The following is a 72,089-nucleotide window of genomic DNA, read 5'->3' on the forward strand; positions in this document are numbered from 1 at the left end:
ATGCTATTATTGTTTGGGGTGGACTTGTTGGGTGTGATGCGGCATATGACTGTGTATGACTTTTATATGTGGGTAAATTACCTTTTTGAATAATGGTGCACTTTGGGACAATACTACAATAGAAAGGCGTTTTCCCACCTTCTTGACCCAAAATGAAATGGACGAGGAGAATAAGGTGGTTGATCGGTTTCCTTTGCCACATGCCATCACACGAGTGAAAAAACATGTTGTAGAAGAAGGCCTAATTCGCCTGAAACTCTATCGGTGCGTCATTGTCACCGGTGCTTTGTGCACTGCGTGGTTGTTAATCGACCGGTTTCTTTGGTTGCTTTTTTTCAAATTTAATCAAATTTTGTTTCACATACTGAAATCCCTACATCAGCCACATTTGTGTTACTGGGACTTTTGTTTCAGTATCCTTACATTTGTAGGTGGGGGGTGGGGGCTGGGGGGGGGGGGGGGGGGGTGCATACAGTAGATATCTGCACAGGAATTTTTGTTTGGAATGTACTACCTCGCACTCGCTGCCCAATCCCAAAGAGCCCCGGGGAGAAAAGAACAAGAGAAAACAAGCAGTTTCCAGTACCATTTTTTAAAGATTGCGATGCTTTATAACTGGAAACAGTTTTAGTAGGAAAAAAACAGACACAAACTTGTAAGTAGACAAGAGACAGAGATACACAGTGTTAAAAGCACCAGAAGCAAGGAAAAAAAGAGTAAAAATCAATAGCATATATAGTCAATACAGCAAAGACCTGCATCACTTAGAAATTGGTCAAAAGTATAGGCTTGTGATCTAGTGCATCTGAAGAGAACCCATAATATGCAAGAAATTCCACATGTGAAACATAAGGTGAGAAGACACATAGAAGAACATGTATGTCAAAGCAAAGGGGCTCGATATTTTGCACATATATGTAGGGGACCCATACACAAGATAACTGCAAAGTGATTGCAAAAACAATGATGAATTCAAGATGGTGTATAGTTTTCATATGTATGTACCTCTGCCAAGTCCCCAAAGGCCCAGGACGAAAAACAAACAGAAGAAAACATGCAATTTGTGTACCCATATTTCAAGATTGTGATATTTTATAATAGGAAACAGTTTCCCAATACGTAACAACTTAAGCTAGCTTTGTCCATGTAAGTGGACAGCAGACACTGACAGTACATAGGGCTTACACCAGATATTTTACAGAGGCCATCACATCATTAAGCAAGGAAAAAGAGTAAAAGGCAATAGCATATATAGTCAATAGAGCAAAGGCCTGCTTCACTTAGAAAGTAGTCAAAAGTATAGGCTTTGATGTAGTGCCTCTGAAGGGAGCCTATAATGTGCACATAAATTCCACATGAACCATTAGGTGAGAAGCCACATAGAAGGCCTGGGATAAAAAAAAACACTAATTAACTTTTGTGAGTTTAGTGTTGTTCTTCGACAGATTCACTGAAACACGCCGCAGAAGCCTGATAAGGTGGGGTCCATAGCCATAGCCATATATGATTTCAAGTTTTCAACCTTGAGGTTCTCGCACAGCAAATCCAGCCCACGGAGCTCAGAAGATGAGGTCTTGTTGAGTATGGGCGTTCCCTTCTTTTTGTTAGAATATTCTGGGAACTGTGGCCAGCATAAAAGATGTAAGACAATGAACTATGTTCATTAAGTAAGTTAAAAATCAAACAACAGTATACCACGCAGTGACGCAAAGTGAGTTTCTCAAGAATAGGAGAACTCTGAAGAAAGAACACCAATGTCTTGAAGTCATCACTAAGATCAGTTTTGTCCAGCAATAAGTTCCTCAGGTTCTTGAATTCTTGGAATCTGGGTTCCTTACCGAGCACCTGTAGTGCATCAGATTAGATAGCACAGTAACATTATTGGAGTGAATAAAATGGAACATTGCAAGAGACAGTGAAGGCATACTGTTGTCCCAACACCCGACAATTCTAAATTTGTCGAATTAGATATGCAACAGAGAAGCTTGAATTGATCGCCACCAATTTTACTTCTGACAGAACGATGTCTGTGACCCCATAGATGAATCAATGCCCTGGCAACAGATGGCACCTCGTTTAATGAAACACCACCACGAAAGAAGGCAATATGCATAGCCAGATGCAGATATGCAAGAGCAGGGGCCAAGATAACAAGCACACAGGCATCAGCATTTGAGCCGCCATCAATAACCAAAGTCTTCAGTGTGGGCGATATAATCTCAGAACGATTGCGCCAACGACATTTTTTCAGAACCAGGGTCTTCAGCGAGTGGGAGGTGATTGACTGAATTTGACAACTGCAATCGTCCAGCTCCAAATCCTCCAGCAGCACACTGAACTAACACGCTTCAGAAAATTATTATCAAGAAGTACATGGCAGAGATGCAGCCTTTTGAGTCGCCAGGAACCGGAGCTCAATCCCTGATAACTGGCACGATCCGGGGTGCAGTATTTCATGGCGCGACGGAGCCATCCTGCGGCCACTCTATTGCCAAACTCCGGTGCTCGGCTTTGGACAACATGCAGCCGGAATGAATCCAACTGTGCAATGTTACAGCTGCGCATCAGGGTCACGGCAAAATCCTCCCCGTCCTTGTACTTGGCGAAGTGCTCCCAGTCCTTGTGGTTGTGCCAGTTATCACTGTCGGAATCAGAGGTATCATCGTCGCTCTCGTTGCTATCGAAGACATCAGAAGCGGGCGCCGTGTTGCTGAACTCATCAAAGTCGATGTCGAGGCACGGCACCGAGCGCCAGAGGTGCCTCCACCGTGTGGACAGAACGCTTGTCTGGACCACCTGCCGGGCTTTCAATGAGGACATGATGGTATGGAGGAGGCAGTCCGGCAAAGAGCTCAGCCGGTCCGGGCCGCCGGCCGAGGTTCCGTCGACGACACCACTTGCGCGGGCGCGCTTCCTGAAGGCATCCTCAAGCTCCATGGCGTGCCCTGCTCGGAGCAGTTCCCCACGTTAGAGGACCAAAGAACCCGCAGAACAAACAAATAAAAAGATTAAAAATAAATCCATCTACACAAAACGCCACAAAATCCTGTTCGATTACTAGATGAGTCGCTCGCTCTCCTAGATCGGAGACGGCGCAAGATTGGCGAAGCATTTGCTGAGTTAGAAGCATGTTCTCATCGCAAGATTGAAATGAAGAAGGATTCACGAGGGCCGAAATCAAACAAATCAGGGCCTCAGGGGTACGGGAACGGGGCGAAACATTGGCGGTAGGGGAATGAGGCTTACCGAGCGCGCCCTGAGCCTGCCGTGGGGGGAGACGCCGACGTCAGAAGGGCGGCGCCGGCGGCGCGAGCGGGGATGGGGAGTTGGCTTGAACCCTCGACGGCGAGGGGCGATTTAAATGGGACTCGAAACTCGTGGCAGATTGGACACTGGACTCATTCATAGATATAGAGTGTCGTCGTAATCCAGAGTGAATCTTTCGAGTGTCATTTTTTTCAGACGAGCACACAACGCCGAGCAGTTCTGGGCCGGCCCAATAGCTGAGGAGTTTTTAATCCATGATTTTTGGCTACGGAGGATTAGTCTGTAATTCTCCTAAAGAAACGTATTTTAATTTTTTGCAAGGTCTGTAAAGTAATCCCTCCGCTCGAAATTAGTAGACGTATTGTGATTAAAATCAAACTTCATAAAATTTTGGCTAATAATTAGTTAAAAATTACAGGATGTTTTAAGTTTGTCCTAAGTTAGATTTAGGGCATGTCTAGTTACTAGTTGGGCTATAAATTTGTCTAAATTATATATGGTTGGCTAGTAGTTGAAGACTTGGCTAAAAAATTAACCCACCTATTAGCCTCTTTGTTGGGATGCAATAGAGCTAATTTAAGCTAAAATTTGCTCATGGTATCTAAACATGCCTTTATTTAAGTTTGATTAAATTTGGTGTATTTAGTGCAACTAATTTAGTGTTGTAAGATGTTGATATGTTTTTTATGAACTTGGTTAAATTTAGAAGAAAAAAATTCTGATTAGGACAAACAAAATGCCTTATATTTTAGAACGGAGAGAATAATAATAATTATACGAGTGAACTCAGTCTTAAAGATCTTTCGATATGACATTGATTTGTTAGCAATTTTTCACTACTGTAAGAGAAATTTAGAGTCAACTACACATTTAAAGAAACTTTAGTTATTCAATCCTAGATGAAGGTTTCCGCAACATTTTCTCTCTTGATAGAAAAGATGTGCAGGTCTCCTGAATTCCTGAAAAAAAATATAAGTTTTCAATTGCATAGTTTTTTTTTAAAAAAATGGGCATCACACCTGTTCAAATGCTATATCAATATGAAGAAGTTGTCACAATAATCCTGATTCAATGGATTTTACAACGACATGTTTTTAGATCTTTTTTCAGTTTTACAAATCCTTATGTGCCAATGAACTAACTTCATCTTTTATATTTGCAAAATTCTTTTTTTTTGGAATAAACAAGTCAGTATGGTAGAACATGGAGAACAAAATTGTTATGTCTGCAAAACAATCTTTAGACTATTGTTGTGTACTTGCAACCATGGAGTTCAGATTTATTCTCTGTTTTGGGGTGGCCTTGTTGGCTGTGATGCTGCATATGACTGTGTGCGTGCTTTTATATGTGGGTAAATTATTTTTTATAGCGCACTTAACAATGCTGCACTTTGGCCCAGTGATTGATCTGTTTGATTTGCCAGGTGCCATCACACGAGTGAAAGATAAAATGTTGTAAAAGAAAGATCTAATTCGCCTGAAACTCTCTCCGTTTCTTTGGTTGCCTTTTCAAATTTCTAGTCAAATTTTGTTTCACCGACTGAAATCCTTACATCACCCACATTTGCGTTCTAGGGGACTTGAACACATGTCAAAGTTTGATTGCACGGAAAAACCAACTGAAGCAAAAGAGGGTGAGCAAGCCACCAGCATCAGTCAGCAGTCAACACAAGGTTGCCTTTTCAATTTTCAGTAGGTCGGGCTCATTAAGAACATGTACAACAAAGAGACTAGTGTTCGAATAAGTGATGGGGACACGGATGACTTCCCGATTAGGATAGGACTACATTAAGGGTTAGCTTTGAGTCCTTATCTGTTTGCCTTAGTGATGGATGAGGTCACAAGGGACATTCAAGGGGACATCCCTTGGTGTATACTTTTCGCGGACGATGTAGTGCTAGTTGATGAAAGCCAGACATGAGTGAATCAGAAACTGGAGTTATGGCGGAAGACTTTGGAGTCCAAAGGTTTTAGACTCAGTAGAACTAAAACTGAGTATATGAGATGTGACTTCGGCACTACTACTCGAGAGGAGAAAGATATTAGTTTGAAAGGTCAAGTAGTGCCTAGGAAGGATACCTTTCGATATTTAGGATCAATGATACAGAGAGACGGAGATATTGATGAAGATGTTAGCCATAGAATCAAAGGAGGGTGGATGAAGTGGCGCCAAGCATCTGGTGTCCTATGTGACAAAAGGGTACCACAGAAGCTAAACAGTAAGTTTTATAGGACGACGATTAGACCTGCAATGTTGTATGGTGTAGAATGTTAGCCTACGAAAAGACGACATGTTCGACAGATAAGTGTCACGGAAATACGTATGTTGCGTTGGATTTGCGGTCATACAAGAATGGATCGAGTTCGGAACGATGATATACGTGATATATTAGAGGTAGCACCAATTGAAGAAAAACTTGTCCAACACCGGTTGAGATGGTTTGGACATATCCAACGGAGACCTCCAAAGGCACCGGTGAGTAGTGGAATCCTAAGCCAGGATAGTAACGTGAAGAGAGACACAGAAAGGCCGAAGTTGACTTGGGTAGAGGCAATAAAAGGAGACTTGAAAGGATGGAATATACTCAAAGACTTAGCCTTAGATAGGAGTGCTTGAAAAATAGCTATTCACGTACCTGAATCTTGATTGCTTCTGCTAGGTTTTAACTCTAGCCTACCCCAACTTATTTGAGACTTAAAGGCTTTGTCGTTGTTGTTGTTGTTTTTTTTTCTCGAGCAGACTTGACAGCCTATTTTTCATTAAGAAGGCATTAGTTTGTCAAATGGAGCTACGTGCACTACTGGAGGCCATGGCTTTGCTGAGTGTTTTTACACTCGGCAAAGAGCCCTTTGCACTCGGCAAAGGCTTTGCCGAGTGTAGCACTCGGCAAAGTTCGCTCGGCAAAATTTCTCTCGGCAAAGGGTCTTTGCCGAGTGCTTTTTATCGGGGCACTCGGCAAAATAAAAAAAAACAATTTTACCGAGTGCTTGGGGCGGCACTCGGCAAAATATTTTCGGCCGTTACGCGCCGGCCGTTAACGGTTATTTTGCCGAGTGCCCGAACCAGCACTCGGCAATTTTTTTTAAAAAGAATTACTTTGCCGAGTGCCCCAGCCCAGGCACTCGGCAAAGTTTTTTTTATTTTTTTTAAAAAGTACTTTGCCGAGTGCCCCTGCCCAGGCACTCGGCAAAGTTTTTTTATTTTTTTTTTAAAATTACTTTGTTGAGTGCCCCTGCCAAGGCACTCGACAAAGTTTTTTTTTAAATAATTTCTTTGCCGAGTGTTCCTGTTTAGGCACTCGGCAAAGAATTTATGGATTTTTTTTAAAAAAAATCTTTGCCGAGTGCCTTGCCCATGGCACTCGGCAAAGACCCCGAGAATTGCAATTTTTTTTACATTCCATTATAACAGACAATATATATATATATATACACACACACACATCAATCATCACATCTATATCACCAACATGCATTATATATCACAAGCACACGCATATTTAATAAATCCATCGAAAATCCATCACAAATGCACCAAAGTTCAACATCACAAGTTTATTATTACAGTTCAACATCACAAAGTTCAACATCCCTACTGCGGCGACGAAGACTGCAGGTGTGGCCCCCCTAGACTGCGGTGAAGGACCGGACTGTGGCGAAGGGTTGACGTGATCAGCCGTCAGTGACACGCTAGCGGGATTGTTTGAACCCGCCGATGGAGGCTGCACAAAAGAGAAGAGATTGCATGTGTTAGACTCAAAATTGAAAATTTCGACAGCACCTCCCCTGCACGGGGAGGTTTCCAACCTGCAAGAAACAACGGCATGAAGGCCGACAATCACAACGGCACGAAGGCCGACAATCCCAACGGCACGAAGGCTGAAAATCACAACGGCACGAAGGCCAACAATCCCAATGGCACGAACACATTAAACTTTCATACTCACAGGAGTGAAGTGTCGAACCGGAGCTGGAGCTGGCAACTGCACTTGGACACCCAATGCTTGCCCGATGGTTTGCATGATCTTGATACATGTCCGCCATCTGCTTCTTCGTGGCCTCCAGCTCTGTGGTCAGGTGCGCTTGCGTCTCCCTTGTCTCTGCTAGCTTGGGCTGCAGTGTTTCAATCACATGTTTCAGTATTGCAAATCTGATCAATGTGTGTAACGTTCAATGTACGATGAGTGAAACCAGAATTACCTGAAGTTCGTCGACCCACGACAGTGTTGGAGTAGGCCGTGCACGTATGGGAAGGCTTCTGGCCGTGCTCCATGCCCTCACGTCGGAGAGAGAGGGTGCAGAGCTCGAGGAGTCGGCGCCGTCTGCAATCCACAACCGCCCATGTTTCCTGCCTTGCCCCAGCCTCACGATCACCTCTGTCTCAAGGGGCTCAGTGCTCAGATTGTGATCTGAGCCACGGAGCGCCCTAACCGCCTCCATGTAGTCTCTGACCTTAGCGTGGACGCTCGGGTCAGAGTAAGCCTGGGCAGGGGCATCCGGGTTGAAGACGACACCGGATTTCACCAGGCCCATGTGGGACACAGCCCATGCCCCAAACTCCGACACCGGCACGTCCGGGTGTGCCACCTCCTGCGAGAAAGACGGCAAGATGATTAGAAATCAGGCAAAATTGAACGTTAGAATAGATAAATGACATCTCGTACAAGTGCCCGCTTGAATGCGGGGAGGTTGCGGCTGCCTTGGTGGTGAGTTGGAGCGATCCTTAGTGCCCGCTTCCGCTTGCCTTGCTTGTGCTTTGCGATGTACACCGGGTCAAGGTACTTGTCCATGATCCTCGACCATGCCGATCTATGCGACATGCACCACAAGGCCGGCACCTACACATCATTAAGTGTTTGACATATAAGAAGATCAATTCTGGACCTACTAAATCTCAAAACGAATCAATATTATTCACCTACCTGAAGGTACTGCTCCTTGGTCAGCGCCACATTTCTTGCGCCGGTTTTGTTGAGGGGCTCTTTCTTGATGGACCTGTAGTAGTCGACGTGGGCCTGGAGTCGTGCCTCATGAATCATGTCGCCGACGTACTTCTTATAGGCTCTGTGTGCCGTCTGATCCACCAGGGTCTCTCTACCTTCTTTGGCCTTGAAGTACCTCTGCATACAAACACGATGTATCCATTCATTATTTCAATAAAAGACTTAAGCAATGGAGGAGATGTATTGAGCTATGTTGTGAGACACTTACCCAAAAGTCTGCCAAAACCTACTCCTACTTGTTGTCCTGCTCGTCATCCGAGCTGAGCTTATACCTATTCCATGACCAGGCCGGCTCCCACCTCCCCTCTTTCAAGTCCACAAGGCTGGGGAAGTGTTTCCTGCACAGATATCCCAGGATGGTAGCTGGGGTGCGTGGGGGGGTCAAGAGCACCCGATAGAACTAGCCAGCCCCTACATAAGTGATTACAAAAAATTATCAGTTTCTCTTTTGATTTTCAATGTATCATATGAAGTACTAGTGATAACATCTATAGTTACTACCTTCTTCCCACAGGATGAACCAGTGGGCGTCGGTCAGGAAGCGGAACTAGAGGAAGGCTTGTGGGACCTCGCAGGTAGGGAGCCGACTAAGCAGAACTATCCTCCGTCTGCTGAGTCCCCTTGTCCCCCGATGGAGTGTCTGTGGTCATGCCCATGGCCGCCATGTGGTCCTCTAGGGTAGGAGACAGGTCCTCTGGCTGGTCGAGAGCTGGGGGAGGAGGCGGGTTCCTCTTGGGGCGACCCTAGCCCCTCCCCCTCCCTGTGTTGGGGCGACCCGGGCCTGCTCTCGCCATTGGGGCAAAGACGTCCCCTCACCTCCATTAGGAGGGCGTAGCCTCTGGTACACCGAGAGCACCTGCCTCAGTGAATGGTTGTCCACCATCTTTGTTCTATCACCTGCAATGTATAAAGAATGAACAACAAGCGTTAGTACATACATGTCAAATAGTTCAAAATGAATAAACATAACAAAATTTAATAAAAACATAGTATTACATGGTTTAGGAATAATCTTCATGATTGGGGTCATAGGTCTCATCATCACTGTCAAAATTGTCCAAATGGGCAACACTATTCGAAGGTTCTATGTCTTCTTCATTGTCTTTGCCTAAATGGAATCGCTCAAGCATTTGAATGTCCTTCGAATTTAGCACTACATCTCTAGGGTCCTCGTCATCAACCGTTTCATTGTCTACTTCCATGGTGGTCATCACACCGGGTAAGACTATCTCAAAGCTCCCTTGTAGCCCATCTGCTTGATACAACTCTCCATCATATGTGTTTGTGTCGAAGGTGTAATCTTCATCGTTTGGAATAGGTAGTTTACCGTGTGAAGATACCTGGTGCACAATAGGCCAACCCTTAAGATGGTCTTTGTCTTGGCACGCGTATGGCGTATGATACACCTGCACGGCCTGTTGAGCCATAATATAGACATCTTTTCCTTTATAGATGGAATCATGCCTAATCTCGACTAGCCCAAGATGAGGGGTCTGTCTCATTCGTGTAGGATCAAACCAGTGGCACTTGAATATGACAGGAGTAAGAGGTACCCGGCCCTCATATTCAAGTTCATAGATCTCCTTAATTATTCTGTAGTATTCGACGCCATTAGTGTCCGACGTAAAAACTTGGCTGTTGGTGGTTTTTCGACTAGGCCGAGTCTGCTCATGTCTTGACGTGTGGAAGCAATATCCGTTCATGTCATAACCGGTATATGACTTCACCCTTAACTTGAAGCCATTTGCAACCTGTCTTAACTCGTCACTCATGGACGCATTGGTTTGCGCCTGCAAGCTCAAGCATGATACATCGTTATACTATTGGAACGTACGAGCTACTAAGGAATATCGATGAACGTATGACCTTTTGTTTGAACCAAGAAATGAAATCAGGCCTCCCAGCTCTCACACCCTCGGAAAGAAGGGTATCATGTTCATGCGGGGTAGGATCCCTTGATTGATGCCACCCTTGACAAACAAATTCCCTATACCAAAGAGAATCAATGGGGTTCGATACAGAATAGTGACGTCATATTGAAACAAGTTCATTGAGAACTTACTTAATGAATGGCGCAACCTCGACAAGGTTGGTGAACACATATAGCGTGATTCTGCGCCACTCTTCTAGATCCAATCTCTTGGGGGTCGATCCACTTGCGCTGCCTAGTTGGCATTTGAAAAGGCTGAGGGTCAATTCAACTTCGCCAGCATTGTAATAAGGGGGTGGATTATGCTTGCTAGGAAGGTTCGGCTTGTAGTAGGATGTCATGAAGTTTGCAACCTCCTCCTGAATGCTTGCCTCTACAATGGAAGCCTCAATTCTGGCTTTATTTGTACATTTCTTGCGAAGAGTCTTTAGACATCGCTCGATTGGATAGCACCAACGGGCCTGCACGGGCCCCCCCAACCGTGCCTTGGTCGGGAGGTGCACAATCAGATGCTGCATCAACAAGAAGAAGCCGGGTGGAAAGATCTTCTCAAGCTCACAGACCAACTCAGGTGCCATAGTTTCCAATTCTGTAATGACGGTCGAAGATAGCTCCTTGGCACAAAGCTGACGAAAGAAGTAGCTCAACTTTGCTAGCACTAGCCAGACATGCTTAGGGACATAGCCTCGAACCATTGACGGAAGTATGCGCTCAATCCATATGTGGTAGTCATGACTCTTCATCCCGTTGACTCACAGAGTCTCTAAGTTCACTCCCCTGCTCAGATTCGCTGCATACCCATCAGGGTACATTAAATTCTTGATCCATCGAAGTACTTCCCTCCTTTGATCGATTTTCAAGACATAGGGGGCCCTAGGCCTTCTCCACTGCTTTCCTATTGCAGGAGGCCGCATCTCTAGGTTTGGCCTGTTGCACAACGTCGTCGGGTCCACTCTAGCCTTAGGGTTGTCCTTAGACTTGTCAGTGTCCACGAGCGTTGCCCAAAGTGCCTCGGTGATATTCTTTTCAGTGTGCATGACATCAATGTTATGGGGTAGTAGGAGGTCATCAAAATAGGGGAGCCTCATCAAGCTAGACTTATGAGTCCACATATGTTGCTCACCATATCCCATGAAACCACCATCTTCGTTGGGCACGAGAGCATATATCTGAGCATGAACCTCCGCCCCAGTCCTCAAGTGCGGTCTAGGGTCCGTCACTTTGACACCTTTCGTAAAGCTCTTGACGTCTTCTCTAAATGGATGGTCAAGAGGGAGGAATTGACGATGTTTGTCGAACGACGAATACTTGCCACCCTTCTTCAACCATATGAACCTCATAGCTTCCTTGCATATTGGGCATGGGAACTTTCCCTGAACACACCAGGTGCACATTAACCTATATGCCAGGAAGTTGTGCAGGGAGTAGTGGTACCAGACGTGCATTTTGAAGCTAGTCTTCGTAGCTCGGTCATATGTCCACACCCCTTTGACCCAAGCATCGATCAACTCATCTATCACAGGCTCCATGAAGACACCCATATTACTCCCCAGGTGTCTAGGGATTATCAATGATAGGAACACGGTATGCCATTGAAAGGAGAAGCCGGGGGGAGATTCAGGGGGATGACGAACATGAGCCAACATGTGTATGGTGCAGCCATCATGCCATATGGATTGAACCCATCTGTTGCCAGCACGACACATACATTACGAGCCTCCTCTGCTTTGAGAGGATGCCGCGAATTGAAGGTACTTCCATGCATCAGCATTAGATGGATGTACCATCTTCTCAGGATTGTATCGTGTGCCATTTTTGTGCCATGTCATCTGTTTTGCGGATTCCTCGGTCATGAATAGCCATTAGACCCTCGGTAGGAATAGAAGGTGTCATAGGACTCTCATGGGGATCTTAAGCTGCCTCTTCTGGCCATCGCCTGAGTCTACCTCCACATACCTAGAGGATTTACACTTCAGGCAGTACTTTGCATCCGCGTGTTCTTTCCTAAATAGGACACACCCCTTCAGACACACATGTATCTTGTCATACGGCATCTTAAGTGCAAGAAGGAGCTTCTCTGACTCGTACAAGTTCTTCGGCATAATGTGTCTTCAGTAGCATATCGCTCCACATGGCCACCATCTTGTCGAAGCCTTCTCGACTTAGGTTTAACTCAGCCTTCAACCCCATTACATGACCAATGGCATCTAGCTGAGAAACATTAGTATGATCGTGAAGGGGTCTCTGTGCCGAGTCCAACATCAGGCAGAAGGCATCTGCGACAGCCTCCATCTCCTCCTTGGCATGTCCTTCAGCGAACTGAGCTTGGTGCATGTCATCTAGCATGTCTGCTACCCTGGCATCATCATCGAAAGCCTCGAGCCGTGGTCTCACCACCTCCTCCCTGATACGATCGGCTTCACCATGGTGGATCCATCGGTGGTAGCCCAGAGTAAATCCAAACTTCACAATATGTTTACCCATGGTTAACCTATCTTTCCTTCTTCTATTGTCACAACCGCTGCATAGACAAACCACTAGAGAATGGCCTCCAACACTCTCACCAAATGCATGCTGTAAGAATTCTTCGACCTTGACTATAAACAGCAAGTCATAATCGTGCTCGTCTCTCCAAAGCGTGTACATCTACTCACGGTCCTCCATCCTTTAACAGACGTATCAGCACATATGAGTCACCATCAATTGCATCTACGCGGTGTCCCTACTCTCTAATAGGTGAGGATAGGTCCTAATCCCACCCGTGGATCCGTAGATGAGGTTAGTTTCCATGCTCCGCTCCTATCCGAGATGGAATTTCGGCAGCACCTCCCTGCTGTTCTCCTGATACACATCCTGCAAGGGAGAGTGTGTATCTAGAGAACAACAGGGGGTGATGCCAAAACACCATCTCGGACTAGAGCGGACCATGGAAACTAATCCATCTACGCATCCACGGGCTGTCCAAAAAACGTGGACAATCCGAAACAGAAATGCTCGCAGATATGCAAAGATCTACATACCTCCAAAGATATCTCTTTTGGACAGGAGACACCTAACTAGGCTACACCGATCTACGATGACAGACAAGCAGAAAAAGAGATGATTTATACCTAGGGTGTCGATGAAGTCAGGCTAGCGAGGCAGTGGCGAGTCGACACAGTGGCGAGGCGACACAGTGCAGGCAGACCCACGATGCCGACAAAGACGATCGGGGACCTCCGGGTCACCTCCGATAGGTCCTGCTCTGCAAAAGAAGAAACATGACACTATAAGTTCAAAATTTCGGTAGCACCTCCCCTGCACGGGGAGGTTTCCAAAACCTGCAAAAAACAATGGCACTAAGGCCGACAATCACAAATGGCACGAAGGCCGATAAGCACAGCGGCATGAAGGCCGACATCACAATGGCACGAAGGCCGACAAGCGGAGAAAGGGTGGATATACCTTGCCCACGCTCGTAGGCGGTTCGATGACGGTAGGGGCGTCGGCGGGACAGGCACGCAGAGAAGATGGCCAAGGCACCTCCTCCTCCCCTCCACCTCGGCTTCCTCCCCCTCTCCCCCTCTCCCCTTCTCCTCCTCCTTCCTCTCCTCCTCCTCCTTCTTCCTTTTTCTTCTCTTTTTTCCTTCTCCTTCTTCCTTTTCCTTCTCTTTCTTTCTCCTCTTTTTTCTTCCTTCTTCTCCTCCCTTCTTCTTCTTACTGCTGCTTCCTCCTCCTTCTTCCAAGCCAGCGTCAAGAGCAGGGGAGCACGGGGGCGCACGGGGTGGGCGCGTGCAGGGGAGGACAGCCGCGCGCGCTGGCGGTGGCAGCATGCGCGGACGACGGCGTCGGGCCGCGCTGACGGCGGTGGCGCGTGTGCGGCTGGGCGGCGTGGCAGGGCTGGGGGTGCTCGGGGGGCGGGCGATGTAGGGGCGGGGGCACGCGGTGGTGGGGGCTCACCGGCATGGGCGCGCCGGGGAGCCGCGCGGCCGCGCGGCGTGGGGGTGCTCGGGGGTGGGCAATGCAGGGGCGGGGGCGCGCGGTGGCGTGGGCTCACCAGCGTGGGCGCGTGGAGGAGCCACGTGGCTGGGCTGGGGGGTGCTCGGGGGCGGGTGGTGCAGGGGCGGGGGCGCGCGGTGGCGGAGGCTTGCCGGCGTGGTGCGCCGGGGAGCCACGCGTCCGGGCGGCGTGCCCGGGCTGAGGGGTGCTGGGGGGCGAGCGATGTAGGGGCAGGGGCGCGCGGTGGCGGGGGCTCGCCGGTGTGGGCGCACCGGGGAGCCGCGCGACCGGGTTGGGGGGGTGCTCGGGGGCAGGCGATGCAGGGGCGGGGGCGCGTGGTGGCGGGGGCTTGCCGGCATGGGCGCACCGGGGAGCCACGCGGCCGGGCGGCGCGACCGGGCTTGGGGGTGCTCGGGGGCGGGCGATGCAGGGGCGGGGGCGCGCGGTGTCGGGGGCTCATCGGCGTGGGCGCGCCGGCGCGGTGGAGCGGGGGTGGCGGCGCTGGCTGGCCGGGGATGCACGGCGGGCGTCGGGACCGAGCAGAGCGGGCGGGCGGATAGAGTTCTGGGGTGGGGGGGGATTTTGGGCTGGCGGCCCATCTTCTATTGGGCCTTTGCCGAGTGGTCCAGAAAGGGGCACTCGGCAATTTTTTTTATTTTTTAAAAACATATTTTGCCAAGTGTAAGCCTTGGGCACTCGGTAAATTTTTTTTTTAATTTTTTAAAACTTTTTTTGCCAAGTGCCAGTGCTAGGCACTCGGCAATTTTTTTTTATTTTTGAAAATCAACTTTGCCGAGTGCCCCCTGGGCCGGCACTCGGCAAGCCCACTTTGCTGAGTGCCCCCCATGGCACTCGGCAAAATTTTTTTTTGATTTTTTGATTTTGGGCCCAAATTTTTTTCTGTGGCCTTGCGATAGTATTTCAAACTCTATTTTAAAATTTGGGGTAATTTTGACTTTTTTGATATATTTCATTAGTTTATTTCGTTTCGTCGAATTTTTTGGGATATTTCAAATTTGAACTCCAGGTACATGGAATAATGGACTTTGATCATCCAAAAATTGATACTCATGATATTTAGGGTATGTTTAGGTCGAATCCAGGAACTCACATGAAATCTCGAGCATCTCGTTGACGTAACATGCCGAGGTACTTGCCGGAAATGTGATTTTAAATTATATAAAATGCAAATGAAGTCCGAAAATCATGAAACTTATCGAGGCGTCGTGTTATCGCATGTGGAGGCTGTGGTAAAAAATTATGAAGGTTTCGAGCAAGTTGTGACGTCGGATGGGTTTTTGGCATCCGACGTCACAACTTGGTCGAAACCTTCACAATTTTTTATCACAGCCTCCACATGCGATAACAAAGTCAAAATTGCTGTAGCATGTGGCTACTGTAACAGCGAGTACAATTTTTGGATGACCAAAGTCTATTATTCCATGTACCGTGGTTGGGCCGGGATACTGTAGCTATAGCGCTGAACTAGGCTGGACTAAATTTGGGCTACTGTAACAGCGAGTACTGTAGCTGCGACAAACACTGTGCAGCAACCAGAAGTTTTGTACCGTAACATGAATTCTAAGTTCATCAGACCAGCTTAAATAGCCAGGCCAATGATGCGTAGTAATCTTCGGTTAATCATTTTGCGCGAAACGAGGACGAAAGCACAAGTAGGTTGCTACGTTGGTGGGGCCCGCCCCTCAGTAGAGTGGGCCTGGACCGTGTGCCAGGTCAGGGGCTAGATCACGCGAGTTCAATTTCGTTGATTTTGTTCTTTAAGGGAGGCAATCAAATGTTGATGTCCATACTTTAGCTAGAAGTAGTGTCTATGATGAACTTGGTAGACATGTTTGATTTGTATCTCCACCGAATGGCGTTTGTACTTTTTATGAAGCTAAATAAAGGTTTTGCTTCTGCTAATAAAAGCTAGTGTTTTCTTTGTATGCGAGGTCTCAAACATTAACTATGGATCAAGTTATATTTTTATCAAAGGAGGTACGAAATTTTACCAAATTGTATAATATTAAGTTGCTCAATTCATTTTCATACGATGCTCAAACTAACTGGCCCTAGAAGTAGATTCTCTAAGAGAATTGTAACACCCTAAAATTTGAATATATGGAAATGGACCTAAAAAGATTTAATTTGAAATTTTTGTGCACATGAAATACAGGAAAATAAAAAAAATCATTAGATTAAAAGTCATCATAAGGTAGCAACATGTTTGAGCATACATGCTATTGCATTTGATTTATTTGGTTGAGTGGTTTTGAGTGAAAATTCAAAATGGTTAAAATTGCTTTTGCAAATGAAATTAAACATGGCTTTGAAATCAAAGAAAAGAAAATTAGAAAATGAAAGAATTTAAAAAAGTTATTCTCGAAAAACTTACCCAAAATTTGTTCATTTATGTTGAATTAAAAAGTGTATTTTAAATCATATTTATACTCGATTCGGTTCATATTTGAATTTGTTTTGAATTAAGAAAAGAAAAAGGATTTGGAAAAATAAAAAGAAGAAAAACCTCCTCTCTCTCATTTTGGCCCGAAGGCCCACGTTTCCTCTGGCCCAGTCTGCTCCTTTCCTCCTTTTCGGCCCGACCTTTTTCTTTCTCCCCTTCCCTTTCCCGGCCTGGCCTGCTGGCGGCCCAACCACCCCTGCCTTCCCTTCCTTCCTTTCCTCCCGCACGGCCTGCTCTGCAACTGGCCCGCTGCTCCGTGCCCTTCCTCCGCACCACGCGTGCCTGCTCTCTCCCTTCTCCCTCTCACTGCGCTGCTGGCCCCATCCGTCAGTCGCCGTCCTCTCCCTTTCCTTTCTTCCCCGCTCCCTTCCTTTCTTCACCGCCGACGATGGCGCCGTGCAAGCCGTCGGGCCACCGCGCCCACTTGGCAAGCGGTTAAAATCTGCCCGCCTCCCGCTCCCCTTCCTTCTACCACAGCGCCCGCCGCCTACAAAATCCGAACTGAGCGCCTCCCTCTTCCTTTTCCCCGTCCATGCTCACACCCTCGCCACCGCTGCCATCAAATCCACCATTCCCGAGCCCTAACCTCGACGCCGACGTGCTCGTGAGCTCCGCCGTGAACCGACTCAGCCATAGGCACCAACATTTCTTGGTTTTGGTCATGAATTGCTTGGATTTCCCCTAACCCGTGCGCCACTTCTCTTTCCAGCCGCCGTCGTCGTCGACCCAAGCCGTCAGAGCCTTCCCGGACGCCACTACCGTCGCTGCTGACCTCGTGGTGAGCTACGCCATCTTCCTATGCTTTCCATTCGTCAAATAGTGCACTGGAACGCCGTACTGGCGAACCCCAAGCACCGCTGGCCATGGCGCCGCCACGGAACCAACGCTCTAGCGCGTTCCTCGCCTCGGTTGTGCGTCCATCGTGTTCATGCGCGCTTGTAGATCATCCCAGTGGGTTTGGCTTCGATCGGGGAGGTCTAGAATGCCATACCGGTGTTCACCGCTGTGGTAGCCTCGCCGCCGGCCATTGCGGGCTCGTCGGCGGTACTATGCGGTCGGCAGTGCATCCTGCGCCGTTGGATTCGTTTGGACGGCCGAGATCTTAACGTACCGGTTCATGGAATAATCGGTCCACCATGGACCGTGGACATGGTGCACCGCACTGATGTTTGCGAGTCCACCGCAAGTGTGGCGCACCGCGCCAATCAGTGGCTGCCATGTGACGCCTAGTCAGCAGCCGCAGTCAGCCCTTGGTAAGCCGCGCCCATTTTCGTAGTTTAGCCGCCGGGTTTTCAAGTAATTAACCTGCAGTCCAACCGAAGTTCAAAATAATTTTCTTGTAGGCCCGCAGTCCAGGTAGCTTTTAAAATTCAAAATTAATTAGTTTAAATTCAAATTTGAGTTCAATTAATTACAGAAATGCCATTGAACCTTATTTCATGCATAACTTTTGCGTTTTAAGTCAGATTTGACCCGTTCGAATTGCGTTAGGACCGTATTTACGTTTTCTACGTGTTTATACTACTGTTAGGCATGTTTTAAATATTTCAAATTCATGGGTAGGTTTAATCTATTATTTAACTAAAGGAAAACTTATTTAAATCATAACTTATTCATTTTAACTCTGAAATAGTCTGTTCAAGTTGCGTTGGTTTCATAACGACATGACCTACGCATTAGTATCAATATCAAAATCTCTAGAATTTATGGGTTAAAACCCAACTTGAATAATAATTATGTCATTGGATTTATAAATAAAATGTAATAAATTCCACTTCGATTGTTAAAACCAAATATAAGATTGACTTAATTCAACTTAAGTATTTTCTCTGAAATTTCATATACATGCTTTTGTATAATAAAATAAATAAAGCTTATGGTTTTCCGTTTTATAAACAAAATCTTCCGGTAGATGTATCTTTTCAACCGTAGCTCCGATTAGCGTGCTTCTCGCGTCTGTGTGTTCGTAGCAATACATAGATATGTTTCAAACCCTTTTTCCACTAGTTGGTGTATTGTTCTAATATGGCTATGTATGTATGTTATGCATGTTTGTTTGGATGCTTGTATGGTGTTCTATGATCAAGTCCAGTCAGTAAGCTATACGTGGTGAGTCTAGAAGCAGTTCTTGGAAGATTTGGACCAGAAGAAGATCTGATCTGAGTTTAAGGCAAGAATAGCATGGGACCATCCTTGCTACCTATTCACCTTTAATCACTTAATTCATATTGCATGTGTCTACCATGTTGCCAATAAGGATATCCTAGATATTTGATATCTTGTACCTTGATACCATGGGTGATTATGCATTGGGTAGTATTATGCTAGTGTTCAAGATGAATAACCATGATCTTATAACTTGACTAATAGAATATGCAATAAACACTAAAAGATGTTTTTAGCAACATGGAAACAAGGGGGCTAGAGTGTTTAGCTACTTTTTAAATGCTCTAGATTTCTCTCCCTAAGGACTTATCTATAAATGATCATCTAGGACTTACAGTACAACTGTGAGAGCTATATGGCTCTGGCTTTAGCTTAGTATGAGGACCTTTTCTAGCTTGTTAGTGGTTACCTTTATAGCGCAAGAGGGGCTCCGACAGGTATGATCTTGGCCTGCCAAGAGGGTGCACTTTGTTAGTCACTCCTTAGAGGGGGATTTATGCTTATTGATGGGAAAACCTTAGCGGCCCTAACTTGTTAGATGAACCTTTGAAAGGCTTCATAGTGAACCCTATCGACCTTCCTTAGTAGTGGGTCAAGAGGCTGATCACCTCGGGCGAAAGGGTAAATCATGACTCACAGTGAAAGTGTACAACCTCTGTAGAGTGTAAAACTATTATAACAGTCATGCTCACGGATACGAGCGGCCTTGGAACCCTTATGGAATAGAGATGATCACTAATGGTTAATTGTTTATGCTATTCATTATTCATGTTTACCTGATCATGTGTTTATGGGCTTATGATAAATTCGTTGCTACTCAATTGCTTAAAAAGATGACCTAATAAAAGCTAATCGTAGTAAACCAGTGTCAACCTTTTTGAGCCTCATGAACCCCATGTTATTTTGCTGAGTACGATATGTACTTATGCTTGCTTTACTTTTCTATACTTTGGATAAAAATCCTGGATGGGTACCAGATTACTAGTCTGGAGGAGTTAGGCTTGTGGTCAACCAGTCAGTCGTCCCTGTGGATTTGGAGTCTTCACCTGAAGATCGGAGTTGTCGTTCCGCTGCCTATACTCTGAGGTTATATTCCCTATACTAATACGTTATGTAATAAGTATTATCTTTTGATATTACCCTTATTTGTGGCTATATATGAGATTTGACTTCCTGGGCTCACATATAGTGTGTATCTGGTTTTGTCTTTAAAACCGGGTGCTACAAAGTGGTATCAGAGGAATGCTAACTGTAGGGCGCAAGCCTAGTTAGAACTGGATGTCTTAGCATGTTTTCACCTTTGCTTAGTTCTTGCTTTCCCTCTAACCTTGTTATTTACTAAAAGTTATGCTCACTTCAGCCTCTGTTCTGTTATGAAAACCTTGTCTCTATTCTGAATCCTCTCTTTTCGTCTAAATAGATGGGTCGTAATGAAGAAACCACTAGCATCAGAGATTAGGAGGATCAAGCTACGTTGTCCTTGACTGCATTCGACAAGGAGAAGCTTGTAGCTATGCAATAATAAGTACTAGAAGGAATGACTCAACATGGGAGTTCTCAACAGTGCTTGCCACAAGGTCAAACCAACATATCAAAGGGACCAGTGAAGAGACAAGTGGCAGAAGCTTGGAAGAAGATGAAGTCTAATGAGGGTGTTCATAGCAAAACTCTTGGAAGTCAGGATCCATGTTAGTGCTGTAAACATTATGGGTTTCCCTATCTTTAGGACAAGTATAATAAGAGGGAAGTTAAGGTGAACCCGAATTGTGAAGCTAATGTGGATAAGAAGAGAAAGGAGGTCTCAACAGAGCAAGTATTGGGAAGCAATCAACATTTGGATTTGTCACATCTAGCTCTGATCCCTAGTTAGATGAATCTGAACTATAAAGAGTTAGAAGCTTCTCAAGCTAAAACTGCTTCACATGTGGTATGCATTGATGGGTGGACTATCACCTATAAGGAGTTTCAACCTCGAAAGACCAAGCAAGCTAGAAAACAGATTAGTCAAACCAAGATGAATCTTCAGAGTCAGAAAGCTGACAAAACACCAAGCAACAATTCTGTCGAGTATGACATCACAAAAGATCCAGCTAAGAGAAGGTGTCATCATTGCCAATAGGAAGGACATTATGTTAAATCTTGTCTACAGAAGAATCAACAATTACACCATGGAAGTAGCCAGAGTCAAATCACTACCGGACTACCACCAAAAAGTGTCAGTGATACCCAACCCGAAAGAAGCATTCGGTGAGAGTGATGAATGAAGAAGTCATGCTAGACTACCCAAGATCCTTAGATAAGGAATAGGAGTTCGTGCCATTTATGTAATAAAAATGATAGTATCGCGAGTTGAGTCAATGATTGAACTGTGCATCTTTATTGCTTGTTGAATTGTCATTATGCTTATGATTGTTTTGAATCTTTGTAATGATTGCAATGATCTTGTTGGGTGTTCCCACCATTTTATTTAGTTTATAGGCCTAAGATATAAGGATTAATGAAATAAATAGTTGGGTTATGGTTTTCTTCTGTTTTCCCTATCCTGTCTTTGGAGCAGCCTGTCTTTATCAGTTGATATCTTTGATTTTGGATGATCATAAATCATGAGAAAATTCTGGACAACAATAGACTTCAATATCTTTCTCTGAGCGTAAGAATCAGCTTGATATCTATTTTGGTTATGGAGATACGAAAATCACAAGGTGATTGTCGACGAAATATGGTCGATAGTCTACCTAGGGGTATGCCCAAGGTAGTAGATTATCGGCAGACAGATGCACAAGCCACAAACAAGACAGTGACGCAAGACAGACACGAGGTTTTATCCAGGTTCGACCGCCGAGAAGGCGTAATACCTATGTCCTGTGTCTGATTGTATTGCTGTATGTCAATGAGAGATGTTTTTTAGAGGGGTCCCCTACCCGCCTTATATAGTCCGGGGGCAAGGTTACAGATCTGGAAACTAATCCTAGTCAGTTATAATTGCCATAGGTGACCAGATAAGGATTCCTATTCTAACCGACCAAGATCTTGCTTGATCGCCAGATCTGTCTTGACTCCTTGCGCGGGACTCCGAACAGGTTGGCTGGGCCGCGCATCGTCTTTTGGTGGACCGGACCCACTGATCCGGGCCGGCCCAATCTTAGCCATAAGGGTATAGGGGTTAATACCCCCACAGCTAGTCCCCGAGCACCATGTATTATGCTGCGACACGCCATTTCAACCTTCTCCGAATAGTAAGGCTTGAGTCCTTGACATTTCTGACCACCGTTGTCACCGGAGAAGTAGGTTGTCCGAAGAATGTATGGTGCTCTTAAGAAAAAAGAAAAAGATTTCCATCCTGTGAAGTGTGCCCACTTGTATTTCTAAAAAGAAATGTAAGTGAATCTTGAAGCGTAGCATCCTTGATCATCAGAGGCGTAGGGGTCGAAAAATAAACACATTCACCACAAGGTGAAGTGTGCCCACTTAGTCCCTGAGCCTGGTAGTAGGTGACGTAGGCACGTGGTGCCAGGGTCTAAAAAGAATTCCCAGTTAAGTTGAGAACCCAATCGTCGTACAAGCGATACGAGATGCACCGGTAGGTGCATCGTACCGATGTAGTCCCCGGGCTTGCTAGAAGGCGAAGTATAAGCCTTGTAGCAAGGTCTAAATAAATATCTCTCAACTGTATGTGAGTACAAATCACATGTAGCCGAGGAGAACAATCTCCAAGCAGTGGTCGGGACAGTTCCCGAGCACGATAGTAATCCGTTTAATCAGTCAAAGCATAAGGGTCGATTAAATAAATACATTCACCGCAAGGTGAAGTGTGCCCACTTAGTCCCCGAGCCTGGTAGTAGGTGATGTAGGCACGTGGTGCCAGGGTCTAAAAAGAATTTCCACTAGAGTTAAGATTCCAATCGTTGTACAGGCGATACGAGATGCACCGGTAGGTGCATCGTAATGATGTAGTCCCCGAGCTTGCTAGAAGGCGAAGTATGAGCCTTGTAGCAAGGTCTAAATAAATGTCTCTCAACTGTATATGAGTACAAATCACATGTAGCCAAGGAGAGCAGTCTCCGAGCAGTGGTCAGGATAGTCCCCGAGCACATTAGTGGTCGGAGCAGTCCCCGAGCATGGTAGTGGTCTGGGCAGTCCCCGAGCACGGCAGTGGTCTAGGCAGTCCCCAAGCACAGTAGTGGTCGGAGCTGTCCCCGAGCATGGCAGTGGTCTGGGCAGTCCCCGAGCACGGTAATGATCAGAGCAGTCCCCGAGCATGGTAGTGGTCGGAGCAGTCCCCGAGCACGACAATGGTCTGGACCATCCTTGAGCACAAGACATGCAACGAAAAAACGAACGCCGCTTGTACTATTATTTGGTGTATTTATTTATCTTCTTATTCTGTCAAGTCCAATTGTACATGTCTGGTCAAAAAAGCAGATAGGTATAGCATGCCATACTGTCTTCTTGCCCTTTCTAGCAAACAGTCGCTTGGCACATGTAAAGAGGTGCGTCAGTGTGGGCCCTCTCACACTAGCAACGAAGAGGCATGTACAAGGGTAACGAAGGGGCATGTTTATTGGCGTAGATCTCAAGGTTGTGAAAACAACCGTCTGTGGCACGTGCGCACGTCTCCCAAGAATCTTGAGTGGATGAAACGACAGAACTCTTGGTTATTTATAATATAGAACTGGTAAGTTACTTTTTACCGATCCCCATTATCATTCGCCGCCGTAGCCTTCTTCTTCCTCTTGCCAAACCCTATACCTCCGAAATCATCACCAATCACCCCTCCACCGTATCCACCCCTTTAGCAAGGATAGATTGATGGCGAAGAGAGATGCCCAGAAGAAAGCCGGAGTCATGGTGAAGGAGTGGTGGAAGTTGAGCAATGAGCAGACCATCGAAGACCTCGTCACCATGGGAGTGCTCCACAACAAGGCACTCGTGGGATGGCGCACGCCGGAAGGAGAAAGCTACCCCGATCCACAACCAGGTGAGATTGTGGTTTTCGAGGATTTCTTCAAGCGGGGTTTTGGGGTTCTAGTGCACCCTTTCCTTCAGGGGCTCTGTTTGTATTGTGAGATTGGGATTTGCAATCTGCATCCCAACTCGATTCTTCTTGTCTCCACCTTTATCCATCTTTGCGAAGCATATGGTGGCTTCCAACCCCATTTTGACCTCTTTCGCCATCTGTTCTATCTGCGAAAGAAAGGAAGTGGCGGCTCGAAGATAGCCGGAGGCGTATACCTCAATCTGCATGACAAGATGAAGGCCTAGTACTTGCACTGCCCTTGGAACACGTCGCTGGATGACTGGTACAAGAAGTGGTTCCATCCGCGAAGAGCCAAACACAATCACCCTGTGCGACATGGGGTTCATTCCGAAGAAGAAGAACAGCTGGTCGGAGAAGCCCGAGCACTTGGAACAGATCGCAAAACTGCTTGGGATGATTCCGTGGGGGAAACTGGATGGTCCAAGTGTGGTCGGGAACTTCATCAGCCGAAGGATCCAGCCCTGCCAGAGGAGGGTACATCCTAGCTATGAATACTAGGGTAGCGCAGATCCAATGAGGACCAGGAAAGAGGCGCTTGACAAGATAGAAATCAAAGCCAGGATTGGAGAGCTATTCAACTTAGCTGATCTGAATTATGTCAGGTTAAGCGACATCGAGCACACCTTCAAGCTGGCCCGACCTCCCCCAAAGGTAAATTATGCTGCCTTGTACCTGTAGAGTTATGTTGTAACAAAAATTGACTGTGTTGTCGCCTTTATGTTTCCCAGAGTAATGGTCGTGACAGGGCAGCAGTGTTCGTGTCTCCACCCCCTGGTGTGGATTGGCCATAAGTTGTCGGCCCAACCGCCCAGACCAGTGCTAGGGCCGAAGACGTCGACTAGGCCGTACTCGGGGTTGGGGAGGAGGCAACGGCCAAGGCTGCTGGCAAGCGGCCGGCGGCCAGCAAACGTCGTTAGGCCATCTTCCCACTGTCAGATGATGAAATAGAGGATGCAGACATCTTCTGACTCGTCCCTCGAAAGAGGAGGAGACAACTGGAGTCGACGAAGCAGGGTGGCTCCTCCACGCTAGTGGGAATCGCATCACCGACCACTGCAACGCAGAGGACAAGCGGCAAAGGGGTTGAGCACCAAGCCCCGACACCGGTAATGGTCGTGGAAAAATACCTGGTGGCACCCGCCGAGCATGTGGAGCAAGCATGATCGAAGAGACGCTCCTTCGCCACGTCATTCCGTGCTTCCAAGCTGTAAGTATTTGCAACCTTGATGTAAGCTTATAATTTGTATTGGATACTATTGTCTTTTGAACTTATCTCTGATATATTAGGTCGGCATCCATCGAAAATCCTGATCAGCTAGCCGGGTGCAGCATGGCTTTGCCAGCAATGGCGGAGAGAACTGCCCAACAGCCGGCAATGGAGGAACCTGTAGAAGAAAATCCACCAGAGCCTCAGCAGATGAGCGGCTAGACGATAGTCCCCGAGCAGCTGGTCGAGAAGAGAGCCGAGCCAAGTACAAGTGCTCCAAGTACTAACCCTGTTGAGGGGGATACTTCGGTGCCAAGGGGATCAGACCAAGCTGAGGAGCAGCAGCCGGAGGTGGCCCAGAGCATGCTTGCTGATGCTACAGCTCGTGGGAAAGCCATAGTGGTCGCAGAGACTACAAACTCTAGACAAGCACCGCTACCTAAACAAGAGGCCGAAGAGGATGAAGTAGAAGAGGTCCTGGGCCGTCCCCAAGACAAGCGACAACATGTATATGTGTCGCGCTGGCAGAACGACCAGTGGGTTATGCATGAGGAAATCCTAGAGGTCGAAGAGACCATGAAAGTTGAACGAGCGGCAAAACGTCTGGTGACAGAAGTCTAGGTATGTTTGGCTTGACCACTTGATCCTGCTATCCAGTCGAATTGTCTAACTTAGCTTTTTTTGCATGCAGGACTTGATGAAGACCGCAAGGTACTAGAAAAAGTGCTTCGACCAGATTGAAGGAATCACAACAAGCAATAGAGAACTGGCGGCCAAGGTGGAACGCTTGCGCCACCAACTTGAAGCCGCCAACTTGGAGAGGACGGAGCAAGAGGCACAGAACCAGAACCTAGTCGTCCAGCTCAGTAACAAAGAGCAGGAAAAAACAAGTAAGTTGTCATTTTATCACAACAAGTGCATGACACGTGTTGTTGCATAGTTGGTAGTAACAGCTGTAGTGTAGGCTTAGAAGCTAAAGTAGTCCGTCTCCAAGAGGAGAATAGCCGTGTGGCCATAGAGTGTGGTCGCCTGAAGGAAGACAACAAGAAACTAGCGCACAACTAGTCGCAACTCCAGGACTGCACAACCAAGATGAAGGAGGAACTGAAAAGTAAGTGTTCCAGACCACCTTGCTCACTCTGTTGCCCGCCTTATCCTATCGTGGCATAACATTTTAATGTCTTGTGCATGTTGCAGTTTTAAAAGTCAATGCCAAGAAGCATCTGGAAGCCATGATGAAAGATCATGATGGCTGGAAGGCGCGATGACTAGAGATCACTGAGGATCGGGACACATGGAAGAACCGGTGCCAAGAGGTGGCAACTAGCATTTTGCCCGTCCTCAACCTTATCGACCTAGCGCTTACAGAAGAAGTGCCGAGGACGCCGCAGCTCGGACTGGCCGAGAGATGCCGAAGGGCGTGGGGATGGTTCCAAGAGTTCGTGAAGGAGGCGGGTGAGTACATAGGCGCACATGTGCTAAGCATGGTGCGTGCCCACTACCCCCTGATCGATCTTGGGCACCTAGAGGCTGGGTACCCGAAGGAGGTAGATCCAGACAAGGCCGAGGAGCTTCGGATGACCCAGCTGGACCTGTCTTCAAAGATAATTGGCGATATTAACCTGTGTGGAGGTGGGGCAGCACCTATACAGGGTACGCCATCAACAAGTCAGCTAGAAAGGCCATCAATTACGAGCCAACCGGTGAAACCTATGGTCTCGACCAACCAGGCATCGGCAGGGCCGTCCTCTTTAGCTCGACTAGTACAAGAGTTCCCGAGACTCAAGCAGGATGTCAGGAGCAGCAAGCAGCAGGTGCCACGTGCCCCGACCAGCCAATAGAATAGGCTAGAGCTATGGAAGAAGGACATAGTTGTGTTATTGTAAACTTGGACCTCTTCAGGCAAGCTTGTAATAACATAACTGTATATCATCATAAGCTTGTTTGTTTTGTATAAAACGTATTTAAGCTTGAAACTCATGTTGGTGTAACTAAGTGTGAACATGTAAACGTTCTATTTAGTTGTACCATTTTACTCGACATGTCATCCTGAAAGGTTTGTACGGCCCAAATTTGCCATGTGGTCGGAGTGTGAGGTGCGTGACCTATGCACACGTAGACGTGGACAAGTCAAACTAGGGGGGACCTGCCGATCACCCATAGCATAGAGAGCGGATCCCATGCACGCGTTGGGAGGAACTGGAGACAGGGCCTGCTCCAAAAACCTTAGAAGGAATGGTGGTCGGCTTTGAGTGGCTAAGTTAGAATAACCGTAAAATTCGAAGTGACACATTAGAGTGGTCGGAGAAATCATAATAGCTTTATTGAATGAAATCGAAAGTACAAGAGGAGTACATATCTTAGTAGTTAAGCATAGAAACGCCTAAGCATATCAATGTGCCATGAATTGGGTATGTTCGTACCGTCCAGTTGAGCTAACCTATAAGACGTTGGTCGTGTGACCTCCTTGATCATGAAGGGCCCTTCCCATGGAGTTGCGAGTTTATGGACACTAACCTGATTCGTCTTCAACTTTAGGACCAGGTCCCCGACCATGAAGAACCGCTCTTTAACGTTCTTGTTGTAGTACCTGCGCAAGACAGCAAGGTATTTGGCTGTACGTACACAAGAATCGAGCCACTTCTCTTTTGCACTATTCACTTCTAGCTCCCGCACTTCGTTGACCCTACCTTCGTCGAAGTTCTCAACCCGTGCTAATCTAAAAGCTATATCTGCGGGGAGGACTACCTCAGCGCCGTAAACCATAAAGTATGGGGAGACGCCGGTGTTACGACTGGGCTGAGTTCTGAGGCCCCAGACCATGGCTGGTAACTCTTTGAGCCATCTTCCAGGAGCTTTGTCGTTTTCTCTATACATCCTCTTCTTCAATGTGTCCAAAATCACGCCGTTTGCCCGCTCGACCTATCCATTAGCTCTGGGGTGCGCCACCAAGACATATTTTACTACTATGCTCCTTTCATCGCAGAAGTCCCAAAAAGCGTTCCTGGTGAACTAAGTATGCAGATCAGTAATGATACTGTTGGGTATGCTGAAACGGTGGATGACCTAGTCGAGGAACGTAACAACCTTTTCTGAGGATGCCTGTACCAGAGGCATGTATTCTATCCACTTAGAAAATTTGTCGATCAACACAAAGACACATGTGAATTTCCCAGGAGCCGGTTTGAAGGGCTCGATCATATCCAGTCCCTAGCATACGAAGGCCCAAGAGGCTGGTATTGTTTGGATCTCATGTGCTGGTACGTGGATTCGCTTGGCGAAGAACTGACAACCCTCATAGTGGCGGACTAGCTTCTCTGCATCGGCTACCGCTGACGGCCAATAGAACCCTGCTCGGAAAGCCTTGTCGACCAGCGTTCTCGAGGCTGCGTGGTTACCATAGGAGCCAGAGTGGATTTGATCCAGGAGATGCTTGCCATCTTCTTGGGTTATACACTTCATCAAGATTTCCTCCTTTGCATTCTTGCGCCATAGCTTTCCATCGACAAGCAGATACTGCTTACTGCGACGCATCAGGCACTCGTTTTCTATTCGATCAGTATAACCACTGCCATCTATTAGGTACTTGATGAAAGGTATTCTCCAGTCGGGCTCATGAGTGGTCGGAGGTGGCTCGGTGGTGCTCGACGTCGGAACCGTAGCCACCAATTGCTTGTCTTGAGGCTTGTCGACCGTGGAATCTTCCTCTTCGATTGAAGGCGTGAGCAGGTCTTGGACAAATACGCCATGTGGGACTTTGGCTTGGGATGATCCTAACTTTGACAGCGCATCCGCTGCTTGATTTTTGTCCCGGATCACGTGTGTGTACTCGATGCCATAGAGCCTGCCTTCCAGCTTTCTGATCGATTTGCAGTATGCATCCATCTTTTCACTGGTCGTGTTCCAGTCCTTGTTGAGTTGGTTGATGACCAGAGTCGAGTATCCATAGACATAGAGACATTTAACACCGAGCTCGACCGCAATGCGCAAACCATGTAGGCATGCTTCGTACTCGGCAACATTATTAGATGCTGGGAAATAAATCCTAAGGACGTACTGGAGCTGCTCCTTGGATGGTGACATGAAAAGGACTCCTGCCCCTGCATCATCGATGTTGAGAGAACCATCAAAGTACATCTTCCAATACTCGTCGTGCCCCTGAGAAGTAGGCGTGCTTAAGTCTGTCCACTCGACGATGAAATCGACGAGCGCCTGAGACTTGATTGTAGTACAGCTTGCGAATTCCAAGGAAAAAGGACATAGCTCCATTGCCCACTTGACGATGCACCCGTTCGCATCCTTGTTGCTAATGATGTCTCGTAGAGGGTACTCAGTCATGACCACCACACGATATCCGTCGAAGTAATGTTTCAACTTTCGGGATGTTATTAGTATGGCATAGATCAATTTCTGGATTTGTGGGTACCTGGTCTTGGATTCATTGAGCACCTCACTAATGAAATAGATTGGTCGCTGTACCTTGTAGACGTGGCCGGGCTCATCATGCTCGACCACCATGGTCGTGGAGACCACTCAATTAGTAGCCGCAATGTAAAGCAGGAGTGTTTCATCTTCTCTGGGAGCAGTGGGGACTAGAGGTGACGTAAGGTATTGTTTCAGCTGTGTGAAGGCAGCGTCTACTTTCTCTGACCACTCAAACTTTTTGGATGCTTTGAGCAGTTTAAAGAACAGTAATCCTTTTTTGCCTAATCTTGATATGAAACGGCTGAGGGCGGCCATGCACCCGGTAAGCTTCTGAACATCCTTCACCTTTTTGGGCGGCTTCATGTCCAAGACAGCTTTGACTTTCTCCAGGTTAGGGCGTATGCCATCGTGACTGACGACGTTGCCAAGTAGTATGCCAGAAGGAACACCAAAGATGCACTTCTTTGGGTTTAATTTCCACTGGAATGTGTTAAGGGCTGCAAAGGTGCGTTCCAGGTTGTCAACAAGGGTATGTGCTTCCTTGGTTTTGACAACTATATCATCAACATAAGCCTCGATGAGGTCGTCTTTATCTCTTCTTTGAGGCAGGCCTGTATAGCGCGTTGGTAGGTAGCCCCGGCGTTCTTGAGCCCGAATGACATGGTCGTGTAGCAGTAGGCGCCAAAAGGCGTAATAAAAGATGTCTTGATCTGGTCGTCCTTTTTGAGAGCGATCTGGTGATAACCAGAGTAGCAATCGAGAAAGGAAAGCAGCTTGCAACCGGCGGTTGAATCTATGACCTCATCTATGCGAGGTAAACCGAAGGGGTCCTTAGGGCAGTGTTTGTTGAGATCAGTGTAATCAACGCACATTCTCCATTCATTATTCTTTTTGCGTACAAGAACCAGGTTGGCTAACCACTCCGAATGATACACTTCTTTGATAAATCCGGCTACCAAAAGCCGTGTAACTTCTACCCTAATCGCCTCCTTTTTGTCGTGAGCGAACCGTCATAGCTTCTGCTTGATAGGTTTGGCCTTGCCGTTGACATTCAAGGAGTGCTCGATCAAGTTCCGAGGTACACCGGGCATGTTAGTAGGTTTCCATGTGAACACATCCACGTTGCTCCTCAAGAACCTGACGAGCGTGTCTTCCTATTTAGGATCCAGGTTGGCCCTGATAAGGGCCATTTTGCTGGGATCGCCATCGACTAGCTGGATCACCTTGTGCTCCTTGGACTTGATGTTCTTGCGTGGAGCCTCAAGCTCTGGGATCTCTAGGTGGTCGGCAGAGGTCTTCTTGGCGTCAAGCATGGTCTCAGCCATGCGAATAGAGAGGTCATGAGCCTCTACTATTTTGAAGCTATCGTCCTCACAAGTATAAGCTGCGTATACGTTGCCCCTGAGGGTTAGAACTCCTTTCTCGGTAGGCATCTTGAGCACTAGATACCTGTAATGAGGTATGGCCATGAACTTGGTGAGCGACAATCGACCAAGAATAGCATGGTAGGTGTCGTCGAAGTCAGCGACCACGAAGTTGACGTAGTCGGTGCGGAAGTGGTCTGGGGTCCCAAATTGCACAGGTTGCGTGATCTGCCCGAGAGGTGTAGAGCTCTGTCCGGGGAGAACGCCCCAGAACTGTGCCTTGTATAGCTTGAGATCCGCCAAGGTTATCTTCAGGGCGAGCAGACTATTCTTGAACAGTATATCGATAGAGCTACCGCCATCGATCAGCACTCTGTCGAACTGAACCTTGTTGATGCAAGGATCGAGGACTAGGGGAGAACATCCTGGCTCAAGTATTGCGGCCCATTGGTCCTTTCTACTAAAGGAGATCTCATGGTGAGACCATGGAGGGAGCCGTGGATCGGTGAGGAGGTTATCGGTGTTGGCCATGTTCAAGCAAGCGCGGGTGAGCAACTTGCGTTCTCGTTTGGTCTCGATGGACACTTTGCCTCCGATGATGGTGTGCACGCGATTGGTTGGCCTAACATACTTGTGATGGGGATCTGTGTCTTCGTCGTCGTTGTCATCGTTGCGCTGTTCCCCTGCATCGTTAGGCTTGTCGGATGTATCCGGAGCCTGTTGACGCGTGCAAATAGACTTGAGAACGCGGCAATTCTCCATGGTATGGTTTGACTTGGGATGGAGCTGGTAGGGCCCTTTCAATGCTTTGGCGTAGTCGTCTTCATAGTTATGACATCTGCCACCTTTTTTTAACGGTGTTGACCTCGCCGTCGTCTTCTCAAGCATGCTTGCCCCTGTAATCATCATGGCGGTTACGCCGCTGATTACGTTGGTCGCGGTGGTCACAGGAGTCATTGCGCTGGTTGCGGCAGTCAAAATTATCGTTCCGACCACGGTTGCCACGGTAGTTGTCGTGGTGTGGGGGGTGGTCGGAGCGTGGAACCCTTGCTGCTTCTTCGATAATTATCTTTTTAGCGTCGTCGGCGTCCGCATATTTCTTAGCGGTGGCCAGGAGCGCTGTGACCGATTCAGGCCTCTTGCGTAGGAGCTTGTCCCTTAGGGCATCGTGGAAGCAGAGGCCAGTGATGAAAGCCTCGATTGCCTCATTGTCAGAGATTGATGGGACCTTGATGCGCATCTCCGAGAAACGCCAGACGTACTCGCGTAGTGGCTCATCTTTTCAATCTCGAATTCATTGCAGATCATATTTGTTGCCGGGTTGCTCGCAAGTAGCAATGAAGTTGTCGATGAAGGCTTGCTTGAGCTCTTGCCAAGAATCAAAGTAGTTCGCTGGCAAGCTGACCATCCATTGGTGACCTGCATGGCCAACAACGACTAGGAAGTAGTTAGACATGACGTGCTCATCAGCCATGGCTGATCTGCACGCAGTTTCGTAGAGCATGACCCATAATTCGGGGTTCTCCTTGTCGTCGTACTTCTAAAGTTTCTCAAGCTTGAAGTTCTTGGGCCATATGACTTGGCGAAGGTGTGGAGTAAACTGCTTCAAACCCGGTGGGCCGTGGGCAGTGTCGTATTCTATATGGCGATAGCTTTCGTGGGATGCACGATCGTTGGCTCTCTGGTTGATGCGAGCACGCAGATCACGTCCTCCGAGGTAATGGTGGAGATCGTTATTGCCATCGCGGCGATCTCGGTTGCCATCTAGATTAGCCCTGCGACCATGGTTATCACGGCGATTGTTGCGGTTGTCTCGGCGGTTATCATCTCGAACATCGTGGAGGTTGTCCTCCCGACGGCGATTGTCATCCCGACCACCATCATGGCCATCGTTTCCACCTTGACGGTTGTCTGATGGGTCGTTATTGTGCAAGCCACGTTGGTTGGGTGGCTATGAGTGACTTGAGTACTTGCGGCTGTGGCTTGACTTGACTGAGACGGATGGAGCCTAAGCTTGATTTATAATCTCTATGGTCTGGGCCATAGCAGCCGTCAGATAGGCTTGTATTTCATCACGAACTACTTGGGTTTCCGGGGTATTGGGTAGCCATTGCATCGTCGCCATAGCAATGGCTACATTGGCGCTTGGAGTCCTAAAGACCTGTTTGTCCCCCACCCTGTCAAAAGCATTGTTGAGGTCACGCGGCTAGACCCTTATGCGTCATGCCTCCTCTTCTGCTTCGGCATTGATTTGTCGGCGATTAAATTGGTCAATATTGCATGCTTCGCGTGCAATCCTTTCTTGCTCTGTTTCGCCAACTGCTGGTGGTTCGTCGTTGCTGACAACATTGATCAAATCCCCTCACCTTGGTGGGAAAGATGGGAATTGTGGGAACCCTAGAGCGTGGTCTAGGATATCTAGATCGTATTCGATGCCTTCATCATCATGATGTTGGAGCTCGGTGTGGACGAAGGCATTAGATGCGATGCCAGACGAGGAGCTGGAGTCACCCTCTTGGACCGTGTGGATGGATCCTTCTTGATAATCCTCAATCCGGATCATGTTGACGAAGTTGCTTGGCCTCGGACGAGGCTGATGTACAAAACACAGATCCGAGCAGCGTTGTATGTTATACGCGTAGTTGGAGGCAGCGTTTCGTAGGCCGTAGGGCTGGGCCTAGTAGTTCTCCGTCAAGGCTTCGTACTCGGAGAGCCAAAGGCCTGTCGTAGAGGCTGGCTGGCGATGAGCGGAGCGCCCTTCAGGAGTAGATATGACCATGAGATCTGTACCAAGTCATGCAGGACGACTGGCCCGAGCTAGTCGGGTAGATCTATTGTGGGGAGTGGCTACCTACTCATTAGGTTGACTTTGAATTGCACTTACCAGAGCTAGGGTTTCAGTGAGTTTGGTGCTGACCCGATCGATGGAGTCGAGTAGGTCGGTGTTGTCGATCTGCTTCCCTTTGTAGCGGGGGAGTGGACGACAGGTTGTCGGCAAGGCTGAAGATGATGCAGGTGTGGTCGGAGCCAGATGTGTTGTGGTCAGAGCCAGATGTATCATGGTCGGAGCCGGATCCATTGTGATCGGAGCTGTATCCACCGTGGTCGGAGCCATATCCAAGCTGGTCGGAGCCGTAGCCGATGCAGGTGAAGCAGTGGTCAATGTAGATTGGATCCACGCCTCCTCCGTAGTCATGGCGGTGAAGTTGTCGGAGCCGGTGGTCTAGGTGATCTGGCCGACGGTGAACGTGAGGCCGTTCGGCGTAGCCATGGAGCCGGAGATGATGACCATCTTGTTTACTTGGAGAGCAGTACGCACACCCCCTACCTGGCGCGCCACTATCGATGAAATATGGTCAGCAGTCTACCTAGGGGTATGCCCAAGGTAGTAGATTGTCAGTAGATATATGCGCAAGCCACAAACAAGATGGTGACGCAAGACAGACACGAGGTTTTATCTAGGTTCGGCCGCCGAGAAGGCATAATACCTACGTCCTGTGTCTGGTTGTATTGCTGTATGTCAATGAGAGATGTTTTTTAGAGGGGTCCCCTGCCCACCTTATATAGTCCGGGGGGCAGGGTTATAGATCTGGAAACTAATCCTAGTTAGTTATAATTGCCATAGGTGACCGGATAAGGATTCCTATTCTAACCGACCAAGATCTTGCTTGATCGCCAAATCTGTCTTGACTCCTTGCGCGGGACTCCGAACAGGTTGGCCGGGCCGTGCATCATCTTTTGGTGGACCGGACCCACTGATCCGGGCCGGCCCAATCTTAGCCATAAGGGTATAGGGGTTAATACCCCCACAGTGATGCATCTGTGCTGTTTGGAAATAGGAATAGTTTCTCTTGTGCACTGTTTTCGACCTTCTAAACTACAGAATTTGGAAAAGTGTTCTATAAGGAAGTTATAGAGGAATTGATGATCTTTCCAATGATATGAACTAAAACTCTATTGGATTAATAGAATGAGAGTTACAGCTGTTTTATTACACTACTATTTTCCTACTCTCGAGAATTCTTAGACTAGATGTCCTGGCTTATGTAGAGCAGTTTCTCTAGAATGTCAGCACATCTTTATGTTAGTTAGCTCATTTTTAAGGAAGTGCAAGCTACCCTTTTGTGTACCCTATTGACTTTTCTTAAGGGGGGTAGCCAAGTTGAAAGGTTTGCAAGATGAAGTTTTCTTTCATTCTAGTGTTTCATGTGGAAGAATTGGATATCTCGATGGTTGGGGTTTTCTCTAGTCTTTCAATCCTATCTTGTCACCTCTTGAAACTATAGTAAAGAATGCTATGAATGACTGAATCCTAATACATATATGTTGGAAACAGATGGCCTCTACCAGGAGAAGTGCTTCACAAGATGTTGGAAGGAATGTTCCCACTTCTAATACATCGCCATCAAGTCCCCCAACTATAGAGCAAGCTTTGATGATGCAGACTCAGCTATTACAGACCACTGCTCAAAGTGTGTTGAATAATCCACAAGAAACACCACCTATTGACAAGCGTGGTGAATTTCTGATGGGATACCCACCGACATTCTCTCATGCAAGCGACCCACTAGAAGCTGATGACTGGCTTAGAGCTGTGGAGCAACAACTAGACATAGCCCATTGTGATGACCAGGAGAAGGTGCTTTTTGCATCTGGCCAACTCCAGGGTGCAGCACAAGACTGGTGGGAGACCTACTAGTATGGACGTCCCAATAATGCTGGACAGATCACCTGGCAGGAATGCATGGAGAATTTCAAGACGTACCACATTCTCGGAAGTAAGGTAGAACTCAAACAAGATGAGTTTTAGGCTCTCAAGCAAGGATCCATACTAGTGTGTGAGTATCATAATCGGTTCACTCAATCGTCACGCTATGCTCCAGGAGAGGTTGGTAGTGATGCTAAGAAACAGAAATGTTTTTTGACAGGACTGAATGATGATTTGCAACTACGTCAAGAAATGGAAGAGAAGAAGAGAAAACGTGATCTTCAATGCCAGTTAAGAAACACTCATCCTTGGTTCGCTATGCAACCAAAATATCAGTCACATCCTATGAATCTACTTGTGAGTACAGATCAGAATTAGTATCAGCAACCCGATGATGAAGTGCAACAGGTTAGCTCTCAAGAGACATGTTTGTCATCTCCTACTATCACCTTCATGAAGAAAATACACCTCCTAGTGAGAAAGGTTATGATTGTGGTGAGATTGGACATTATGAGAATAATTATCTTGAGAAGTTTGTCAAAAACAATCAAGGCCAGAATCAACCGCAACAAGAGCCAGAACAGAATGTCCATAGGAAGCATGCGCATGGAAATAAGTTAAAACGGAATTACATCCTTGGAAGTTTGAACAATGTGGATATGATTACCACTCATGGAGCTAAGGAGGTCGTTTATGGTTTGATTGCAGTAAGCTCAGCCACTGCTATGGTGATGTTTGACCCCAGTGCGTCACATTAGTTTATCTCTAGTGCATACATAAAAGATCATGAGATAGCTATGCTTCCAATGAGGAAACTAGTGATAGTTAAGTCCCCAGGAGGAGAAATGATGGCAAACCGCATATGCACAAGAGTTAGTCTTGACATAAAGGGGGTAAAATTTGAAGCAAACCTTATTGTATTAGAGTTAGTGGACATTGATGTTATTCTTGGAATGGGATGGATGTCTACATGTAAAGGAGTGATCAAGTATGCCCAACGTTCGATGCTTCTAACCACACCGTTAGGAGAAAGAATTGAGTATGAGGGTATTCAACCTTCACCTGAGGAATATGATAATGGGAATGGTCTATTAGAAGGTGTGAACACTGAGGATAGTAAAGTGGACTGTGAGTTTCTAGATGATGGTGTAGAGGAACAAACACCCTTGGAGGAGTTCTATCCAAAAGATGATTATACTTATGATGATTATCCAGTTAGGATCTTAGAAAGAGCCCAGGGAACTCTTATGGGAAGGGTGCTTAGAGTGTGTAAAGTTCAATGGAGTAACCAATCAGAGGAAGATGCAACTTGGGAAAATGAGAATCAAATGAAGATAGATTTTCCTCACCTCTTTGAGGAGTAACACAATTACGTTAGAAGTCACCCAGGGTGTCATATGAAGTTTGGTTATGCCCTTGAGTTTAAAGTTTTTGTATTCAAGATAGTTGTATCCCTCAACCTAAGGGGGTAGTCCGTGCAGCCAAATCTTTTTGTTCATGAGCTTTGGAGATGAGACATGTGTAACTTGTTAAGCTGGTTTACAATGCAAGTTGAGATGTTGGAATGTTTATCTGAGTTCTATTCATAGTTTTGTCTCTGTTCCTTGTCCCTAACCTTTTTCGAATCTCGGGACGAGATTCATCTTAAGAGGGCTAGAATTGTAACACCCTAAAATTTGAATTTCTGGAAATGGACCTAAAAAGATTTAATTTGGATTTTTTGGGCACATGAAAAACATGAAAATAATTTTTTTCATTAGATTAAAATTCATCATAAGGTAGCAATATGTTTGAGCATATATGCCATTGCATTTGATTTATTTGGTTGAGTGGGTTTGAGTGAAAATTCAAAATGGTTAAAATTGCTTTTGCAAATGAAATTAAAAATAGCTTTGAAATAAAAGAAAAGAAAATTAGAAAATGAAAGAATTTTAAAAAGTTATTCTCGGAAAACTTACCCAAAATTTGTTCATTTATGTCAAATTAAAAAGTGTATTTTAAATCATATATATACTCGATTTAGTTCATATTTGAATTTGTTTTGAATTAAGAAAAGAAAAAGGGTTTGGAAAAATGAAAAGAAGAAAAACCTCCTCTCTCTCTCATTTTGGCCCGAAGGCCCACGTTTCCTCTGGCCGATCTGCTCCTTTCCTCCTTTTCGGCCCGACCTTTTCTTTCTCCCCTTCCCTTTCCCGGCCTGGCCTGTTGGCGGCCCAGCCACCCCTCCCTTTCCTTCCTTCCTTTCCTCCTGCACGGCCTGCTCCGCAACTGGCCCATTCAGCGGCCGCTGCTCTGCGCCCTTCCTCCGCACCGCGTGCGCCTGCTCATCGCATGGCTCAGCTCAGTGCCTGGCCTGTTTCGGCCTGCCCCACATGCCCACGCCCGCACGACTGCTCTCTCCCTTCTCCCTCTCACTGCGCCACTGGCCCTATCCGTCAGCCGCCGTCCTCTCCCTTTCCTTTCTTCCCTGCTCCCTTCCTTTCTTCACCGCCGGTGATGGCGCACGCCATGCACGGCAAGCCGCCGGGCCACCGCACCCACTTGGCAAGTGACAAAAATATGCCCACCTCCCACTCCCCTTCCTTCTACCGCAGCGCCCGCCGCCTACAAAATCCGAACCGAGCGCCTCCCTCTTCCTTTCCCCATCCGTGCTCATGCTCTCGCCACTGCCACCGGCAAATCCATCGTTCCCATGCCCTAACCTCGATGCCGACACGCCCATGAGCTCCACCGTGACCTGACTCAGCCATAGGTACCAACATTTCTTGGTTTTGGTCATGAATTGCTCAGATTTCCCCTAACCCACATGCCACTTCTCTCTCCAGCCGCCGTCGTCGTCGACCCAAGCCTTCGGAGCCTTCCTGGATGCCGCTACCATCGCAGCTGACCTTGTGGTGAGCTACGCCATCTTCCCATGCTTTCCATTCATCAAATAGTGCACTGGAACGCCGTACCAGTGAACCCCAAGCACCGCCGGCCACGACGCCGCCACAAAACTGACGCTCTGACACGTTCCCCGCCTCGGTTGTGCATCCATCGTGTTCGCGCGCGCCTGCAGATCATCCCAGTGGGTTTGGCTTCGATTGGGGAAGTCCAGAATGCCATAATAGTGTTTGCCACCGTGGTGGCCTCGCCGCCGGCCATGGCAGGCTTGCCGGCGGTACTGTGCGGCTGGCAGTGCATCCTGCGCCGTCGGATTTGTCTGGACGGCCGAGATCTTAACGTGCCGGTTCGAGGAATAATCGGTCCACCATGGACTGTGGTCACAGTGCACCGCACTGATGTGAGCGAGTCCACCGCATGCGTGGCGCACCGCGCCAATCGGTGGCTGCCATGTGGTGCCCAGTCAGCAGCCGCAGTCAGCCCTTGGTCAAGCCACACCCATTTTTGTAGTTTAGCCCCTAGGTTTTCAAGTAATTAACCCGCAATCCAACCGAAGTTGAAAATAATTTCTTGTAGGTCTTGTTTTCTTCTGTTTTAGCCCCTGTAGTTTTGAGTATTAGTGCCCACAGTCCAGGTAGCTTTTAAAATTCAAAATTAATTAGTTTAAATTCAAATTTGAGTTCAATTAATTACAGAAATGCCATTGAACCTTATTTCATGCATAACTTTTACGTTGTAAGTCCGATTTGACCCGTTCGAATTGCGTTAGGACCGTATTTATGTTTTGTACATGTTTATACTACTATTAGGAATGTTTTCAATATTTCAAATTCATGGGTAGGTTTAATCTATTATTTAACTAAAGGAAAAATTGTTTAAATCATAACTTATTCATTTTAACTCTGAAATAGTCCGTTCAAGTTGCGTTGGTTTCATAATGACGTGACCTACGCATTAGTATCAATGTTAAAATCTCTAGAATTTCATGGGTTAAAACCCAACTTGAATAATAATTATGTCACTGGATTTATAAATAAAATGTAATAAATCCCACTTTGATTGTTAAAACCAAATATAAGTTTGACTTAATTCAACTTAAGTATTTTCTCTGAAATATCATATACATGCTTTTATATAATAAAATAAATAAAGCTTATGGTTTTCCATTTTATAAACAAAATCTTCTGATAGATGTATCTTTTCAACCGTAGCTCCGATTAGCGTGCTTCTCGCGTCTGTATGTTCGTAGCAATACGTAGATCTATTTCAAACCCTTTTTTCCACTAGTTGGTGTATTGTTCTAATATGGCTATGTATGTATGTTATGCATGTCTGTTTGGATGCTTGTGTGGTGTTGTATGATCAAGTCCAGTCAGTAAGCTATACGTGGTGAGTCTAGAAGCAGTTCTTGGAAGATTTGGACCAGAAGAAGATCTGATCTAAGTTTAAGGCAAGTATAGCATGGGACCATCCTTGTTACCTATTCAGCTTTAATCCCTTAATTAATATTGCATGTGTCTACCTTGTTGCCAATAAGGATATCCTAGATATTTGATATCTTGTACCTTGACACCATGGGTGATTATGCATTGGGTAGTAATATGCTAGTGCTCAAGATGAATAACCCTAATCTTGTAACTTGACTAATAGAATATGCAATAAACACTAAAAGATGTTTTTTAGCAACATGGAAATAAGGGGGCTGGAGTGTTTAGCTACTTTCTAAATGCTCTAGATTCCTCTCCATAAGGACTTATCTGTAAGTTTGCATGCACCATTATTGTACTCGTCGGGGCTTGTAGTCTTACGAGATCACACCAACTGTATTTGTGGTGTGGCCACCACCGTGTACCGAAGGGAACAAGGCCCGTGGTGGTTCGGGCGGAAGCTTGATAGTGAAGACGGCGAGGAGCGGTCCAAGAGAGGCTTGCTGAAGGCACACCGGAGACCCACTTGCGCGTGGGGATGGCCTAGGGCAATCCACGGAGTTACCCGACCGGGAGCTTGGCCCTTGCGAGGGGCTCCAACGAGGACTAGGGTGAAGCTTGAGCACTTCTCGATACCTCGGTAAAAATATCGAAGTCGTCGATGGGAGTTTGCATCTCTACCTCATCTTTACCTTCCGCATTTACATTGCTACCTTGGTTGTGTGCTTTACTTCCCTACTTAGTTGATAGGCTAATTGATAGGATTAGAACCTAGGTTTCATAACTCTTTTGCAGTAGAGATATCAACACACCTAGCAAAACCATAGTTGCACATTTAGATAGATTACTTTCTTGCATAGGTTTTGACTAGGTGAAATTAGAGGCCTTAGTTAGAAGTAGAATTTTAAGTTGCCTAATTCACCATTGTTGGCTCAATTTAGAGTGGTTGGGATGAATACCTCTAGGCCTCCGCACTTTGACGGCACTAACTTCCCCTACTATTTATCTAGAATGGCTTGTCACCTTGAGGCGGTAGATTTTGGTGTTTGGAGAGTCACTCGTGATGGGATGAAACCCATTAAGAATCCCGATAAACCCACAAAGAGTGAAGAAAAGGAAATTCATTTCAATGCTAGAGCTAAAAATTGCTTGTTTGAATCTTTTAGCATGGATGTGTTTAACCAAGTGCTCACTTTAAATATGGCACATGAAATTTGGTTAAAATTACAAGAGCTCTATGACGGCACAAGTAATGTCTGTGAGCAAAAACATTGCCTAGCTCAACAAAGTTATGATTCCTTTGAAATGAATGATGATGAGCTCGTTCATGATATGTATTCTTGTTTGAATCTAATTATCAATGAGCTCAATTCTATAGGATTAACAAAGCTAGGTGATGCAACATTATGTGGAAGATCATCTCCATGCTATCACAAAAGAAATATGCAAGCATCATCACCATCCTTCATAACATGGAGGACTTGAGCACCATGACCCCATCTATAGTCATTGGCAAGATAGTGGCATTTGAAATATCACGGAAGATGGGTCAAGAAAAAGCCTCTTCATCAAGCAAAGTCAAATCTCTCGCATGTAGTGAGAAAAAGAAGATGAAGGGCAAGCAAGTTGAGACAAGCTCAAGCTCAAGCTCCTCAAGTGAAGAAGAAGAACAAGAGGAAGAAGAAGAAGTAGAAGAAGAAGAAGAAGAAGAAGAAGAAGAAGAAGAAGAAGAAGAAGAAGATGATGATGATGATAATGATGAAGATTCAAGTGATGATGATCAATCTTCCTCCTCCACCTCCGACCTTGATGAAGAATCAATCAAACTTATCAACAAGGTGGAGAAGATGATCTAAAGGCTCAATGTCAAGGGTGTGCCCATCCAAATTCAAGATTTCATCTTCACCAATCAAAGAAATGAGCAAAGAAAGAAAGGATGCTATGGATGCGGCGAGTTGGGGCACTTTGTGGAAGTTGGTCCAAACAAGCCCACACCCAAGACAAAGAAGAAGACATGCAAGGACAAAGCCCTCTTATCAATAAGGTCATGGGATGATTTTTCAAGTGAAGAAGAAGACCATCACAAGAGGCGAGGCCACAAGCACTCATCATCAAGCTCTTCTCATGTGTGCCTTATGGCATGAGATAATGGAAGCTCATCCTCTAGTGATAGTGACAGTGATGATGAAATGCCTTCTCTTAATGAACTTGTGCAAGAAAATCTTAAATACGCTAAGGCTTGCACTAGCCAACAGAAGAAGCTAAAAATGTTGCAAGAAAAGCTAGATAGTTCACAAGAAGCATATAAAACCTTGCTTGAACAATATGAGACATTTGCTAATCTTAATATTGAACTATCTACTAAAATTGAGCAACTTGAGCCTAGTGCAACAACAAATGCATGAACAATTAATGATGAGCTAACTAATAAAGTTGCTAATCTTGAAGTCATCAGTACAACCCCACCGAAGCACCTAAAAAGAAAAGTTCAATCTTTGACATGCCTAAAAAGGATGCGTTTACTTCTTGCAATGATTTATGTTTAGACTCACCCTTATGCAACCAAGTTTGTTTTGAGAAAGTTATTGTAGAAACATGCACACAAGAGGTCGCAATGGAGAATGAACAACTCAAGCAAGAAGTGGCTCACCTTACCAAGGACTTGACTCAAGTAAAAGGCAAGATGAAGCAAACCAAACTTCATCAAGATAACACCGTTAAGGGAGTGAAGAAGCTTGATGAAGGACAAACCATTGTTTGCTACATATGCCACAAGGAAGGCCACAAGTCCTATGAGTGTAAGGTAAAGAATGGGGGACGAGCAAAGAAGAAAAACAAAAACAAAAAGCAAACAAGCAAGCTCTCCAACACCTACACCAACAAGGTGGACAAGAAGGCCTCCATACCCTATCTCTTGAAGAAGAAGAAAAATGACAAGGTGGTGGCCATTAAGGCGAACAAGCAAGCCAACAATGGGGCCAAATGCATTTGGGTGCCAAAGGAGATCATTTCCAACATGAAGAGCATCAAGAAGGTTTAGATCCCGAAGGGGAAGTGAGAAGTTCAATGAACATCGGGGAATTTGGAGACTTGGCAAAGTTTGGGTGCATTTCATGGGGTGCATCACATCGGATCATGTAATTGCCAAGTGGGTTAGTGAATACTATGGACCCAAATTCCCCTTCCCATGTTAGGTAACTAGATTCAATTTCTTGCAATCTCAATTAGCATCTAGTTCCTTCTCATGCCTAGGTTTGTATTTGTATGTTTAATCTTTTGTCTTGCATACACTAGGTATATCTTATGGTAGGCTTGCTCGGTATCATTCTTACCCTTGGAGCAAACCTATATGGTTTAAATTGCTTAAGAGCATGGCACATAGCTTGTTTTAGAATTGTTTATCTAATATGTGCCAAAGTACCAATTGTAGATAATTTCCCCCAAATATCACTTTTGAAAATGATTATCATATTCATGTGATGTCATCTTTCAAGTGGTATTTTTTATTCTAAAATCAATGTGCATGTCTCCTACAAGTATTCCATGCTTGTGTGCACAAATTTAGGGGGAGGTTACTCTAGAAGTTGGATGCTTTGAGACTAACACTATTTCTAGCTTATCATGTGTGTAGTAGTCTCATTGCAAGGAAAATGGAGTCCCCAGAGTTAAGCATCATACTTTAAATATCCACCACCTATTGCATGTGGTATAAATCAAATTGGTTTCCACATGTGGTATTTCTAAATTGATATCGTCATGTTGATTTCACTTTGGTATTTGTATGCTTTCTCCATGCATTATATAGATTAAACTCCCTTGAGCATTAATTTGCCAATTATGCATAAACTACATCCTCCATCATATGTATGCTTATATTTAGGGGGAGCTTAGTCTATGTAATGTGAGAGTCAAATTTTGTGACCTATTCCACTCCACATACAAAGGATCACAAAGTTTGACCCTCCCTTGTGCTACTAATGTCTTCCTTTTAGGTGTTTGATTCCAAAGGGGGAGAATTTATAGGACCAAAAACAAGCACGATCATAATAATTTACAAGTGATAATGGTCCAAGAAAGGGAGAATAGTGGATTATGGAGTTAGGGGGAGGCTTAAGTCTATAATGCCACTTGGGGACATTTACAAGGGCAAGATAAGTTTCCAAACTTTTTCAGAAGTGATATCTTTTTGCATCAAATAAACTTGCCTTTGCATTGTCCTAGCATGTACATAGTTTTTAAAACTTTGCATCTATTATTATTTGCTTGTTTTGGTTGTGTTGTCATTAATCACCAAAAAGGGGGAGATTGTAAGGAAAATGGACCTTTGGTCCATTTACTTTGGATTTGGGTGTTTTATGATCAACAAGACCAAATTGGACTAATGTGTTTGTGAGTGTTAGTTTTGTAGTCCAATAGGTTGCAAACGTGACTTGGACGAAGGTGATGTGATGATCCGATGATGAATACCTCAAGCAAGACCCTAGAAGCACAATAGAAGACCTAAGAAACCAAGCAAAGTCCAAACATGAAGATAGAAACCAAGCCGGACGTGACCCTTATAAGGACCGGTCACGTCTGACCTATTGCTCGGCAACAGCAGGCGTCAGTAGCAGCGACTGAACACTGAGCGAGGCAGTGACCAGACACACGGACTTCATTGTTCATCATCACGGCAACAACTCAATGAAGACCAAACGCAACAGCTATGGACGACCAAACACGCCAGGCAGTGGCATCCGATCGAGTCCAGATAGGTTCCAGAACGGTGAAACGTCGACTAGACACGTCAGATGGTAAGCGACTGAACTCGCTAGAGAGTTTGATCAATAGTAAGCACCAACAGTCGGCTTCAACGGTTAAGACGACCGAACACGTTCGATTAGGACAACCTGCGCGTCCGGTCAATGGCAGAAAGCTATGTTTCATCCCCAACGACTACTTTCTCCATGGGACTTATAAATAGACCCACCAACTAGCCATTTGAGAAGTGCAAAGCTAATGAAACATACCAAGGGTGTTGCTACACCATTTTAGTGATCTCGACTTGCATAGTGCTTAGTGTTTCATTAGGTGATTAGCGTAGGTGCTTTGCAAAGTGCTTAGGTTGATTAGACCACTGCTTATACGCTTGCTCTAGGTTTAGGCCTAGTGTTTAGTGAGGTTTGCAAACCTCTTATCACTCGGTGCTTGTGTGCACCATTGTTGTACTCGGCGATGCTTGTAGTCTTGTGAGATCACACCAACTGCGTTTGTGGTGTGGCCACCACCTTGTACCAAAGAGAACAAGGCCCGCGACGGTTTGGCCAGAAGCTTGATAGTGAAGATGGTGGGGAGCGATCTGGGAGAGGCTTGCTAGAAGGAACACTAGAGACCTACTTGCGTGTGGGGAAGGCCCAGGGCTATCCACAGAGTTACCTGACTGAGAGCTTGGCCCTTGCAAGGGATTCCTTGCGACGGGCTCCAACGAGGACTAGGGGGAAGCTTGAGCGCTGCTCAATACCTCAGTAAAAATACCAGAGTCGTCGATGGGAGTTTGCATCTCAACCTCATCTTTACCTTCCACATTTACATTGCTACCTTGGTTGTGTGCTTTACTTCCCTAGCTTAGTTGATAGGCTACTTGATAGGATTGGAACCTAGGTTACATAACTCTTTGGCGGTAGAGATAGCAACACACCTACCAAAACCATAGTTGCATATTTTGATAGATTACTTTCTTGCATAGGTTTTGACTTGGTGAAATTGGAGGCCTTAGTTAGAAGTAGAATTTTAAGTTGCCTAATTCACCCCCCCCCTCTTAGGAGTCACGGTCCCTTACAGCCGCATTGACCTTAGTGGAAGCTTTGCCATTGTGTTGCTTAGGTGGATACTTTGCCACCATTCTCCTCTTTGTGGATGCTTCACCACCGCGGCTTCACCTCCTATGGTTGCAGCCTAGGGTTGATGTATTTCTCCTTTACTGGTCTAGGCGGATAGGATAGCGGTGGACAAGTCTCCCCTTTTGTTGTTCTTTCTATTCTATTTGTTGTCTAGGTTCCTAACCACTTTCTCTATGGTTCTGTAACCAGCACTATAGGTATGCCCACAGGCCCAGCCCTTGGGGTGCGGGAGGGACAGACATCCCAGGTCTAGAATATTGATGGGCTCCCTAGGTATGTATACAAAAGTAGTAATAGAAATATACGATACACTAGATCCTTGAGTCCCGTTTCCATGACCGAGATCACGCCCGCTCTGCACGAGTTGCAACACAACCTTCCACTTTCCTTCCTACGCGTGGGCATGTGAGGGCCCCAATTATCTCACCACTCAGTCTCTCAGGCAGTCAGGCTCTCATATGATCACTATTCCCTCATCCTTGTTCGGCAATCTAAAATGGGTGTTGAGCCATCATTTCCTGTAAAGCGTTGTGCTCTTAGAAAGAAACATTTTTATGAAAATAATAGTGAGGAAGTCATCTTGCAAGCTGAGAAGGATTTTAAAGTTAGTTACTTTTTGGTTATGATTCATATGGTAAAAAGATCAGTGAAAAGTAGATTTGAACAACTCGAGTCATTTAATGAGATATTTGGGTTTTTAATGAGTCCAACAAGCTTGAAGTCCTTGGATGGTCCTGAACTAAACTTTTGTTGCACAACATTGGAAGAAGCTTTGTCTCATAATGGCTCATCTGACATTGATTTAAATGATCTAATTTCTGAGCTAAGGGTTCTACAATCCACTTTGCCAGATAGAGAAATGACAGCTATGGAGATTTTTGAGTTTGTTACAGAAGGTGACTGTTATCCTAGTTGTTTACACCAAAATTTAGGAAGAAAAACGTAGGAACTTGAAGCTTCTAGAATTGTGCTGGTCAAGGAATCGATTGCATAAGGATCAACATCAGCTGATTCAGATGCAACACTAGAATTGGCTCTCTTTGAATGACATCAGCAGATAACGATAATGAGCTATGGTTGGCGTTGGGAATACATATTGGACTCTACAAAAAGGGAAAGATTAGGGTCCAAGTTATCTTAAGATAGGAATATTTTCTTTTATATCAAAGATTGTAATAAGTCATACTCGAGTAGGATTCATGTTTCGGCTCTGGGTATAAATATTGGACCCCGGCTATTGTAAAAGACATCCAATCAATCAAACACAAGTAGGAGTAGAGTAGATCTCGGTGAGTTCTTCAGCGAGCAGGGTTGCATCGATCCGGCCAACCTCTCGCTTGTTTGTAAGTACCGTCATGTCTTATACTTCTGTTTGTATGGCTGCATCAATCCAGTCGACCTCCACTGCGAGTCTAGCATAAGCTAGTTATCGACTCTTATCTAGTTCAAGTACGGCTGCATCGATCTGGTCGACCTCCACTGCTCGAACTAGATTAAGGTCAAGTTATCGGCTCTACCTAAGAGTGGCAATCCTTGGTAGATTCATTAAGTTACCGATCTTGCTGATGTTCTTATCGTCATTAGTTTGCAGCAACATCAACCTGCCTAGTCGAGATCGATTTAGATCGGCCTTATATCCTTTGGGTCCATTGTTTGCTTTGTCACAACACGATACTTCTTACAATGAATGATGGGTTATGTCTTATTGGCTGTTCTATTTCGATCTTGGTCGCACATAGTACGCGGTTAAGGCACGTATGATCTTGGAGAGGTTTGCTGGATAGTTAAATCTGGTCTACGGTTCACTATTATGGCTGTAACAATCCGATCGATCCCCACTGGTAGCACTGTAGATCAAAGGATGCTAGTTAGTAGATCTATTCTTGATTAAGCATGACCTTAACTATTTGCTATGCCTGCATTGGCTAAATACCCTATCGCTTATGCATTAATGCCTACAACATGTTTTCATGATTCTGTTAAATGTGAATAGATCTGTTTACTTTAAAGGTTTGATTTGTTGTCTTTATCATGGCTGCATCGATCTGGTCGAACCCCACTATTAGAGATAGCATGTTAGGTCTGATGAGTCCATAGGTTTGTCCATGTGAAATAGTCGATTCTTCACACGCTGTAGTTCTCTTCATCTAAATCGGCTATTTTAGCCGATTCATCCGAGCCTTCACGTATAACTTATCTTTCGAAAAGCCTATCGAAGTATGGGTGTTTTTATGGATTCTTTAGTTTTAATTTGTTACTATCATCATAGCTACCATCGATCCATTTGAACCTCACTGTTGGTGGTAACAGATTAGATTCAGAGCGTTTGTAGGTCCATTCGTATCAGATAGTCGATTTGTTCATATGCTATATCCTTTCTCGTTAGATTCATCGGCTTAATGCTTTATACTGGTAACATATGTCTAGCTGATGATCTCATTTACGTCTACAAGTACTGTACCTATCAATATGAAATTAATCGCTACCTACGAGCTTTACAGTACGTAACGGCCGATTTCTGTGCGTATCGGCTATTCAGTCGCTTTTCACATCTGGTTGTTCCCCAAGCGACACACTTGGAACTGTCTAGGCACAGACCGGCATGTTCCACCTTAAATTACTGATAAATTTTCTCTCCTTATCAATTACAGGGTCAAATTGACTGGCACACCTCGGGAGGAATACGTAGGATTGACTAACCCTGCGTTGAAGCCAAGTGGATCTCCAGCTCCATTGAGCAGATCCTTCTGGCTTGCCATGTGTTGACACATTTTCGTGCCAACATGCATTTTGGCACGCCCGGTGGGACCCCACAATCATCATGGCGGCTTACAACAACAATGACATCCTTATGGTGCCTTATGAAGACCTACCTGATGGAGATAAAGATGTCATCAGCAAAGCTATAGAAGAATTTCAGAACAAGTGTTTGTTGTCCTATACCAAGACACGTGATAATACAATTATTCAGAAATATCTACTACCAAGAGTTCTGTTGTAAGGGCAGACAGATGCAGATGAAGCCGAAGATAGGCATTTCTTTGTAGAAGCTATAAACAAGTCTGTTCATGATGCCATGTCGCATCATAATGAAGATTTCTTGAACACATTCCACAACACCATGAAAGAGGTGTTTCATGGGTTTCTAGTTGATCAGGTTGGGCCGGCTTATTACAACATTCCACATCCATCAACTCAAGGGACTAATCAAGCTAGTACTAGCCATCAAGAAACAGCACCGGCTGGTAATGATGATGTCCAGGTGGTTCAGAGCTCATCGGAGCAAGTTTAGGGTGCTACTACCAATCAGATACAGTATAATCCTAGATCATCAGAACAACATGTGCAACAGCCAACGAGGCAAGTTTGGAATCAAATGGTCAATTTTGGCATATCAGGCCAGATACCATTGTCGGCTCAAAAAATAGCGCCATCTGTTCAAAGGATTCATAGGGATATAGATCCTAACATCTACAACCAGAGACTTCAAGCAGCAAACCAGCAGAGGACCCAGCAGATAGAGACCCCACAAGGGTATCATTATGGCATAGAATACAACACCCTTCACATGATTCCAAATCCGGGGTATCAAGGTACTCGAAATTTTAATCCATAGATGGATCAGCAATTGTAGAGAGATTCAAATTAAAATGCTGATGAGTTGTTGCTTAGAGAGACTGAGATGATGAAGAATCAGTTTGGTTTGAAGCCAAAAGGGCAGACCTTTTCGTACAAATGCCCATATCCAGAATGGTATGATTTGGTCGCTCTTTCGGTGAATTATAGGCTCCCAGAGTTTGCTAAGTTCACTAGCCAAGATAGCACAAGCACAATAGAACATGTCAGTCGGTATCTTACACAGTTAGGCAAAGCATCCATTGAAGAGGCCCATCAAGTTCGCTTCTTCTCCTTGTCTCTGTCAGGGCCAGCCTTCACTTGGTTTTCATCACTGCCAGTTAACTCCATTACCAATTGGGCTAACCTAGAGAAGAAGTTTCATACATATTTTTATACTAGGACTAGAGAAAAGAAGATTACCGATTTGATGACCATAAGACAGAGAACTAATGAAACGGGCACTGAATTTCTTCCGAGAGACTAGAAATTTGTGCTTCTCATTGAACTTGACCGATGATCAAATCGCTGCTTTGGTCGTTCAAGGAATGTTGCCAACGTTGAGAGAGAAGCTATTAAGACAAGAATTTGACAACTTGGGTCAGTTGGCTCAATGAGTAGCTATGCTCAATAGCCAATTCCAGAATATACGCAGAGACACCCGATTCTAGAAAAGTACCACAATGGCCGAAGCCTATAATCCATATTCAGTCGATGATGACTATGAGGACGACGGAGAAGAAGAGGTTGCTGCAGCCGAATGGAATTGGGGTAAGAAGACAGTAATGTTTCCAAATCCTTGGGGAAGAGAAGTCAAAGAGAGCTATGACTTCAACGTCACAAAATCGGACAAGCGCTTCGATTTCTTGCTTGAGAAGGGACAGGTCAAGTTGTCCGATAATCAGGTTATGTTGCCCCTGATCAGTTGAAGAACAAGAAGTTCTACACATTCCATAACGCTACTTCTCATTCCACTAATGAGTGCAGAGTTTTCCGACAACATATACAGAGGGCTATTCAGCAAGGAAGGCTCAAATTTGATACGCCTCGTAAGATGAAAGTTGATGATAATCCTTTCCCAAGAGATCAGAACATGGTTGATGCTAGGCTACTTAAAGGGAAAACTAAAGTCTTAACATCAGTTAGATCAAATGAAACTAGAACAGTTGATCCCAAGATGCAAATATCGGCTGATGAATATTGAGAAATTAGAAGGCGTCATGATCAACAAAAGAACCGATATGAGCAGGGAGAAACGTCGAAGGATGGGGCGACAAGGCCGTGTGTTACATCTCGAATTTTGTTGAACAAATGGCGGCGGCAGAAGGAAAAAGATTATCAGTATTGGTTGGAGGAGCAAAAAAACCAGCATCAATAGGAGAAAGAGAGGTATGAAAGAAAACAAGCCGAATCACATTGGAATTGTCCTTTCTTCAGACATTGCTGGAACGAAGGTTTGAAATTGCCTACCAGAAATAACAGTTCGGAGTGCAGCGAACAATATTAGGAGTTTAGGCAATCTCAAGCCAACCGCCGGTCTATCCATGCTCAAGATGCATATCATCGTAATAACATGGATCGGCGCTTAAAAAATAGAAGTGTTCATGATCCGCTTGGAAAATGAGTTGTTGATCAAAACTAGGCTAATTATGAAGAAGAAAGTAATGAGGAAGAATATGTTTGGCAGGAAGGCCAATGGTGTCCAGGAGGTTTGGCAAGAAGCCAGAAAAGAAGAGTGCAACGCCTAAGGAACAGAGAGCTAGAATAGGCTCAAGTATCTGGTAGACCTCAAGTGTGGCGTGTTAAACAAACAGTCGATAGAGGGCAACCATAGGCTAATATTCAAATGGCTTTTCTATTACCATTAGAATTTAGAGCTCTAGCAGATCAAGAAGTTTATTCAGATTTCGATGAATCAAAGTATGAAGAAATAGTTGCCAAGTTAACAGTTATACAACAGGCTATATTCGATAAGCTAGACAAGCATCGGCACTTAAAGGCTTTATATGTAAAAGGTTTTGTTGATGGGAAGCTGATGAGCAAGATGTTGGTGGATGGAGGTGCTTCTGTCAATCTTATGCCTTACACCACTTTTTGTAAACTTAGCAAGGGGCCAGGAGATTTGACTAAGACTGACATGGTGCTTAAGGACTTTGGGGGTAATGCGTCTAATACCTGGGGGCAACGAACGTCGAACTGACAATCGGGAGTAAGACTCTACTCACCACATTCTTCGTCATCGATGGGAAAGGGTCATACAGTTTACTCCTTGGTCATGATTGGATTCATGCAAACTATTGTGTGCCATCAACCATGAATCAGTGTGTGATTCAATGGCATGGAGATGATGTCGAGCTGGTTTGCGTTGATGAATCTGTGAGTATCGCAACAGTCGATCCAGTATACTGGAAGCTAGAAGACTTTGAATGCTTTTTTAGCAAGTTATGGGAAGGCGACTTCATTAAGATCAGTAATGAAGGCCAACAACCGATCCAAGCAATCGGCTCTAAGAGTTTGTTTTAATGGATAATCATGGCTTCGCGTCGGCCGGTGAATTAAGGGAAATAAACATTAGTCATGAAGATAAGCCTAGACCAACGTATGTAAGCACTAAATTGGATCCTGAGTACAAGCCAGAGTTGATAAATTTATTAGAGGTTGTTCTACTTGATGAGATGCTTAGCTTAGACCAATCGACTGTTTAATCTTTGGTCTAAAAAGTTCTGGTGCAACCTATCAATAGTGATCGAAGAAAAATGTTTGAAAGGATATTATCTGTAACACCCTAAATTTGCATTTTCTAGAAATAGCCAAATTGATTTATTTAAGCAATTTTGGTGAGCATTGAAATATAGGAAACAAATAATTTTTATAAAACTAAAATCAAATATAAGTTTAAGATTAGCTACAAGTGATGCATACATGCTGCTGCATATTTATTTTTGTGATGAATGGTTTTGATTCAAATTCCAAATGAATTCAAAATCTAATTGAAAATGAAATTTGGGAAAATTTGTTTGGAAAATAAAAAGGAAAAATGATCATCTCCTCCTTTCCTTGTTTTTGGCCCGCGAGTTTTTTTCCCTGGCAACCGCCGGCCCAGCTTCCCTCTCCCTTTTTCCCCGCTCAGCCCGCCAATCGCCGGCCCAGCCACGCGCCTCGGCCACTCGGCCCAGCAGTCGTGCCAGCCCAGCAGCCGCGCCAACCGTTGCCGCGCGCCCGCGCCCAGCCATTGACCGCTCGGGCCCGCTTGTTGGTGCCGTCTTCACCCCGCGCGCCTCGGAACCGCCCGGCCTGGCCGCAACCGCCGCCCACGAACAGCATCGTGGGAGCACGCCCCCCTCGCGCCCCGGCCACTTTAAATCGACACCGAGCCCGTCTCTGCCCCTCCCTGCTGCCTCCATGCCCCATTTTTCGTTCACTCGCGCACGAGGAAGCTTCAACCGCCGCCCCGAAGGTCACCGGAAATCCGCCGCCTGCCTTTGCACGGACCGTCGCCGCCGTGCTTCGCCGTCCCCCTCCTTCCCCACGGTGAGAACCCCCCGGCATCCCTCTATCTCCCGGTACCTCTATTTTCTTTTTCCTTGGCTTCTCGAGCCTTGGCCGCGAGCTCCGCAAGCCATGGTCGCCGGCCATGGCGGCCACCGCGCTAGCCGTCGTTCCCGACCACCGAAACGGCATGGCCGCGACCCCCCTTCTTCCCCCACGCTCACCGGTGCCCTTGGAGGTCCATTTGGTGAACCCTAGACCCTAACCGCGCGCGACCGTGACCTCCACGTCACCGGCAATGGCGCCTGGCCACCGGTGACACTGTTCCGGCCGACCGTCCCTCCCCAGGCCGATCCTAGCCGCCCATCGCGAGATCAACGGCATGGATTAGAAGTTACCCCTTCGCGGGTAATTTTGCTAAAGAGTCCCTGGACTTTTCTAAGTCCTAACCCGCAGCCCAAAGCGTATTTCCCGAATGCGCAATCCCGTTTGGAAAGCGTAAACTCCACGGCTTAAGTCAAAAATACGTTTTCAGTAATTACAGAAATGCCATTTGAACTGTTTTGCTTATAAAATTGTCGTTTTAGCTCCGAATTGATCCATTCAAATCACGTTAGCTTTGTAATTTTATAAGCTACATGTTGGAGCTACTGTTAGTCAAGTTTAGAACTTTTTAATTTCATGATTATATTTAATTAAATATATGGCTATAGGAAAACCCGTTTAAATCATAACTTTCGCATTTTAGCTCTGTTTTTTCGTGAACTTTGCGTTGACGTGATCGTAGCGAGACGTAGATTAGTTTTACAAACATTTTATCTTGATTTCAATACTGTTGGTGTACTGTTCTAATGATAGGAATGTTTGCTTTGCATGAATGCTTTTGGAATGTTGTATGTTGCTGTGTTGATCGCGTTCAGACAGTGAGGAAAACGTGGGAGACCAAGAACTCTTCGACGACCAGCAGGACCAGCACGAGTTTGTGAACCAAGGCAAGTATAACATGGGCCTTCCTTGATGTCCTATTTTACTTTAATCAATTACTCATTTGCATGTGTCTAATTTTGATACCCGTAAGGACATCCTAGTGATTGTTTATCCTGTTCCTTGTCTCCTATGGGTTAAATGCATATGGGTAGATTGCTAGTGCTCTAACTAAACTTTATATACATGTTGATGAATGATACTATGGAACAAAGTGAGTAACATGATTTATAACAACTATTCCATTGGGCGAAAGTGCAAATGACCTTTGTTCATGTTGCTCCCGGCCCTCCATAAGGACTTATCTGTCGGCAAAAGCTGGGACTGACAGTGCAACCAGGACAGTTATATGGCTCTGACTTTAGCTCAGTAATAGGACCTTTCCTAGCTGGTTAGAGGTTACCTTTTGGCGCAAATGGGGCTTGCCACTTTGGGTATAGGGCTACCTCGGTTCCTATGAGTATAGCCGTGATGGATTTGTGCCATAGGAAAGGCGGGTCCCTACATCTGCCTGCCAAGGAAACCTAGCGGCCCTAACTTGTTAGGGAAACCTATGAAATGGCTTCATAGTGTACCCTGCCCGCTCACCTTGGTAGTGACATGGGAGTAATTAACCCGGGCATATGGGGATCACGACTCGCGGTGAATGTGCACCACCTCTGCAGAGGGTAACAAACTGTTATTACAGCCGTGCTCACGGTTACGAGCGGCCCGGAAAACTCACAGAATAACTGGTTACTTGTTGATGATCATTTAAAGTTGTTCAATGATGATATATGGTACACTTGACCCCGATATATGTTCTTATGGGAATTAAATGGGAGCTTAAGCATAACTTGATAATACTTGAGAATAAAAGCTTGACCTATTAAAAATGCTAACTGCAGTAAACCAGAGTCTAACCTTTTTGAGCTTCATAACCCCATGTTAGCTTGCTAAGTACATAATGTACTTACACTATTTTATTTTCTTTACTTGGATAAAAATCCCGGATGGGTAACAGATGACAACGGGTATGAGGATTTCCCGGAGGATTATTAGGCTTGAGGTCAACTAGTTGACCTTCCCTGTGATAAAGCCCACGAGAGTTTATTATCTTTTTATCTTTCTGCTGTGATGTATAAGACTAAGTTTTATTATAACTCTGATGTATGAGACACCGTGATGATACTTTATGTAATTTGTCAGCTTGTGTGTGTGATTGATTCCTGGGCACACACGAGTTTTGTGCATTCAATTTTATCCTTAAAATTGGGTGTGACAAATTGGTATCAGAGCCGTGTTGACTGTAGGACGCAAGCCTAGATAGAAAACGGTCATTTTAGCATCTTTGCTCCTCTGGTTTCTTGCTTACTGTCTTATTCTTGTTATTTTATTAAAATATTTATGCTTTTCATACCTTAATCTATTATTTAAAATTGTTGATTCTAATTCTATCTCACTTTAAATATATAGATGTCTCATAATCGGAAGAGTGCTCGACTCAGCACCGCCGACTATCGTGCCATGTTCACCCCGCGTGCCCCACCGGCGGAGAGGGAGATTGTGATCATCTCCGACGATGAGGAGATGGCTACATTGACACCTTCACCTGCTCCTACACCAGTTGCCGTGCCCGTCTACCCTGTGGTAGCTACACCTGAGGAGTCGACGGCTACTTCCCCTACACCTGCACCATCCCCAGCTGCCCCTGTGGACGATGAGGAGATTGGCTGGAAGTGCAAGTACTACTTCAAGCCAGCTCCAGAGACAGCCTACTACCACACTCTCCTCACCCACGTGCTGGACGACTACTTCCCCGACTTGCACGCCTCCATCAGCTACCACTGCGCCGAGTACAAGCACCCATTGGAGGCTACCTTCTGGAAGGTAGAGCTGGTGGTCACCGCATGGAACGATATCATTAATGGACATGAGGTGGAGACTGTCCACTGTGCCCCTGCCAGGAGAGCCCATGCTTTGGATGGCATGGAGGATGCAGCACAGAATGCCTACATCCACTACCATGGTCGTCCTTTGAGGCCATGAGGGAGGATCACTTTAGGTTCCTTCCTCGAAATGATCATGAGGGTGTTTGGCAGGTTTTGGCTCCACCAGAGAATGACCCAACTCTGGAGGCAACGGTGCAGCATGTCCACGCTATGCAGGGAGTGGATGATGAAGTCAAAGGAGAGCTGTGTGCATCTCAGAGGGCGCAGAGACGTCTTCAGAAACAAGTGGATGAACTTTGAGCACAACTGGGATAGCCTTCCATCTACAAGAAGAAGCGCCGTTCCTTCACCATGATTGACACCGCTCCATAGGTGTTAGGTGCCTTGATCTAGATTATCACGTCGTTAGTTCGTGTTCTTATTTAGCCTTGTTGGTCTTGTGAACTTGGTTGATTTGATGTTTAATTTGTGAACTTGGTTGATTTGGTATTTTTCTTGATTGCTGGAAGTTTGTGGGCATGTCCACAACTTCCTTAGATTGGAACTTTAAGTTTAGAATGAAATCTTAATGCAGATGTTTCGTTTTATCTTATCTCTGCTGTGCTGATTTCTGGAGCAGCCTGTGTTCTTTATCTGATATCTCGAAATTTGGGATGATAAAAATTCTGAAATTTTTGTGGAGATAACTAGACCTCTGTATCTTTCGAGTGTCTTTGGAATCACATCAATAGCTGTTCAGGTTTGGGAGATCTAGCTGACACAAGTTGATGTTCCTGCGCTGTTTGGAACTCAGAACAGTTTCGGTTTAGCTCTACTTTTGACTATGTGTGAGCCCGAATCTGTAAAAGTGGTCTAAATGAAAGTTGTAGCTGATGTCCTAAGCTTTCTAACGAATCTTGGTGCACCTTTGTTGGATCTCTGAAATTCGAGTTATAACAGTTTTACTGAACTGCTGAATTTAAATCTTGTCCAGAAAATTCTCAGCATTGTTTCTTATCTTTTGTAAGCTCTCTATAATTGAAAAAAATCTCTAAATTTTGCACATTTGTTGGAAAACAGATGGCCGCAAGAGGAGGAAGAGGTAGAGGCCGTGGTCGTGGGCGTGATGCTCTTATAAACCCACCACCGCCACCTGTGACCATGGAACAGATATTGGGAATGCAAGCGCAGCTGATGCAAGCTATGATGCAGCGCTTGGACAATGAACCTGCAAGAGGGCCACCGCCTATTCAGGTTAGAGATAAGCATGGAGAGTTTATGAAAGGTCGCCCACTGATGTTCACCCATGCCTCAGACCCTATGGAGGCCGATGATTGGTTGCGTGCAGTGGAGAAACAACTGAACATAGCACAATGCAACGACCTTGAGAAGGTGTTGTACGCTTCCGGGCAACTCCAAGGAGCTGCTCAGGATTGGTGGGAATCATTCCAGTTTGGACGTTCCAACAATGCTCCTGCTATCACTTAGCAGGAATTCAAGGACAGTTTCCGGTCATACCATATTCCTGATGGACTAGTGGAACTGAAGCAGGAAGAATTCAGATCTCTCAAGCAAGGATCAATGACTGTGGCGGAATATCGGGACAAGTTCGCACAACTATCACGCTACACTCCTAATGATGTAGTGGATGACAAGGATAAGCAACGCCGTTTCCTCAAGGGACTCTATGATGGACTGCAACTCCAGCTGATGACTAATACTTATCCTAACTTCCAGTCTTTGGTGAATCGCGCAATCGTGATTGATGATAAGCGCAAGGAGATGGAAGCTAAGAAGAGAAGGCTCCAAGGGCAAGCTTCTGGAAGCAACACTCACCCACGTGCTTATCCCCAGCAAGGTTTCTAGCAGAGGAATCAAGGACCAACTCACCAGGGAAACCGTGGTCAGTATCCTCAGCGGAACCAGTTCTAGCAACGCCCTCAGTATCAGCAACAGTTTGGGAATCAGCGTCCCCCGCAACAGACTAGCAATCCTGCAACACGCCAGGGAGTGCCCAATAATGCTCCTGTGAAGAGTGGTGCACCCAACAATCCCAATGCCTGCTACCGATGCAGAGAAGTAGGTCACTATGCTCATCAGTGTCCTAAGAAGCAGAACCAACAAACACCTTAGAACTAGACCAACAATCAGAAGTTCAAGGCCCGACCACCTCTCACAGCGAAGGTGAACTATGTGTCATCTGATGCAGCTCAGGAGACGCCTGAGGTCATGTTGGGTACGTTCAACGTCAACTCTATTTCTGCTACCGTACTTTTTGATTCTTGTGCTTCGCATTCTTTTATCTCCCAAGCTTTTGTTAGAATGCATAGCATACCTTTGTGTGCCATGAAAAACCCCATACTAGTGAATTCCCTGGGAGGTAGTATGCCCGCTTCTTATTGGAGCCCCTCAACTAGCATTTCCTTAAGGGGGGTAGACTTCAAAGTGAAGCCTATTGTGTTGAGAACAGCGGGAATCGATCTTATTCTGGGAATGGATTGGATGAAACAACATCGGGTAGTGATTCAGTGTTAGGAGAAATCTGTGGTTGTGACATCACTCAATGGAGATAGGATCTGTGTAGAAGTGGTAGTGCAAGCTCAGCCTACAGCCACATTGAATCAGCTAGAAGGTGAAGTCAATGAACAAGATCGTGTCGTGGAGGAGTTCCCGGATGTCTTCCCTGATGACTTGCCAGGTATGCCACCTGACCGAGACATTGAATTCATTATCGAATTATTACCTAGAACTGCACCAATAGCTAAACGTCCATATAGAATGGGAGTTAATGAATTAGAAGAGCTTAAGAAACAACTAAAAGAGTTGCAAGAAAAAGGTTTCATACGCCCCAGTTCTTCCCCATGGGGGGCACCTATGATCTTTGTGGATAAGAAGGATGGTAGTCAACGGATGTGTGTGGATTACCGCTCACTCAATGAGGTTACCATCAAGAATAAATACCCTTTGCCTAGGATTGATGATTTGTTTGATCAGTTGAGAGGAGCTCATGTGTTCTCCAAGATTGATCTCCAATCTGGTTATCATTAGCTTAAGATTCGAAACTCGGACATACCCAAAATAGCATTCACTACACGGTATGGATTATATGAGTACACCATTATGTCTTTTGGATTGACCAATGCACCTGCATACTTCATGTATCTGATGAATAAGGTGTTCATGGAGTTTCTGGATAAATTTGTGGTAGTATTCATAGATGACATACTAATATTCTCCAAGACTGAAGAAGAACATGCGGAACACATAAGGATGGTCTTGCAAAAGCTTAGAGAACATAAGTTGTATGCTAAGCGGAGCAAGTGTGAGTTTTGGTTAAAGGAAGTCTCTTTTTTGGGTCATGTTGTCTCCAATGGTGGAATAGCGGTGGATCCAGGCAAAGTGCAAGATGTACTGAATTGGAAACCACCAACAACTGTAAGTGAGATTCATAGCTTTTTGGGATTAGCTGGATATTACCGAAGGTTCATTGAAGGTTTTTCCAAGCTAGCCAAGCCTATGATAGCTTTGTTGGAAAAGAATGCTAAGTATGTATGGTCGGATAAATGCCAGGCAAACTTTGAAGAGCTAAAGAAGAGATTGACTACAGCTCCAATATTAATTTTGCCCGATTTAAACAAGAACTTCTCTATATATTGTGATGCATCCCGTTTGGGTCTTGGATGTGTGCTTATGCAAGAAGGAAGAGTGGTTGCATATGCATCTAGACAACTAAGGAAGCATGAGTTGAATTATCCTACTCATGACTTGGAATTGGCAGCTGTGGTTCATGCTTTAAAGATCTGGAGACATTATCTGATTGGACATAAGAGTGATATCTATACTGATCATAAGAGTTTGAAGTATATCTTTACCCAATTAGATCTGAATCTAAGACAACATCACTGGTTGGAATTGATCAAAGACTATGATTTGGAAGTGCATTATCACCCAGGAAAGGCAAACGTCGTAGCTGATGCACTTAGCAGAAAGAGCTATGCCAATGGAATTCAGATAACATCTATGTCAGTAGAGTTGTGTGCTGAAATGGAGTATCTCAACTTGAGCCTAGTCACTAATGCAATGGAATTGGTGATAGAGCCTACATTGGAGCAGGAGATACGCAAAGGTCAATTGGAGGATGAAAAACTTAAAGAGATAGCAGAGAATGTAGTGCTTGGAAAGGCACCCGGATTCAGAATGGATGAGAATGATACTCTTTGGTTCAGGAAAAGGATTTGTGTACCTAAAGTGAAAGCTATCCGAGATGCAATTCTACAAGAGGCCCATGAGTCTGCTTATTCTATACATCCCAGAAGTACCAAGATGTACTTGGATCTCAAAGAAAAGTATTGGTGGTATGGTTTGAAGAGAGATGTGGCAGAATATGTGGCTTTGTGTGACACTTGTCAAAGAGTGAAAGCTGAGCATCAAAGACCTTCAGGGTTACTACAACCAATGAAGATCCCTGAATGGAAATGGGAAGAAGTTGGTATGGATTTTATTGTAGGACTGCCCCGCACTCAAAGAGGTTATGATTCGATATGGGTAATAGTGGATCGACTCACCAAAGTTGCTCACTTTTTACCAGTCAAGACTACCTATAATGGTGCAAGATTAGCAGAGTTGTACATGGAAAGAATAGTGTGCTTACATGGTGTTCCCAAGAAAATTGTGTCGAATAGAGGCACCCAATTTACATCGCAATTCTGGCATAAAGTACATAGATCTTTGGGAACAAAGTTGAATTTCAGTTCTGCGTACCACCCGCAAACCGATGGACAGACTGAAAGGATCAACCAGATTTTGGAAGATATGTTGAGAGCCTGTGCACTTCAGTATGGTGATAGTTGGGATAAGAGTCTGCCTTACGCAGAGTTCTCATATAACAATAGTTATCAAAAGAGTCTCAAGATGGCACCTTTCGAGGCGTTGTATGGACGTAAGTGTAGAACGCCTTTGTTCTGGAATCAGACTGGAGAAACTCAAGTGTTTGGTCCCGATGTCCTTAGAGACGTGGAAGAACAAGTGAGAATGATTAGAGACAATTTGAGAGTAGCTCAGTCCTAACAGAAGAGTTATGCTGATACCCGTAGAAGAGAGCTAACTTTCGAGATTGGTGATTATGTGTACTTGAAAGTGTCACCAATGAGAAGTGTGAGAAGATTCAATATGAAGGGAAAGTTAGCACCAAGGTATATAGGACCTTTTAAGATCCTAGAGAGACGTGGAGAAGTAGCTTATCAGTTGGAACTACCTGAGAGCTTGTCCGGTGTGCACGACGTGTTCCATGTCTCCCAGTTGAAAAGTGTCTGAGGGTACCAGAAGAACAAATTCCTTTGGAAGAACTTGTTGTCAAGGAAGATCTTACTTATGAAGAGTATCTGATAAAGATCTTGGAAACTGTCGAAAGAGTTACGAGAAGCCAAACAGTAAAGATGTGCAAGGTGCAGTGGAATCGTTATACAGAGGATGAGGCTACTTGGGAAAGAGAAGAGGATCTGAGAAAGACTTATCCCCAACTGTTTGAGTAAGCAATCACCCGAATCTCGAGGACGAGATTCATCTTAAGGGGGGGGGGGGGTAGAATTGTAACACCCTAAATTTGCATTTTCTAGAAATAGCCAAATTGATTTATTTAAGCAATTTTGGTGAGCATTGAAATATAGGAAACAAATAATTTTTATAAAACTAAAATCAAATATAAATTTAAGATTAGCTACAAGTGATGCATACATGCTGCTGCATATTTATTTTTTGTGATGAATGGTTTTGATTAAAATTCCAAATGAATTCAAAATCTAATTGAAAATGAAATTTGGGAAAATTTGTTTGGAAAATAAAAAGGAAAAATGATCATCTCCTCCTTTCCTTGTTTTCGGCCCGCGAGTTTTTTCCCTGGCAACCGCTGGCCCAGCTTCCCTCTCCCTTTTTCCCCGCTCGGCCCGCCAATCGCCGGCCCAGCCGCGTGCCTCGACCGCTCGGCCCAGCAGCCGCGCCAACCATTGCCGTGCGCCTATGCCCACGCGCAGCCACTGACCGCCCGGGCCCGCTTGTTGGCGCCATCTTCACCCCGCATGCCTCGGAACCACCCGGCCTGGCCGCAACCGCCGCCCACGAACGACATCGTGGGAGCGCGCCCACCCTCACGCCCCGACCGCTTTAAATCAGCACCGAGCCTGTCTCTGCCCCTCCCTGCTGCCTCCACGCCCCATTTTTTTGTTCACCCGCACGCGAGGAAGCTTCAACCGCCTCCCCGAAGGTCGTCGGAAATCCGCCGCCCGCCTTTGCATGGACCGTCGCCGCCGTGCTTCGTCGTCCCCCTCCTTCCCCGCGGTGAGAACCCCTCGGCATCCCTCTATCTCCCGATACCTCTATTTTCTTTTTCCTTGGCTTCTCGAGCCTTGGCCGCGAGCTCCGCGAGCCATGGTCGCCGGCCATGGCGGCCACCGCGCTAGCCGCCGTTCCCGACCGCCGAAACGGCATGGCCGTGACCCCCCTTCTTCCCCCACGCTCACCGATGCCCTTGGAGGTCCATTTGGTGAACCCTAGACCCTAACCGCGCGCGACCGTGACCTCCACGTCGCCGGCAATGGCGCCTGGCCGCCGGTGACACTGTTCCGGCCGGCCGTCCCTCCCCAGGCCGATCCTAGCCGCCCATCGCGAGATCAACGGCCAGGATTAGAAGTTACCCCTTTGCGGGTAATTTTGCTAAAGAGTCCCTAAACTTTTCTAAGTCCTAACCCGCAGCCCAAAGCGTATTTCCCGAATGCGCAATCCCGTTTGGAAAGCGTAAACTCCACGGCTTAAGTCAAAAATACGTTTTCAGTAATTACAGAAATGCCATTTGAACTGTTTTGCTTATAAAATTGTCGTTTTAGCTCCGAATTGATCCATTCAAATCGCGTTAGCTTCGTAATTTTATAAGCTACATGTTGGAGCTACTGTTAGTCAAGTTTAGAACTTTTTAATTTCATGATTATATTTAATTAAATATATGGCTATAGGAAAACCCGTTTAAATCATAACTTTCGCAGTTTAGCTCCGTTTTTCGTGAACTTCGCGTTGACGTGATCGTAACGAGACGTAGATTAGTTTTACAAACATTTTATCTTGATTTCAATACTGTTGGTGTACTGTTCTAATGATAGGAATGTTTGCTTTGCATGAATGCTTTTGGAATGTTGTATGCTGCTGTGTTGATCACGTTCAGACGGTGAGAAAAACGTGGGAGACCAAGAACTCTTCGACGACCAGCAGGACCAGCCCGAGTTTGTGAACCAAGGCAAGTATAACATGGGCCTTCCTTGATGTCCTATTTCACTTTAATCAATTACTCATTTGCATGTGTCTAATTTTGATACCCGTAAGGACATCCTAGTGATTGTTTATCCTGTTCCTTGTCTCCTATGGGTTAAATGCATATGGGTAGATTGCTAGTGCTCTAACTGAACTTGATATACATGTTGATGAATGATACTATGGAATAAAGTGAGTAACATGATTTATAACAACTATTCCATAGGGCGAAAGTGCAAATGACCTTTGTTCATGTTGCTCCCGGCCCTCCATAAGGACTTATCTGTCGGCAAAAGCTGGGACTAACAGTGCAACCGGGAGAGTCATATGGCTCTGACTTTAGCTCAGTAATAGGACCTTTCCTAGCTGGTTAGAGGTTACCTTTTGGCACAAATGGGGCTTGCCACTTTGGGTATAGGGCTGTCTCTGTTCCTATGAGTATAGCCGCGATGGATTTGTGCCATAGGAAAGGGGGGTCCCTACATCTGCCTGCCAAGGAAACCTAGCGGCCCTAACTTGTTAGGGAAACCTATGAAATGGCTTCATAGTGTACCCTGTCCGCTCACCTTGGTAGTGACATGGGAGTAATTAACCCGGGCATATGGGGATCACAACTCGCGGTGAATGTGCACCACCTCTGCAGAGGGTAACAAACTGTTATAACAGCCGTGCTCACGGTTACAAGCGGCCCGGAAAACTCATAGAATAACTGGTTACTTGTTGATGATCATTTAAAGTTGTTCAATGGTGATATATGGTACACTTGACCCCGATATATGTTCTTATGGGAATTAAATGGGAGCTTAAGCATAACTTGATAATACTTGAGAATAAAAGCTTGACCTATTAAAAATGCTAACTGCAGTAAACCAGAGTCTAACCTTTTTGAGCTTCATAACCCCATGTTAGCTTGCTAAGTACATAATGTACTTACACTATTTTATTTTCTTTACTTGGATAAAAATCCCGGATGGGTAACAGATGACAACGGGTATGAGGATTTCCCAAAGGATTATTAGGCTTGAGGTCAACTAGTTGACCTTCCCTGTGATGAAGCCCACGAGAGTTTATTATCTTTTTATCTTTCCGCTGTGATGTATAAGACTAAGTTTTATTATAACTCTGATGTATGAGACACCATGATGATACTTTATGTAATTTGTTAGCTTGTGTGTGTGATTGATTCCTGGGCACACACGAGTTTTGTGCATTCAATTTTATCCTTAAAATTGGGTGTGACATTATCCTAGCGTTTGATCAACACTTGACAGCTGATTCGTTTAGTCATTGGCTCTAATAGCCGGTACTAGAAAGGTATCGCCTTTAGTTCAAACTAAACCCAAAGATGTAAGAGCCGATATGATATGTATCGCCTATAGAGCAAAAGCAAAAACAAAGACAATCGTGACATATACGAGGGTATTGCACTGAGACATGGTCATGAAAGAGCGGAAGATTCTATTCATTAGTTTGCCCTAGAGACAAACTAATCGAAGACCTTGTTCACCACATCTTGAGTGGATGTGATGTCCACAATGGCCTCCGCCGCGATGACAAATTCTTCGATCAGATCCTCATGCTCCTTAGGGCCATCGCCCATCAGGAAGCCAGTCTCCATGGCGTGGAGCTCGTACCCAGTCTGGACTTGTGCCGCAGCCAGCGCCACCGACGTGACATGACAAACGCCATGAAGAGCGACCTCCTAGACATGGCCCAGGACGTCATGGTGGCGGGCATTGATGAGGGGGCCCCGAGCATTGACGGCATCCACGGCCGCATTCGTCGCCAGTTGAAGGGACTCCAATTGCACCATCAGGTCTGGTGATCACAGAAATAGGAGAGCTATCAATATAAAAACAATGGAAATTAGAATAAAGGCGTTCCTAGAATTCATCTTACCCGCCACCATGGCGTCAGACTCGGCCAACCACGCCCGAACGGCATTGGCCTCTTCTTCAGTGGCGTGAAGGGCAGCTTGAGAGACCCCAAGGCAGATCTTGAGCTAGCCATTTTCCTGAGTTGCTTTGGAATAACGATGTTGGGCCACCCTCCACTCTTAGAGGAAGCACCGGACATCGTCGCCATTGTAAGAATCGGAGGAATCCAATGACGAGGCCAGCATAGAAGATGCAGCATCAGAGGGCTTGCTGGCCCTAGGGAGAGGACAAAGACTGTCATTCAAAATGAACCTATAGACCAGTCAGAATAGTTCATTATCATGAACAGAAGATGTCGATCTCACCTCATGCGTCGAAGGCATTGGGTCACCGGCATATTCTCCTCCGTAATGTCCTCCGCCGCATGCTTGCCACGGTTGTCCTTGCTAGCCATGAAGTTGATTGGATCTACAAGAGAGGAAGAAGGCCGCTACAGAGGTTTTGAGGGCGAAGAAGTGCAAATTAATAGGTGCGATTGCGAGTGTAGATGTGTTCGAGAATGGAGCCCTCGGCTAATATTTGAAGCCACGGGGCGAGGAGGTGGACGCCTCGGGACATGCAAAAGGCAACCATAATTAATAGAAGGTGAAGTGCCATCTCACTAATGTCGAAGAGAATACGGCGCTGGATGACTAAGGATAGAAGATCGAGGGGTTCTCTTAATAAAGGCCATGTTTTCAGACTTCATCATATTAAAGTTAGAAGTCTGGAATTGACTATTATCAAATCGACTCTTTAGCCAAAAACAAGAAATACAATGAGGCAACAAAAAGTATGGATATCATTGATTCTACACAATATACATGTTGATATACAGATCATAAGTCTAGGACATCCTAGATTGCTTTCAGTACTTCTAGCCGGATAGCATCAACTTCTGTGATTTGTTGCTTGTCTTCTTCGGTTGATCCAGGAATGCCCTCAAAACTATTGCGGATGGCTCTGCCTTCTCTGACTTTGGCCAGCAGTTCTTGTTTCTTTTGCTTGATGGCATTAGATATTTGAGCCAAGTTGGACTTGTGGAGATCAATGGCATCCTTCACGTTCTTCAGCTCCTTCTAAAGTTCTGCACGCTTGATTTCCAATTGAGACAACTCTAGGTCGATCCTGAGGGAGGAGTTTTTCAAATCGTCAATCAACTGTGTCAGCTCTTTAGCCTCTTGCCTAATGGAGTTCCTCTTGGCCAATAAAGCTTCATGGTCGGACAAATTCCTCTAAGCCTTTTTCACCTTTAGGGCCTAATCTTTGATAATGGATAATGGTAACAAGACTCTAGAGAGAACTGGGGATGGTTTACCCTTAATAGCCAAGAAGACACTCTGCATTGAATCAGTGTCTTGGACCAAATCGGTTATATTCTTCTCAAACATTGGCAGTATATCCCTTAGCCGATTTCTGGTCTCTTCTGACAAAGCTTCCTCAGAGGAGGTAGCTGATGAGCTAATTTCATCTTCATCTAGATACTCCTCAAGATTGAAAGAGTAGCTCAGAGCTGGAAGATTGAGTGCCTATGTATAAGAAAATTTTGATTAGGAGGTTTTGATCAGTTTATAACAAAATGAGCAGTAAAGTGGATACAGTACCTTTTCTGTGGCAGCCTCTATCTGGTTGGATAGGCTCTAAACTTTCAACGTTGGTATCTGCAAATGTCAAGGAAAATTTTTAGTTCATGATTATTACGGAAGGATAAAAGGGATATATGATTTTCTTACCATCAATTGTATGCTGAACTGGGGAATCGGTAGTATGAGTGTCAGCAACAGGATCATTCTCAATGTCAATAGGATCGTTGTCAATAGGTGAACTGCCAAACTCCTGCTCTTGCATGGGTGTTTCCTTAGAAAGTATCTGGCATGATAAATGGTCAGGTGAAGGGCAAGAACTGAATAAAATCAAGGATTTAAAGAAAATGCCTTGGTGGTATAAGGGGGTGAAATGGAAGGACTTACATTTTCTACGGTCTCGGAAGCATCGGTCATTTCAACCGAAATAGGCTCCTTTCGAGGATCAGCCGGTGAAGGTTTAGTTGGTGCTAAATCAAACACCTAGGATAGCAGTTCCGCTCCCAGAGTAGATTGGGACGCAATGTTGAATACCAGTTTGAGAAGAACATGAATTGTTTACCTGAGCAGCTGATGGTCTCGTTCTATAGAGTCTTTTCCCAGTAACGGCTTTCTGGGTTGCCCCTTGGACTGCCTTGCGCTATGAAGATTGGTACATCATGATCGTGGGGGCAACATGAGTTTTCATCAGTTTCTTCAATGAAGGTGCGGCCGATACTATTCTTGAAATTGGGCATGGTGGCTGATAGTCTATAGGATGCCCCTTCCTATCCAAGCTCGGAGGATCAAATTTAGTGTCCTAAAAGGGTCAGTTAGAACAGTTGGCAAGAGAGTTCATCGAATAATCTTCTAAAAAAGAAATGGTAAGTTACCTCTCTGTTAGAAGCAAATTTCTCATCCAGAGCTATACACAAAGGGTGGACCAATCCCCAGAAAAGATAGGAGTGCCATTCTTGCCACCAGGAGTCGAAGAGAGTGGAAGAGAAGCTGACTTTGATCTAGTCATGCAAGCAAATAGAAGGAAGATCTGATCTCAATTGAAAGAACCTAGAGGCTTCCATCACCTCACTGATACCTTCTGTTGGCCTCAGTATATCCTTGAAGAACAGTTGAGAAGGCAATTGACCAAGACCAAACTAATGAGCTACAAAAGAAGGGTTGTAAAACTCATAAGTTGGAAGGTTGCCTGGAAGGAAAGAGCCTATAGCCATTTTGCCATGACCATGATGAAATTCGGCTGGAAGAACGCAGGGCTTGATAAAGGAATTAAAGATTGCAGCCGCCATCTTGTCTAAATAGCCTGATTCAAATCAAAATTTGAATGGGAAGATCAGCTCATTGTTCTCATCCTCATCATATGGTAGCCAAGTCAGGATATCTGCATCAAACCTTCTGTAAAACTTTTTGAAGAGATGGCCAACATCGATATCAATTGTTATGGCTGATGCAGCCTCACCATAGCTCTTGCACTGACAGGTTCTTCCTTCTTCGCCTCTATATTCCTCATCAAAGTTGGAGGAAGGGAAACTCAGGTTTCTGAGTTTAGGCCTTACAATCTTGTGCATATACAAGTTGAGCCATAGTTGTATCAACCACCAAGGGCCACTCATAGTATGCACTGGTTCATTCTTCAGTAATTGGGCAGCTCCTAGCAGATACATTCCAAGAGGGATATCCTTGCCTACTGCCAGATGCTCTGCCATAATTTTGTGATTGTAAGTTGGACCACAAGATGATCCACAGAAGATGAATCTTTCTAACCACATGTTCAGAAAAGCCATATATTCCTTTTCGCTAACAGTTGATTCGTCTCCGATGTGGTTCAGAATGTAACTTGCCCATCCTGTGCAGTCTGATATCTTGGCTAATTTATTGGATCCAGCACTTAAGAAGTCATAAGGCTGCATGGATCCTGTTATTCTAAGGCTGGTCAACATATAAACATCAGCCAAAGTGATGGTCATTGGGCCGTGACAAAAAACGAAGGCATTTAGGGTGTTGGGCCAGAAATAAGATGCATAGATCAGGAGTGGATCATTCCTCTCCATTTCAGACAATGAAAGTGTCAAGCATTGATTCAGATCATAAAGCTCCCAATCTCCACCCTTTTTCTCGGACACCCTGCGAAACCAATTTCTCCATCCCTTAGGCATTTTGGGCCAGTTTCTGAAGGGAGTTTTGGTGCTCCAGGAGGACGAATCTACTGCAGATTGTTTGAAGGAGATTTAGTTGGTTTCTTGATAGATAAATTTAGATGGATCAGGATCACCCATAGGCCCAAGAAAATAAATATTGGGAGCAACAGCCAATGGAATCAAGATTTCATTCCTCATTTCCTAGAAATCGGATGAAATAAATTTGAGAAGAAAGGAAATACCAGGTAGCGATAGGTACCTGGAAGAAGGGGGCTCGAAAGCATACCTTAGGGACATGGTCGCTAGTCGCCATTACAGTCGAAATGGATTTGAATCTAAGGAAGATTGCTCAAATGAAAGCTTGATGGGGCAGGAAATTTGCTAGGGTTGAGGCTTTGGCGATGGCGGCGTCGGCTATTAAGATTTGCTCGAGAAGGAAGGGGAAAGCAAATGGGCTGAGTAAGATTGAAATGATACTATTGGGATATTATATAAGGCTTGGACTAGGAAGTCAGGAGTCACGCGTATATCTCGGAACGAAACGGTTGCGGCGTGATAAATGGGTAAATAGGAATTTTAGAATAAAATTATTTTTATCCCAAAATTGGGGGGCATGTGTTTACACCAAAATTTGGGAAAGAAAAACGTGGGAACTCGAAGCTTCCAGAATTGTGCCAATCAAGGAATTGATTGCATAAGGATCGATATTAGCTGATTCAGATACAACACAGGAATCGGCTCTCTTTGAATGATGTCGGCAGATAACGATAATGAGCTATGGTTGGCGTCGGGAAATACATATTGGACTCTATAAAAAGGGAAAGATTAGGGTCCAAGTTATCTTAAGATAGGAATATTTTCTTTTATACCAAAGATTGTAATAAGTCATACTCGAGTAGGATTCATGTTTAGGCTCCGGGTATAAATATTGGACCCTGGCTATTGTAAAAGACATCCAATCAATCAAACACAAGTTATTTACTTTTTTTGGCTCTGGCCAATGTAACACCCAAAAATTTGCATATTTTTGAAATAGGAGAAAATGATTAATTATGCATTTTTGTGGGAATTTGAATTTAGGAAAAATAATAAATTTTATCAAATTAAAATCAAATATAGGTTAACAATCATGTATGTGCATTCATGCCGCTGCATATTATTTGGAATTGTTTGGTTTGAAGTTGGATTCGAAATTGTTTTGAATTTGTATTTGGAAATTGCTTTGGAAAATTGGAAAAAGAAATGAGCTTCTTTCCTCCCCATCCCCACATTTGGCCTGTTGGCCCAGTTCTCCCGCAGTCGTCCCAGTGCGCCGGCCCTCTTCTCCTCTCCTCCCCGCTTGCGCCGAAGCCCAGCTCGGCTTCTCTCCCGCGCCGCACCGCAGTGGCCCAGCAAGGCGCCCGGCCCAAGTCCGCACGCCCTCGCCGCACATCCCTTTCCTCCGATCGCTGACCACCCTGGCCCACCGGTCAGGCATTTCTCCTTCCCCATGCTGTACCCGGGCCAGATTCCTCCACCGCAGCGACACCGTGTCCATCCTTGCCATGGGTCCCCGCGATGTCGTGTCGCCCACGAGTATGTGCCCCCATAAATATTGCCCGTGCCTGCTCCGCCGTCCTTATCCCTCTTTGCAGCAAGCTTTCCACCCCGCGCGAGCTCGCAGCCGCCTCGCCCTAGCGCCACCGGGAGAGCCACCGTCCGCCGAGCACCACGCCGCCTCTGTTGCTTTCCGCTCGTTGCCCTTGGGTCCTGTGAGTTCCCCACTCCCTCCTTTATCCCCTGCTCTTTTTCTTTCGTCGAACCAAGCACCGTAGATTGAAAACCGAAGCTCCAGCGAGCCATCCATGGCACCGCCACGGTCAACCCGCCACCGGTACTATTCTGGTCAGCAACGTTTTTTTCCACCCGCCAGATCCAATCTTGGCCGTCCAATTCTAATTCAACTATCCCCGATCCAAGTTACCCCTTCGCTGTTACATTTACAAAAAAAACCCTTACAATTATTTGAGACTCAACCCACAGTCCAAAGCGTGTTTTCAGATTCCGTTTTCTTCTTTTGAAAGCGTATTTTGGTTCGTTTAGATTGAAAATACGTTTTCAGTTATTTACAGTTTTGCCACTAGATTTGTTTAGGCCATAACTTTTCCGTTTTAACTCCGATGTGATCCGTTCAAGTTGCGTTAGGTTCATAATTAAGTAATCTACATGTTTATATGGTTGTTAAGTAGGTTTTCAACTTTTAAAATTCGAGGTTAGATTTAATCTATTATTTTACTATAGGAAATCTTGTTTAATTCATAACTTCTTCGTTTTAGCTCTAATTTTTGTGATCTTCGCGTCTGTGTGTTCGTAGAGAGACGTAGATTTATTTTCCAAACTTTTCATCTTGATTTTATGCTGTTGGTGTACTATTCTAATCTATAGCTTTGTTTGCTTTGCATGATTGCTCCTGGATGCTTGTATGTTGTTGTGATTATCGAATATAAACGGTGAGCAATTCGTGGGAGACCAAGAGTATTACTTTGACATGCTGGATCAGCAGGAGTACTTTGCTCAAGGCAAGTATAGCATGGGATCATCCTTGTTTCCTATTGACTTTAATTCATTAAATTCATGTTGCATGTGTCACCTTGATAGAAATTCCCTAGAATTGAACTTATACCTTGTCACCTACGGGATATGCTTTGGGTAGCTTTGCTAGTGCTCAATTAAACCATGATCTTGTAACTTGACTAATGGTATATGCAATAAACATTAAAAATATGACTTTTTAGCAACTGGGAAACAGGGGCTGGAGTATTTAGCTACTTTCTAAATGCTTCAGATTCCTCTCCCTAAGGACTTATTTGTAAGTGATCATCCGGGACTTACAGTACAGCTATGAGGGCTACATGGCTCTAGCTTTAGCTTAGTATGAGGACCTTTTCTACCTTGTTAGTGGTTACCATTATTGGCATAAGAATGGCTTGATGAATCGGGTATAGTGCGGCCTCTATCCCCATGTGTATAGGCTGCATGTCGATGTGCCATCGGAAAGGGGGGCTCTACATCTGTTTGCCGAGTGAATCTAATGGCCCTAACTTGTTAGACAAACCTTTGAAAGGCTTCATATTGACCCCTGTCTGCTCACCTTGGAAGTGTTTTGGGAGTAATTAACCTAGGCATATGGGTATCACGACTCACTGTGAAAGTGTACAACCTCTGCAGAGTGTAAAACTGGTATATCAGCCGTGCTCACAGTCACAAGCGGCATTAGAACCCTTATGGAATAGATGAACACTAAAAATTATCTGCTTATGCTATTCATTATTCATGTTTACATTGATCATGTGTTCTGCATTGGGAATTGAAACAACTTGTTGCTACCCTTAAGATAAAATTATGACAACTAAAAGCTGAATGCTGTTAAAACTGTGTCAATCG

The 72,089-nt window shown here is 45.3% G+C and overlaps 1 protein-coding gene and 1 pseudogene across 1 annotated transcript; both read right to left on the reverse strand.

Annotated features, from left to right (window-relative positions):
- Positions 1-1,103: 1,103 nt before the first annotated feature.
- Positions 1,104-3,385, reverse strand: LOC136485361 (MEIOTIC F-BOX protein MOF-like; annotated as a pseudogene).
- Positions 3,386-14,134: 10,749 nt separating this feature from the next.
- LOC136489316 (vegetative cell wall protein gp1-like) lies at positions 14,135-14,776 on the reverse strand. Its single transcript, XM_066485998.1, has one exon. The coding sequence runs from the start codon at positions 14,774-14,776 to the stop codon at positions 14,135-14,137; it is 642 nt and encodes a 213-aa protein (XP_066342095.1).
- Between the last annotated feature and the right edge of the window lie 57,313 nt (positions 14,777-72,089).

Source organism: Miscanthus floridulus, chromosome 10 (assembly GCF_019320115.1).
Source record: "Miscanthus floridulus cultivar M001 chromosome 10, ASM1932011v1, whole genome shotgun sequence".
NCBI classification, from domain to species: domain Eukaryota; kingdom Viridiplantae; phylum Streptophyta; class Magnoliopsida; order Poales; family Poaceae; genus Miscanthus; species Miscanthus floridulus.

Coding starts and splice junctions, on each gene's coding strand:
- LOC136489316 (XM_066485998.1), bottom strand. CDS start 14,776: ATGGGCCGCCAGCCCAAAATCCCCCCCCACCCCAGAACTCTATCCGCC.